General features: G+C 56.6%; 3 protein-coding genes across 3 annotated transcripts; 2 read left to right on the plus strand and 1 right to left on the minus strand.

The window, feature by feature from the left end:
* The first annotated feature begins 2,098 nt into the window (after positions 1 to 2,098).
* On the plus strand, positions 2,099 to 2,815 carry LOC142009055 (vacuolar protein sorting-associated protein 28 homolog). Its single transcript, XM_074986499.1, has 2 exons — positions 2,099 to 2,292; positions 2,698 to 2,815. The coding sequence occupies exons 1-2, from the start codon at positions 2,099 to 2,101 to the stop codon at positions 2,813 to 2,815; spliced, it is 312 nt and encodes a 103-aa protein (XP_074842600.1).
* Positions 2,816 to 4,303: 1,488 nt separating this feature from the next.
* Positions 4,304 to 19,288, minus strand: LOC142009032 (tonsoku-like protein). Its single transcript, XM_074986474.1, has 26 exons — positions 19,258 to 19,288; positions 18,397 to 18,492; positions 15,715 to 15,857; positions 15,248 to 15,431; positions 14,542 to 14,671; positions 14,134 to 14,305; positions 13,846 to 13,960; positions 13,131 to 13,276; positions 12,729 to 12,881; positions 12,321 to 12,446; positions 11,372 to 11,573; positions 11,151 to 11,215; positions 10,887 to 10,976; positions 10,482 to 10,554; positions 10,184 to 10,347; positions 9,951 to 10,074; positions 9,124 to 9,866; positions 8,949 to 9,043; positions 8,518 to 8,674; positions 8,185 to 8,263; positions 7,189 to 7,490; positions 6,566 to 6,737; positions 5,880 to 6,052; positions 5,624 to 5,697; positions 4,873 to 5,006; positions 4,304 to 4,497 (listed from the first exon to the last, which is right to left on the minus strand). The coding sequence occupies exons 1-26, from the start codon at positions 19,286 to 19,288 to the stop codon at positions 4,304 to 4,306; spliced, it is 4,137 nt and encodes a 1,378-aa protein (XP_074842575.1).
* A 363-nt stretch (positions 19,289 to 19,651) lies between these two features.
* LOC142009044 (uncharacterized) lies at positions 19,652 to 25,848 on the plus strand. Its single transcript, XM_074986483.1, has 2 exons — positions 19,652 to 19,742; positions 21,308 to 25,848. The coding sequence occupies exon 2, from the start codon at positions 21,817 to 21,819 to the stop codon at positions 23,329 to 23,331; it is 1,515 nt and encodes a 504-aa protein (XP_074842584.1). The 5' UTR covers positions 19,652 to 19,742; positions 21,308 to 21,816; the 3' UTR covers positions 23,332 to 25,848.
* The last annotated feature ends 43,306 nt before the right edge of the window (positions 25,849 to 69,154 follow it).

The following is a 69,154-nucleotide window of genomic DNA, read 5'->3' on the forward strand; positions in this document are numbered from 1 at the left end:
CCCGCCTAGATTTAAAAACTGTCGGTGCTGGAGAACCCACCAAAGGTGAATTACACTCTCGCGGTCACCTGGCTTAGAGAGGGGGCCCCTGGGCTTTGGGGGGTGAGTGTGCACGCACGCACGCACACACACACACTCTCTCTCTCTCCCTCCCTCCCCTGGACCAAAGGCACTTCCACCTTGTTGTAATCATATTACCTTCGTATAAATCCCGTGTACTTCCACGTCACACCTGCAGCAGTATTCAAGGTCACCACATCTCTAAAAAGATGTATTGGAATTGGGAAAGGTACAGAAAAGGGCAGAAAACCGATTAGGGGTATGGAATGGCTGGGGTATGGTGTGGGGAGAGTAGTAAGAGTGGGATTTCTCAGCTTGGAAAAGAGGCGGCTAATGTCCAGAACATCCCAACTGGTTGGACAAAGTCGATAAGGAAGTGGTGTTCTGTCTTCCTTCTCCTAATGCAAGAACTAGGGGTCACCCCATGAAACAAACAGGTAGTGGGGTTAAAACAGACAGAAGGATGGATTTCTTCACACAACGCAGGGCCAGCTGTGGGACTCCCTGCCACAGGGCAATGTGAAGGCTGAGACTATAACAAGGCTCAAAAACCTACTGGATACGTTCATGGAGAACAGGGCCACAAATGGCTGTTCAGCAAGGTGGACAGGGTGGTGCCTCTAGCCCCGTTTGTCAGAAGCTGGGACTGGGTGACAGGAGAAGGATCACCTTTTGGTGACGTGTTCTGGTCATGCCCTCTGGGGCAACCAGCACTGGTCACTATCTGCGACCAGGCTGGGTGGCCCTATGTTCAGACCGTCTGGCCACGTTCTGTACTGTGCTCCCTTCCCCCAGCTTAGCACATGGAGCGGAACCCGGCTTTCCCTGGGAAATGCTCTTTGTTGGGGGTTATATGGTGCTTGTTACCCTGCCCTGAGCTTGCCCAGCCTCATTGTAACCCTCCTGCTGCTGCAGCTCGACTGCCCGCTGGCCATGGAGAGGATCAAGGAGGATCGGCCAATCACCATCAAGGACGACAAGGGCAACCTGAACCGCTGCATTGCTGACATCGTCTCTGTACGTTCCCGGGGCAAGGGGCTGTGCGCACTGTAATCCCGGCATCCTGTGCTTCTGGGACTTTGGCAGCTGGCCTGGCCTGTGCAGCTGCATGGCTCGTCCCCAGGGGGCTGTCAAGGGCCCGCTGTCCTGGCTTGCCCCCACCCTCCCAAGAGGGCTGGAGTGAGGTGCCCTGCTGCTAGCTTCCAGGCCATTGCTGAGGCACCTCTTTTCTCTTCCAGCTTTTCATCACAGTGATGGACAAGCTGCGCCTGGAGATCCGAGCCATGGATGAGGTGAGAATCATTTACAGAGGGACAGAGGATAAGACAGGGAGTATCTTACAGCCTTGGTATAAATCCAGGGTACACCCCCAGCTTGAATACTGCGTGCAGATGTGGTCGCCTCATCTCAAAAAAACAAAAAAAAAACACCCTTGGCTGTGGAAAAGTTTCAGAAAAGGGTAACAAAAACAATGGATTTGGACCGGGTCCATCTGAAGAGAGATTAAAAAGTCTGTGACTTTTCAGTTTAGAAAACAATAGATGAAGGGTGCGGGGACGACTAAGAGGTCGACAAAATCATGACTGGTGTGGAGGAAAAATAAGGAAAAGGTATTTACTTGTTCCCACCACACGAGATCTAGGGGTTACCCAGTGAAATTAGCAACAGGGTTAAGAACAAACAGGATGTATTTCTCATGCAGTGCACAGTTCACTTCTGGAGCTCCTGGCCAGAGGATGGCGTGAAGACCAGGACTTTATCAATAGAGTTCCAAAAAGAGCTAGATCCATTCAGGGAGGTGAGGTCCATCGGTGGCTGTTAGCCAGGATGGGCAGGAATGATGGCGCTAGCCTCCGTTTGTCAGAAGTTGGAACTAGATGACAGGAGATGGACCACTCAATGCTCAGCTGTTCTGTTCGCTTCCCTTGGGGCACGTGGCATTGGCCACTGGCCGAAGACAGGGCACTGGGCAAGATGGATTTTGGTCTGACCCGGTGTGGCTGGTCTTCGGAGAGAGAGGGGGACAAGCTAGGGGTGCATGGAGGCTTCACTGCTGGCAGCAGCGCCTGAAGGGGGGTGGGGCTTTCCCAGCCGGGCCCCAGGCAGGAAAAGCAGAAGCTCCATGCTTTTGTGCATCCAGATCCAGCGAGACCTGCGGGAGCTGATGGAGACGATGAACCGCATGAGCCACCTACCTCCTGACTTCGAGGGGAGACAGAAAGTGAACCAGTGGTGAGTAGGGTGCTCTGAGGCCCCTGCCCTCTGCAGGAGCAAGCCCGGGTCCTGACCCAGCTCTCCAGGACAGGGCCTGGACCTGCCTTGCCCCATGGCGCTCCTGCCAGTCTGAGGGCATGGGGGAGCGCAGAGTGCCTTCGGGCCCAGCTCCATCAGTCTGCTCCCTCTGCAGTGGGAGGTGCTTGTCCCCAGCCCTGCTCGCCATGTCTGATCAGGGGCCTGGTTGCGGGGTGGGACCGTGGCCAGAGGAGCTACCAGCTTCCTCCTAGGCCAGCACTCAGGGCGACAAGTCATGGCTCCTGCCAGGTCCCTCCAGTACTAGTGCAGGCGCAAAGTGCAGCCCAGCAAAGGGCCTTCTTCCTGCTCTGGGGGCCAGGCCTGTGCCTTGACTCTCCCCGGCAGGCTGCAGACGCTGAGCGGTATGTCTGCCTCTGACGAGCTGGACGATTCCCACGTGCGCCAGATGCTGTTTGATTTGGAATCCGCCTACAATGCCTTCAACCGGTTCCTGCACTCCTGAGGCTGGGCCCTGCGCCCTGCCTGGTCCTGAGGAGCGCCCTCCCACTGTAGCAGTCCAGCAGGCTCCAGGCCCTTTCCCCTAGGCTGCTGTTGGGGGCAGGAGGCTGGGAGTGGTGCACTGCAGCCATTCCCGCAGCAGGGTTAGGGCTGAGTCAAGGTGAACTGTGCTGCTGCAGGGCACATTCACACTGGGCCAGCTCCAGCCAGCCTGTCTCCTTTCCTCCCTCCCCGTGAGTCCTGCAAGCAGGGCGGGAGACTTGTACACCTGCGGTAATAAACCCCCATGCTGGCTATGCTGCGGTGCTGTGGCTCTTGCTGGGTGGGAGAAGCAGGCACAGCCACTGCCCCTGTACTCAGGGCCTGGACCAGCCCAGCAGCTCAGATTTTCTGGGTGCCACAGCAGCTGGCTAAGGCAGGGTGCTCCACCCTTGCTGACAACAGGTCATGCCCCAGGCTGCAGCGGAGCCTGGGAAATGAGGGTGGGGGGTGTCAAACAGCTGTCCAGAGGGGGAGAAGGCTGGCAGGGTACAGAGCTCTGGCCCAAGCAGCAGAGGGCCAGGTCTCTGCGTCACTGCCTGCAGGGTGGCACAACGCAGGCCTGGAGCAGAGGAGACATACAGCACTTTATTGATTGGTTTCCCAGGCCCCTGCACCAGGCAGAAGCCCACCCTGTGCAGCCAAGAAAACACCAGCCAGCTAGTAAGTCTGTCTGAACTAGTCCAGTGGCCACTGGCAGGGCAGAGCTAGAACCTGTACAGCTCGGGAATGGGGGACAAATAAAATATCACCCTCCACCTGTGTGGGGAGACGTGCAGTAGGGAAGGGCTCTTCTGCAGGTGGCCGCCTTCAGTCTCTGGCAGCTTATTTCCCCACGCTGGCTTCAGAGCCTGCTCCAAGGCCAGTGCTGCCCCAGGAGCCAACCCCCCAGCCCTGCCAGCAGCCCCAGGGTTCTGCTGCGCAGGTGTGACTGCAGCTGGTGAGACACCACAGGCTGGAAGCCAGCTCTCCGGGGACACTCTGGGACTTGCCACCCCTCTCTGTTAGCAGCACAGGCCCGGTAGCTCACTGCCTCCTGGGGACACAGCCGAGGCCTTGGTTCCAAAGCCCAGGGACCCCCATGGGGCAGAGTCCTGCAGCGTTCTGGTGCTCGGAGCCCGAGGCAGACAGGCCCAGTTCCACAACAGCAGCCGGGGCCCTGCCTCCTTTGGTTACGACGGGACCAGCAGCTCCCTTCTCAGCTTGCACTGGTGCCAGGTGGGGGGAAGCTGCAGGGCTCTGGGCCCCCAGAAAGAACAGGTTGTGCAGCAGCAGCAGCCAGGTCCTGCCCCTCCCCATGGGCCAGGCCTGAGTTCTGAGTGCAGAAAAGTCGCTGGCACAGGCCAGGCACCGTGCCTGGTTCCTCACGTCTGCCCAAGTTCCCTCTGCGAGCAGCCACAGCCCCAAGCAGGATGGGCCTCTTGTGTGCTCCAGCTGCGAGCGGTCGGGCACTTCAGATGCTCTTACAGAAGAGCTTGTGGTGCTGCGTGACTGCGCTCAGAGAGGTGCCCGGGGGGCCAAGCCAGGACTCACCCACGCCCCGCTGGTTGCTGCCGCTCAGCTGCCGGCTGCAGAGCCGCAGCTCACGCACGTTGGCAGAGACCCGGGCCCACGTGGTGCTGTCCAATGGGCCTCGCACCCTGCAGCCTGCGGGAAGGAAACAGGCCGTTGTAGCCACTGTGGCGCACTGAGAATCCTGGACCCGGCCCAAGAGGGGACAGGCTGGGTGACCCCCCTTGTGCCCTTTCTATCAGCTGCAGCCCCTCGCTACTCCAGTCCTGCCTCCTCTGCTCTGCTCTGCACACCACTACGGAGAGAGAAGCAACTCGGCAGCGCCAGCCAGGCCGGGGGCTCTGCTGGATCAGGAGCAAAACTCCAGGGCTCACAGCCTGCCCCTGCCCCCTCAGGATCACCTCTCAGTCCCTCCAGCGAGGGCAGGGTGATGCTCCCCCGGCCCTGCCAGGTGCAGGGAAGCAGGACCCCTCCGCAACCCAGGGATCTTGGAGCCCTTCACCCCCTCACCTGCCAGGCTGAGGTATTGCAGCCCCTGGCGCCTCTCCCCCAGCGCTGACAGCAGCATCTGCAAGCCCCCGCTGGTAACCTCTGGGTTCGCAGACAAATCCAGGGAGATGAAAGTGGGACAAACCAGGAGGCACCTGGGACCAAGAGAGTCAAACAGCCCCATGCCTCTCGGCTCACCCACAATGCACTGCTGCCCCATGGCCCACCCACTCCCTGTGGGCTAGGTGTTAGATGTGCGGTGTGCTGGCACTGCAGCCTTGGAGCGAGACCCCCAGGGAGCACAAGGTGCGACGGGGAAGGGAGGCAGCTGGACAGGTGTACTGCCTGTGAAGTGCAGTAGTAGAACCAGCAGCTCCACCCGACCACCAATCCACGTACGCCCGGTTCTGGAGGCAGGTCCTGCCGCTCACCAGGCCTCCCACCCAAGGGCTTGTGGCTCAGACTCCCTTCCCGCTCCGCCTCTTTTTACGGGAGGGGGTTCACCTGGTGGCCCAGAAAAGCACAATGCAGGGACAGAAGGTGGCCAGTGGGCTAAAGGCGAACATGGCCACCTGACGTCTCACTCAGGCTCTCTTCCTACTATGTCCCCATGGGCTGGCTGCTGGGCCCAGCCACCCCACGGCTCCTACCCAGCAGGAGATCACTCCGCATAGGACCCAGCTGGGTGAAGGTTGGTGTCACACACCCACCCCATTACCTTCTGCCCCACAGCAAAGCCCCTGGCCCCGGGACCCCAGCGCTGCCCCTTTACCTGGCCAGCTCTGCGACAGCCTCATCATTCAGGTGGTTCCCAGAGAGAGCCAGGTGGGTGAGCGCACATCCCTGCTGGAATGGAACGGGGGGGGCTGAGCCCAAAGCCACACACCACAGCTGAGCCAGTCAGGGCCAAGCCAGCTGCGTGAGAGGCCCACAGCCCCAGGACAAAAGGGGCTCCCCTGCCACATGCAGAGCTCCTGCAACTCCTGGAGCCAGAGAAGGGTTACTGCAGGACCCCCTTGCACCCGTACCTGTGTCAGGCACCTGACCACCGGATCCACGAGAGGCTCGCCTAGGCGGGCCGCCACCGAGCCAATCTCCAGCTGGCTGAGGGTGGCGTAGGGCAGACTCCTGAGCAGCAGCTGCAGGCCGCTGGAGCCCAGGGCATTGTGGGACAAAGCGAGGGTCTTCAGGTGCACAGCTCCTGGGCCGGGGCATGAGGGAGAGACAGCGTGTTAAGAGTGAGCCAGCTGCCGTCTGGCCCGGGCAGATAAAGGAGGCTGGGAGCTTGGTGGAGGGCCTGTCCATAGCTGCCTAACTGGAAACTCAGGCACCCAACAGGCCTGCACTGGGAAAGAACGGCAGAGCAGGCTGCTGTGGGGCAGACCTGGCAGGGAACCCAGGGCGTGGTGGCTGTGGGGCAAGACTGAGGCAAGCCCAGGCCTGGGTAGCTGCGAGCTGTGGGGCAGAAGCTGGCAGAGACCAGACAGGACAGCGGTCCGCATTCTTTCCATGAGTGGAACCATCCTCACCCCCAAGCTGTAGGCCCCGTCCCAGTGAATGGGGCCCTCCTGGCAGTGCCTCTGTGTCACAGGGGGGCCTAGCCTGTAGACCGTGGCGCTGGGGGAGGGGAGCCACAAGGGAGGGCACCACCTGTACCATGAGGCCACGCCTGCTGTGCCCCCACTCGGGGCTGGGGGAGTGCAGGGGCACTTACCTTTCAGGCTGTTGGCCAGCAGGAGGCGCTGGTGCTGCCCAAAAGCCTCAGAGAAGCCACAGGCCTGCAGCCGGAGCGTGGTCAGGACCGGGCAGGCTCGAACCAGGCAGGCCAGGGCCTCGCAGCTCTTGTCCCCTAGGGGGTTCAGGCTGAGGTCCAGCTCTTCCAGGCTCTGGAACAACAGGGGCGGAGGAGTCACCCCAACCTGCTGGGCTCTGCCCTGTGCCAGCAGACAGCCGGGGCTGCACCCCCGCTGGGAGGACCACAGCGGCAGCCTCAGCCCCAGAGAAGGGACGGAGCAGCAGAGCCCCCCCCATGCTACAGGGACCCTCACAACCAGCCCCTCCCCAGAAGGACCTAGGAGCAGGCACCTTGGCACCAGCACGGCCACAGCTTACTCCTCCCTGATCCGGGGAGCCCCTGGTGTCCATCAGGGCAGCCCTGGCAGGAGCTCATCAGGGCCCTTTACACCAGCAGTGCCAGAGCCGTAGCCCAGAGCGCCAGGATGGGCAGTTTGGGGGTCCCCGAACCTGCTTGTGTCTCCGGGGTTCAGGCGGGAGGCCGGGGCCCCTCCCACCTGCCGTTGAGGGGAAGGGATGTGCTGGACACACCCACAAGCCAACCTGGAAGACCGCTTGGGAGGGCAGCCCTGCTGCCAGCGCGCGGAGCCCCTCAGCACCGAGCTGGTTGGCCGACAGGTCGAGGAGGGCCAGGCTGGGCATGGTGCCCAGCGTAGCCAGCAGCTCGGCAGCCAGGCCATCGTCCAGCCCCGTCCCAGCCAGCCGCAGCTGGCGGATGGAGCTGTGCAGCTTGAGGGCACGCAGGAGTGGGGTGAGGTGGGGTTGGTGCAAGGAGAGGCCACAGGTGCTGAACGAGGGGCCCGACTCCTGCAGCTCCATCATCTTCAGCAGAAGCCGGTGCTCGCCTGCAACAGGAGTCCATGAGGGAAGACCAGTCGCTGTGGGGCACCCAGACTGACGAGCTCCCAGCCAGCTGCTGCCTGGCCGGGGCTAGAGCCAAGCAGCCAGGGAGAGGGTGGGGGGCAGCCGCGACCGAGGACACCCTCCCCCTGCCCAGCACCACGTGGGGGGCAGCCGCGACCGGGGTCACCCTCCCCCCGCCCAGCACCACGTGGGGGGCAGCCGCGACCAGGGGCACCCTCCCCCCGCCCAGCACTACGTGGGGGGCAGCTGCAATCGAGGACACCCTCCCGCTACCCAGCACCACGTGGGGGGCAGCTGCGACCGAGGGCTCCTGACATTGCGCACCGTTCAGCGGATGCTGGACAGGTCTTCCCCTGGCATGTAGCACGGCCCTGGGGGTGCCAATCTGTCCACCCGAAGCCACATTCCACCTCTGTCCCCTTCCGTAGCTGGGCCAGTGACCCGGAGACTGAGGGACTTGCCCGAGGTCACACACGCAGACGGTGGCACAGCTGTGCCCAAGCCCCCTGGACCAGCCTTCCCACTGGAGCCCCTCCTGCCTGTCCCCCCCACGGGCCGGGTGGCACTCTCCCCAGCCGGCTGACCGCCCTGAGGCGCTACAAAACCCAGCGAGACCCTGTACATCCAACGGTTCCCACACGCAGGCAGGCAGCAGGGTCCGTGGCATCCCCTTACCCACGGCCAGGCTGCAACAGGCCTTGCGATACCGGTCGGCGAGCGGGGGCAGGTCCCAGGACTGCACCTCTGCCAACACCTGCAAGGCAGACGAGAGCCCTATGGGTAGGAAGGAAGGCCGGCTGGCTGGGCAGCACTGGCAGGCTCAAACACAAGGGGAAGGGCATCGCCAGTGAGGGGTGAAGCCAGACCTCCGAGCTCCCAGTCATCTGGGCCCTGCCGGTTGGTGCAGAGTCCACAGTGATGGGCCCCACCACGACCCTTCAGCGGCCTACAGGGGGACCTGGTGGGCTCAGCCCTGGAAGCGCCAATCCTGGCTCGGGTGCCCCTCACCTCCTCGTTGCTTTGCAGGACGTCCACGATGAGATCCTGGGGAGCCAGCAGTGCCCCTTCCTTCTTGAGGGTGAGCTGGGGCAGCAGGCCACAGGCCTGGTAGTGGCGCTGGGCCGCCTGCTCTGCCAGCCACGCCACCGGGCATCTCTCGAGGCCACTGCAAGGGAAGGGAAGGGAAGGGAAGGGCTGAGCCAGAGCGCCCCACCAGAACCAGGCCCCCAGCCCGCCCTCCCAGGGTGGGGCAGGAACAGGGCAGCCCCCCCAGTGGCAGAGGGGAATGGCCCTGTTACCCCAAGTCCCTGACCCCCTGGCGCTGCCTGGGAGCTGGACCCCTCCGAGGGTGCTGCTAATGTTGCCCCAGACCCGGCTGGGGGGGCAGGACTCCCGGGCTCTGGGCCACGCTGGGAGGAAGGATGCGAGGCGGCTCTCACCTGTGGGGCACGGGGATGAGGAAGACGTTGTCTTGGACCCGGACCCGCACTCGGATGGGGGGTGGCCGAGTCGGGGCTGCAGCCAGCAGTGGGGCCTGGGAACAGGAGAGGGGAGTCAAGACCCAAGGGACAGCCCAGGGGACTCCCTTGCTGTTGTGCACCCCCAGCACCTCACCTGTGGGGCCTCTCCACTGCCGTCTACGGGCCTCAGACCAGCGGCTGGCTCCGGAGCCACCAGGGCCTGGCCCCCGCGGGACCGACCCAGCGACGTCCTGTCCACTATCTGGGTGAGGCGGCTTTGCCGGGCCCTCCTCTTCTGGGGCAGAGCAGCTGGGAAGGGGGCTGCGCCGTCGCTCTCAGACCCACTGGTGCCCCCTGAGTCCGAGCCCGACTCCCCCGGGCGCCGGTGGCTCCTCTTGTGGGGCTCCCGGCTCGCCCCCAGGTCGTCCTCCAGCCAGTCATCCCCCACGTACTCCTCGGCTGGGATCAGGGCCGGCCTGGCAGAGGCCTCGGCCGGCACCGGCTCAGGGACCTGGCAGGACTGGGCACTGCCCACGCCATGGATGGCTGCTTCGTACTTGGCCTGCCCGGTGCCAGCGGGGGGCAGCCCAGGCTCTGCCCGCCCGAGGAACCCCGGCACCCGGCTCTCCTCCCCCGGCGCCCTCAGGCTCAGGAGCCGCTGCCTCTTCTTGACGGGCCGGAGCGGGGTCATGCACTCGTCCAGCTTGGCCCAGCACTCTGGCCCCTGCCCGCCACGCTGGGTCAGGATCCTGCAGGGCGCAGTCGCCTTCGTGGAGGGGCCCACACTCTGGGGCTGGGGGGCCACAGCTGAGTGGGGGGGTGTCAGCGGCTCAGAGAGCTCCGCATCAAACAGCTGGCTCTGCGGCACATCCTGTGGGGGCTGAGCCACCTCTGCTGCTGGGCGGGAGACAGGGAACCCCGTGAGTTGGGCCCAGCCCCCAAGAGATGCCCCCCCACAGCACCACTCCCACCCGGGCTCACCTCGCCCCACCACCGCCTCCTTGAGCAGCTGCTCCATGGCTCGGCAGCGCTGGCGCGTCTCCTGGTCCAGGTCCCGGCCGTACATCCTCACCCACTCCCGGAGGGTGCCCAGAGGGCTCAGGCCCTGCGGCGGATAAAATGGAGGGGCTGAGCCTCAGGGCCGCCCCCAGAAACCCCACAGCTGTGCAGGGGTGCCGAGCCCAGCGCCCGCCCACAGGCCGCTGCTCCCCCACCTTGGCGTTCCTCAGCACCGCCGACGCGCCCCTCTGGAGCAGCAGCTCGGCCACGTCGAAGTGGCCGCAGTTGAGAGCGTCGTGCAGGGGGGTGATCCCCTCGCAGCCTGGGCCCCCGGGGTCATCGATGGAGGCACCACGCTCCAGCAGCAGCCGCACGATCTCTGGGCACAGGAGCCAGCAGTTACTGCTGGGTGGCAGCACCAGGGCCCCCTCCAGCCAGCCCCCATCACCCGTTCCAGCCCCTGCCGTCATCCGCCCCCCACACCGACACCCTCCCACCCTCCTCACCACTCACCCAGGTGCCCGTGGTTACAGGCCTCGTGCAGCGGGGTCCAGCCGCAGTAATCCCGCGGGTTCAGGGGGTGGCCCTGCCCCCAGGAGGAAAGAGACATGAACAGGCATGAGGGTTACGTGGGGGCCAGGTGCCCTGCTGGGCTTCATGCCAACTCCCGCAGGATCTCCCCCTCCAGCTGCCCTCCCTGCGGGCCAGGCCGGGAAGCTGCCCCAGTGCCCAGTGCCTACCTGGCTCACTCCCACGCGCCCTGCAGGCAGGACACACTTACTGAACGCGTCCCCTGCTGGGGGCTGTGAGGGCCAGAGCAGAGGGACGCCGCGACCCCAGCCAGCCGCCCAGCTGCCCCCACGGGCCGACGGAAGGTACCCCAGGGCGCCCTGCCCGGGAACGAGGAGCGGCTCCCACCTGCTCCAGGAAGAAATGGACCCGGCGCAGGTTCCCGTCGATGCAGGCGCGGTGCAGTGGGGTCTCACCCCGGTCGTTGCGCCGGTTCCACTGCAGGGCACAGGGAGGGCGGAGGCGGGGTCAGCACTGCCCAGGGGCCCCAGATCAGAGCCAGCCCCCTCGGCCCCCCGCCCCGCGCAGCGCCCCGGGATCCGGCCTCGCCGGCGCAGGAGCTGGAGCGACGGCCCCACAGGGCGAGGACGCTGCGCCCAGGCCCAGCCTCACCTTGGCGATCCTGCGGCGGCCAGGCACGCTCTTGCTGTAGCCGTCCAGGTCATCTTCCTCCCCGTCTGGAACGCACAGGCCTGAGTGAGGCACCCGGCTCCAATACAGCCCCCACCCTGCCAAAGGGGGGCCCGCGCCAGGCAGACGCGCAGGGCTACAGCCTCACCCGGACGGGACTCGGCTCGAGCTCCCTCCCCATCCCCCCCAGCAGGCCCACTCACCGCTCTCAGACAGCTCCAGCTCGCTCTCCTCCAGGGGCTCGCTGCTGTCCTCCTCCTCCTCCTCCTCCTCCTCCCCCCGGCTGTCCCCGGTGCTGCTCCAGCCCTGCGAGCGGCACAGGCCCTGAAGCCTGGCCAGCGTGTTGGGGGCCTCAGGGCGCCCCCACTTCTGCTGCAGGGGGTGAAGGTGCTGTAGGATTTGCCGCTGAGGGGGTGAAAGGATGGGCTGATCACCCTGCCCAGCCGCAGATGGGGTTGGGCGCTCCCAGGGCTGCTAGCCCAGGCCTTGTCAGCTGGGGGCGCTGGCCTTTAAGGCAGTCCCCAGGCCCCGCCCCAGGCCTGAAGGGGCCCTGCAGGGAGCAAGGCCAGGGCACTGACCATTGGAGCAGCTCCCAGGTCCCCCAGCCCCTGCCTAGCCCAGAAGGAGCAGCTCCCAGCACTGACCACTGGAGCAGCTGCCAGGCCCCCCAGCCTGGCCCAGCAGACAGGCTACGAGTGAGGGGAGGACGCTGGCTAGGCACTCTCGAGTCCAGCCCCAGCACCGCAGCTGCCCTGGGCGCCTTTCAGCTCTGAGCCCCGGCACCCCACGCCCTTCCCCTGCCTTTCTGCTGTGCTGGCGCAGGAGGAGCCGGGTGCAGCCTGGAATCCTGGGCGGAGTGAGGAGCTGGGCTTCCCGGCAGGTGAGCAGCACGGTCCCTCCCGGGCATGTGCCAACAAGGAGCAGAGCCTGGAAGCGGGAGGGGGCCAGAAACCAGCACTTTCGGCCACAGGCCCTAGCAGGGAGGTGTTGTGCGTAGGGCGGGGGGCTGGGAGGACTCCTGGGTGCCAGTCTCAGTTATCGCAGGCTCGGGGGACCCCGGGAGGGGCACTGCCAGCTGCCCAGCCTGAAGGGGGTGCTGCAGGCGAGCACTGGCATCCCCATTGGGCAGCAGCTTTGGGCCCGTCCCCTCACCTGCAGCCTGGGCTCCCCAGCCTGCTCCGCGCACCGGAGCGCGCTCTGAAAGCTGGGCTCCAGGGCCTCGTAGCCTTCGCCAGCCTCCTCCCTGGCCAGGGCGATGTTCAGCCAGGTCTTCCCCTCCTGGGGCACACAGACAATGGGATTAGCTTCCCCCCACCAGTCCAGCTCCACTGGCAGGGAGCCCACCCAGGGGCACGGGGTAAGTGACAAACAGCAAGTCCTTTGCCATCCTGACTCTTACGCCTGCCCCACCCTCCTTCCCTGCTCCCGAGCTGTGGGGCCCAGCCAGGCCCTGCTTGCTAGCTGAGCTCCCCTCCCGCACGGCCAAGCCCAGCACGGGGTCCCCAGGCCCTGCAGGGTGAGACCGGCGGGCAGAAGGCAGAGCCCAGGCCGCCCCCTCACCTCCAGTGGGTTTCCTCGCCGCAGCGCCAGCTCCGTCTGGTAGTGCTGGACCGCCCGGCCGGGCTCCCTCAGGTCCGCAAAGGTGGTAGCCAGAGAGACGTGGATCACAGCCAGCTCCTGTTCAGGCTTCTGCAGGGACTCGGCGTAGCGCAGCTGCCAGAGACACCGTCCACAACATGCTGTGCCCGGGGTGGCCGCCCGCCCCCGCAGGGCTCGCCCAGCCCCATCCCTGCTGCCTGCAGGAATCTGAGCGGGTGCCCCTGCCCTCGGGCCAGAGCTTGGCAGCACTTCGGCGGCTAGGAGGAAGCGGAACCAGCCCCTTACCATGCACGGAGCCCAGCCTCCAGGCAGCCTGGTCCTCCCCCAGCCCACAGGCCGAGAGCAGGGGCAGCCCTCACCCACCTGCCTCTGGTAGAACTCCACCGCCCGGCGATAGTCCCCATGCTTGGAGAACAGGTCCCCCAGCTGCTCACACAGGCCCAGGGCTGTCTGCAAGTCGCCGGGCACTGCCTCCTCCAGAGCCTCCTGCAGATGGCTGACCTTCATGGCTGGGGGAGAGGCCAGCAGTGTGAGTGGCACGCACCGGGGGTGGGCTGGGTTCTTCCCCCTAGAGGCTCAGGGCAGGTAGGGGAGCCACAGGTGAAGGGGTATGTGGGGACCAAGGTCCCCCTCACCCAACCCAGCCTGCAGGCCTCTGGGACAGTGAGCACCTGCCGAGCCCCCTTCGCTGTCCCCCTGGGCTGGTGCGGGGTCAGTGTCAAAGCACCGCCCTGTGGTGCCACTGGGGCTACGTCGGGGACGTGCCAGAAGCCCTGTCAGGAGTGGCCTGTGCAAGCGCGGCCCTGCACCCGAGAAGCCGCGGCACCTTTCCCTGGGCGTGCCTGTGACACGGGGGTGGGGGGGCGGGCACCGCCCCAGGAGCCACAAGCCACACAGGGCTGTGAAGGGGAGGGGCTGCACTGAGAGCCAGAGGTGGAGAGCTCCCAGCCCCAGTCAGCCTGGGCTGAGCCCTGGGGAGTGACACCCAACCTCCTCCCGGCCAGCTGCACAGGCCACTGGGTCCCCTCAGCCCCCCCCCGCGCCGTGTCGCAGGGAGCCCCAACCCGAGCCCCCTCACCGTAACGCAGGTTCCTGCGGATGCTCTCGCGCTGCTGGGGCTGCTGGGAGCCCAGCACGTAGGCCTTCTTCAGCGAGCGCCTGGCGGCCACAAAGTCCCCCAGGCTGAGGAGCACCTGCAAGGCCCCAGGGCAGCAGGGTCAGCAAGGGGAGGGGCAGAGAGGTCCAACTACCAAAGGGTGCTGGCCTGGCGGGGGGGAGGGGGCTGTCCCCTTGCTGGCCATGCTGGGTGGTCAGGCCCCAGGGGGAAGAGCTTGGGGGCCAAGTACGGGCTCCCCGCTGCCCTCACCTGGGCGATGCCGGCACAGCACTCACTCTCCATGCACTTCTCCTTCATGGTGTGGGCGCAGTCGCGTGCCCGCTCCAGGCAGCGCATGGCCTTGGAGTGCTGCCCCTCCCGCAGGTGGATGTGGCCCAGATTGAAGTAGGCCCGGTACAGGTCTTCGTAGAGGTGAGTCTGCCTAGAGGGAGACGGGTCACCCCCAGGGTCGCCCGCCCATTCACGTCCTCAGGAAACCCCTGGGCCCTGTTCCCCCACCTGACACCCCCCAGCCACAGCACCAGCCGGTTTCCTGAGCCAAACGGCTGCAGCCACCAGCAGAGGGTGAACCCCAGGGAAACACAGGAGCTCTTCAGAGGGGCCTTCGGCCTATCAGCACCACCACCCGCCCCCCCCAGGAAGGGGCCAGGGCCTTACTCGGAGATGAAGATGCTCTTCTTGATGTACTGGCTGCACCTGGCCTGGTCCTTCATGCTGTCGTACACCAAGCCCAGGTTGAGGTAAAGCCGGGCCCTCATCTCACTCAGCTCCCGCTGCGGCACCTTCCCTGGGACAGCCAGAGCCAGCCCGTCACCCAGCCGGCTCCACAAGGCAGGAGCTCCAGGGCCAGAGAGGGGCTGGACAGGTGCTGGACCCCTCACCCTCCAGCTGGCCGAATGAGCTGAGCAAATTGTCTCCCAAGGGATGGGGTGGGAGTGCTGGGAGGTCCCTACGGAACAGTCTCGGGCACGGTCCTGGCTGCCCTGGTGTGGAACCGACAGGTCAGATAAGGCTGGAGGTCCCTGAGTGCCCCTGCATATCCCACAATCCCGGCGGCGAGCCTAACTGGGCCTTACAAGCCAGCACGAGTAGATGGGAAGCCCGGATGAAAGCCTGAGGGCCTGCCCCTTCCTGGCCAGGCCAGGGAGTTCCGGCTCGGGGAGGGGATGGAGCTCAGGGACCAGGGACATCCCAGATGCAGGCTCTGGGGCAAGGACAAGGGGTAAAAGGTGGGGACTTAGACCGTCTGGTCAGACAGCCAAGGCAGAGGCCGACTGGTGACCCTCCCCAGGGCGCACCACATCCCAAGCTGATGGCTCCCCTCCCTAGCTCCGTGTCCCACAGCTTCCAGCCCGGCTCTCACCTTCCAGCTGCTCCTCCAAGATGGCCAGGCTCTTCATGAAGGCCTGCTCCGCCTCCCAGAGCGCCTCCCCGGCCTGGCCGCTCTCCGCCACGAACATGTAGGTGCGGCCAATGGTGGCCCAAGCCCTCTGCTGCTCAGTGTGGTCGGACACAGCGCAGGCCAGCTCCAGATGCTGGCGCTGGTGCTGATGGACCAGGAGAACAAGAGGGCGCATGAGACCCCCCAAGCCCCATGGATCTGGGCTGGCTTTGAATTGGGCCCTGCAAGGCTGACAGCTCAGGGGTTACCACTATGTGCCCTAGTGTTCCCTTTTAAACCCCTCCAGCCATTCTGTCGCCCCTCCTCTGGCTTGCTGCCCCTCTCACCCTGTGGCCTTTGGCGGGGCTGAATACTGGGAAAGTAGCTCTCAGCCCAGCTCCTGGGGAGCCCCAATCCCTGGAGCTGATTATCCCCCTCTCCCCCATTACCTTCAAAGCAGCTTCATAGTTCTCCAGCTCAGCCAGGCGCTCCCCAATCTTCCGGTGGGCCACGGCACAGCCGATAACATCCTCCACGCTCTCCAGGAGGCGCAGCTCCTCCTGGTGCTCCACCAGCGCCTCTCGGTACCGCCCTGCCGGGAGCAGAGAGACACTGGGGTGACGAGCGAGCCAGCTGGCTTCCCAAGGCACAGCAGGGGCCCCTGGGATGAGGCGCACCCACTCCATCAGCTACAAGAGCAGCCAGAGTAACAAGCCCGGGCCGTAACCCCTCTTGGGGCTCAGAGCTGACATGCACCGGGGACTCAAGAGCACATCTCCTATGTTAACAACAACAAGTCCCGTGGCACCTTATAGACTAACGTATTTTGCAGCAAAGGCTTTCGTGGGCAAAGACCTGCTGCATCACATAGAATCAGAGAACACTAGGACTGGAAGGGACCTTGAGAGGCCATCGAGTCCAGCCCCCTGCCCCAATGGCAGGACCAAGTACTGTCTAAACCATCCCTGATAGACATCTATCTAACCTGTTCTTAAATATCTCCAGCGACAGAGATTCCACAACCTCCCTTGGCAATTTATTCCAGCGTTTGACCACCCTCACAGTGAGGAACTTCTTCCTAATGTCCAACCTAAACCTCCCTTGCTGCAGTTTAAGTCCATTGCCTCTTGTTCTATCCTCAGAGGCCAAGAAGAACAAGTTTTCTCCTTCCTCCTTATGACACCCTTTTAGATACCTGAAAACCGCTATCATGTCCCCCCTCAGTCTTCTATTTTCCAAACTCAACAAGCCCAATTCTTTCAGCCTTTCTTCATAGGTCACATTCTCTAGACCTTTAATCATTCTTGTCGCTCTTTTCTGGACCCTCTCTAGTTTCTCCACATCCTTCCTGAACTTCTGCGGTACCCAGAACTGGACACAATACTCCAGCTGAGGCCTAACCAGCGCAGAGTAGAGCGGGAGAATTACTTCTCGTGTCTTGTTCACAACACACCTGTTAATGCATCCTAGAATCATGTTTGCTTTTTTTGCAACAGCATCACACTGTTGACTCATATTTAGCTTGTGGTCCACTGTAACCCCTAGATCCCTTTCTGCTGTACTCATTCCTAGACATGCTCTGACAAAGCGGTTCATTGCCTCCAAAAGCTCATGCTCCAAAATCTCTGTTAATCTATACGGTGCCTCAGGACTGCTTGCTGTTCTCGAAGTTACAGACTAACATGGCTCCCTCTGTGATATTCATCTCCCATGTTGTAGCTGACGGCCTCTGATTTTCTAGCTACAGGAAATACAGTGGCTCTAGCACACTTGGATGGCAGCAGAGCATCAGACAAAATTAGCTACATGCAACGTTAGCCAAACTGGAGCACTCTGGGATCAGCCCAGGAGCGTACAGGGGGAGAGAACAGGCTTCAGGGGGTGAAGGCAACAGGCTGTGCCGAAAGGTAAACTGGCAGAGGGCAGGGATGCTCCTGGCACAGCTCCTCAGAGATCCGACACGAGCCCAGTTGTACGATATCTATTAATGCCCAAGGCAGGAACAGCAGGAGTGCACTGATGGGCTTTGCTGCAGACACAAGTCAGGAAGGGCGCTCGCTCCGGAGGAGGATCGGCATGGTAGGCAGGACGATCGGGGGGATCTCAAAGCCTGCAGCAGAAACGAGGCGCTGCTCAGTACGACAAAGGACAAGGTGCTTAGAGTGAAGGGCTACCGATAGCCGGAGGCTCATCAGCTGAAGTGAAGGAAGGTGAGAGAAACCTGGATGCTTTGGCTGGTTATAGGGTGACTAAAGCCACCTATGCAATCCAGCCACACAGCAGGCAAAGGCACAGTCTCTCCAGCAGAGAGAGGACCACGTCCATGACTGGTGACAGCTGGTCTGGAACACGAAGTACCATTTCCTGAGCACAAAGGGGGACTTCACCCCAGAGAAAGGCAGAGAAGAGCCACTCAGGTTGTTGAGGAAGGCAGAGGTGACTGGAAGAACTTGGCTGGCCTAGCTCGCAAAGATAAGGCTGTGAGGGTGTCCCCCGAGTCTCCGGTGATACACCAAGGAGGTCAGGCCCAGGCTGGGGCCAAAGCAGGGAATGCAAGGGACAATGCTGGCCTGAGAACAGAGAGTCTTGAGTAAAGTTGGCTGGCACAAAGGAGAAGGTTTCTAACCATTGCAGGGAGCTGTGGGGACGGAGGCCAAACAAGATTCAGGTTAAAGAGAGAGCTAGATGTCACAATGGCAGGGAGTTTCAGGCATGGGGCGTTCTTCTTCAAGAGCAGGGCTCAGGTCACAGGCCAGGATCATCGCACTGAATCGGCTCCCTGCTGGGGGAAGGTCAGCTGTGTGGCAGACACAATCTCCTGGGGGCTGGTCCCAGCCCATGGATGTACCATCCCTGCAAAGAAGAGCCATTCCAGGCCTGCTCCCACGGCCAGGAGCCCTCCCCAGCCCAGCCGTCACAAACACAGCCAGACCAGCACCGACAAAGACAGCCGAGAGCATTGCCCAGTGACCAACTTTCCAACGGTGGCCCCAAAAGCAGGGCCTCCAAACCTTCCTCAGAACGGCTCTCCCGGACCCATCTCTCCCAGCATCAGCCCTGGCCACGAGAGCCAGACAGCAGTCAGCTAGCCACCCTTTGCCATTGAGAGCCAGGCCCTGGGACCCACTCACCATGTCTGGCCAAGATCTCCCCAAGCTGGTTGCAAATGGCAGCTTCCTCCTTCAGGCTGCCACTCCTCCGGGCCTTGTCCTTTGCTTTCTGGAGCACTGGGGGGCCAGGGGGGGGGGTGGGGGGGGGGGGGAAGAGAAGAACATCAGAACCCGGTCAAGCTCCCACAGCCTGTCAGCATCAAACCCCTCTGGCGCAGAGTCATCGGCCCTCTAACTACGTGCCCAGCTCAGGGCAACAAATCACAACACGCAGGATTTCCAATTACCTCCACCACCATGGAATCTGACCCCCAGCCTGGCTGCATGCTCCCTGGGGGAGACAGGAGCTGAGTCCCAGACAGATGGACAGGACTGTCGCAGGGTAGTCCAAACCCCCTCACCCCACACTGCCCAGACCCGTCTGGGAGCCCAGCTCAACGATCCCACCTATAAATGACCCTCTCTCTGGCCCCACATGTTGACCCACACACCCTCAGCCCCACCCACCTCCACCCTCTCTGACACCCTCCTGCCTCCCTGCCACACACAACTGCAATATCGCCTTCAAATCCCGCACCCCCTCTGCCCTTGCCAACCTATCACCCACCTGCCTCTGACTCCCCCCATCACCCGGCCCCCTCTGCTCCCCCATCACGCCCCAGATGGTGCACCCCCTTCGATCCCCCCATCACCCCACACCCCACTGCTCTGCCCCGCCCCCATCACCCCACGCCACACCCCATCACTGCCCCACCCCCTCTCACCTCCCATCACCCCACGCCCCGCCCCGCCCCCTCTAACCCCCCATCACCCCACACCCCACCTCTCCGATCCGCCTGCCCCAAGCTCCCTGCCCCGCGGCCCCCCGCGCCCGGCCCTCACGGCGGATCTCCCGGCTCCGCTCCGCGCTCATTCCGCCGAAAGCTCCCGTCCCGCCGCGCCGGTTCGAACCGAGCCCGCCCACGCGCGGATCCCATTAGACGCCAATCCCACTTCTGTACTCCCATTGGCTACCTTTCACACATATCACAAACAACAGAGCCAATCACAAATGGAGTCCCGTAACTCCCGCCCCAGATCTGGGTAAATCCCCTATTCTGATAGGCTGCGAAGGAATTCCATCGAAGAGGCGTGTCTCCCAGCATGCAATGCGGCCAGCAACTACAGTTCCCAGCATGCCGCGCAAAGATTCCCGGCTCGGGCCTTTCGCTCAACCTAGGGCCTGGGCTGCGTTGCATTCTGGGACTAGTAGTCCTGCGAGCGGCAGGGCTGGGCCAACGCGAGCTGGGTCGGTCCGGTCCGGTCCGGTCCGGTCCGGTCGTCTCGGCTGACTGGACATCGCAGTCCGGTCCGGTTCCCGCAGCCAGGTCGGTGCGGCGCTAACCTCGGCAGGTAGCTGAGGCGGGGATCTGGGCCCGAGGGAGGGGCTGAGAACCGCCGCCTTGACCAGGGAGCGCCGGTGACATTGGCAAAACGGCCGTCTCCCGGGAGACCGTCTTGGTTACCAGAGGGGCGCTGAGGTGCGGTTAAGGCCACGCCCCCAGCCCGGGCGCGAGGCGCTGAGGTGCGGTTAAGGCCACGCCCCCAGGCCTTGCGGGAGCCGCTGAGGTGCCCTTAAGGCCACGCCCCCAGCCCGGGCGCGAGCCGCTGAGGTGCCCTTAAGGCCACGCCCCCAGGCCGGGCGGGAGCCGCTGAGGTGCGTTTAAGGCCACGCCCCCAGACCGGGCGGGAGCCGCTGAGGTGCGGGAGCGCCAAGCCCCCAGCCCCGGTTTTAGCTGTGGGGCCCCTTTCTGACCCTAAACCTGATGGTGGGGTCCAGCCTCCCTGGTGCGGCACCCTCAGGCCCCCACCGGTGCGGCAGGAGAGAACTTGCGGGACCACAGGAGGGGATTATTGTCTCGCATGTCACCAACGCTGCTGCTGCTGCTGCTGCTGCTGACCGGGCATCACCAGGCTACCCCTGCTGAGTGGACAGCACTGGGGGCTGTCGACAAACTTCATGGGACCCCGGGAAACTTGGCCACGCCCGTGATAAGTGGTTATCTGGGTAACTCAAATGGTGCCGGATTACAGATGTTGCTGGAGGAGAGATTCTGGCTTAGAGAGGAACAACCTGTACTGCAATGGTGCCAGTGATAATGGCCCCTCACACCCCAAGTCAGAAGGTTGTTTCATGATACCCCACAATTAAAGCACTTCATAGAGCCATAGATCTTGTAATCTCACTTTGTCAATGCACAGATGACTGAAATTCTAAATTTCAGTAGCTTTTCAATGAACCTTAGATTTATACTTCTGCTGTTGAGCAATTAAATTCATGTCATTATTTTAAAAAATAATCACCATTAATCACACAATTAACAAGTTGTTGCCTGTCTGCTGGAATGTATGCTCACAGTCAAGTTCCTCAGAGGTGGATTGATTGCCATTAAGTGGCTAAGCACTGCTATCCTCTCTGAGGCCATACTCTCACATTAGGGCTGCTGCACCTCCTATTGCAATCTTAATGGAGATGAATATTTGTTATACAAATATGTACATACACCCCCTAGAGCTGGAAGGGACCTCTGGAGGTCATCTCATCCAGTCCCCTGCCCTGGCATCAATTTGCCCCAATCCCTCAATGGCCTCCTCAAGGCTTGAGCTCACACTCCTGGGTTTAACAGGCTAATGCTCAAACCCCTGAGCTATCTCCCCACCCTAATTAATGGATGTTACTCATAACTTTAACTATAAAAATTATACATGTACATAAATAGATTTTACAGGTCCAGGGGGTTATAACATTAAAAATGATAGGTCACAAGTCATTTTTTGTTCAAAACATTTCTGAGTTATTCATAGGTGTGTTCATAACCCTTTTTCCGTAAAGCGTGGGGGGATGGTCCATCACAACAATATGTTTAATCTACTCTCTGGGTAACTTTTTTAGTGCGTCAACAAAAGCAGAGAGAAGCAACTGATGTCCACAGTCAACAATCTTATCTGGTGGCTAAACTGTGCTGCAGTCAGACAAATGCAAGGGCGAAATGACAGAACCCGGAAAAAAAAAGAATTCGAAGGCTGTGCACTTTTAAAAATGAGTGGCTGCAACTCCCAGAGTATCAGAATTGGCTTATAAAGGCAAGTGAAGACTCAGGATATTGTTCTATTTGTGATGTTCAATTCACAGTTAAGTTTGATTCTGTAAAAGCCGTCAAGCATCATGCAGAAACAAAGGGTCACAAAATCAAAGTACAAGGACAGGTGTGGTGTAATGCTAGCAATAAAGTCTCCGTAAAGAGTAACAATGCTGAAGAACAACGCATATGCGCAGCTGAATTGCTTTTAACATATCATGGAGTTAAACACTACCACAGCTACCGTTCTCAAGATTGTGGAAATAAACTGTACCCCTCCGTTTTCCCTGATTCCAAAATAGCTTCCAAAATTCACTGTGGAATGACAAAAGTAGAAGCTTTGATCGAGGCTGTATTAGCACCACATTCTTTAAAACTGGCTGTGCGAGACATTGGATCAGCACCTTTCTCAATCTCAGTGGATGCTTTTAATATAGGGAGCATGAAACTATTCCCAGTTGTCATCCAGTACTTCAATAAAGATAAGGGAATCTGCACATCACTCCTAGACTTTCTTGAAGATGCAGATGAAACATCAGAGGTGATTGTAAAGAACTTACGGAGTTGTCTTCAAAATGCCAGTCTGGTACAGAATAAAATTGTGGCATATGGAGAGAGAGATTTTGAAGAAAATGAGTCTGGTTTTGTGCACCTAAAACAAATGCTGGATTTACCAAACCTTGTACCAACACATTGCAGCACTCAGATAGTACACAATACAGCAAAGCATGGCTTGAGAATGCTCTCTTACCATGTAGAGTGTTTGGTCCTCAAGGTCTTCAGTGAAGTCTTTGCACTAGACGAGAATAACGGTGAACTTAAAGAGTTCTTTGATTTCATGAAGACAGACTATACAGAAATCTTACGCCAAGTACCTAAAAGTTTTCTGGCCCTTTTCACTGCCATTGAAAAGTTACTGAAGAATTGGCCGGCCCTCAAATCTTACTTTGTGAGTAAAGGGGAGGAGGATGTGAACTGCACAGTCTGGGCCTTTCTTTCTGAGCATAAGGACATAGCTTCCAATGATGAAACTATTACACTTCCTGAACTGTACATCTACTTTGTGCATAACCTTATGAGCCAATTTACCAGCACCATAAAGGTTCTTGAGAGTAATTACCTTCAGGTAACTGAACTGTATGCTACATTCAACAAGCTGAGAAGAGAGATTCAGAATCGACAAGAGAAAGGTTTCTATGGGTACAAGGTGATGCAACTCTTGAAAAAGCTACACCCTAACGAGCAGAACACCTTGATTGGAGACGCCCAGCAGACTTACATGCACATGCTCCGGTATCTAGAAAAGAGGTTTGATTTCAGTGAAAATTCTTTCTATAAGTTGTGTGCACCGCTCAGTCTGGACAGGCCTCTGGAGCTAGACAAACGGTGCACTTTGATGACAAACTTGGACATTCAAGTGGATGTAGATGAACTTTTCACAGAAGTGTCTGTATTGAATGATGCACTACCAATCCTAAAGGGTTCAATAATTAATGCTGAATCAGAACAGGAACAGCAGCAACATGAACGCCACCGTCAGACCGGCAGCTCTGAAGTCTGGGTAGAATTCTTTAAGTGCTGCGAGGCCCCGAACTTGCTTAGAATTGTGCAGCATGTGTTTGCTGTTCCAGCCAGCAACACCTTTGTGGAACGCATTGTTAGCGTAATGAAGAATTTGTGGGCCGATGAAAGGAACAGGCTCCAAACAGACCTAGTGAAAGCTGAACTGTTTGTGCACTTCAACTATAAAATGACATGTGATGAGTTTGCTGGATTTCTGCAGACAGGGGCAGCTAAGGAGCTCATGGCGGCAGCAGCCAATTGTGAGATGTTTTAATTGACATTTCCCACACCGCTGTTTGGTCTAGACTAATGCTCCCTCTCATTTTTCCCATCTGTGTGCAGAATAAATTTTGTTACGTGCACTGATGTATGTGCAAGGATGTGCACCACCAGTTAAAAACGTGCTGCCAGCTGTGAGCACTGTGCTGATCACCTGGGCGGCATATGAAGCTCTCCTGGGCAGCTGCCCAAGAGCTCAATATACCAGGAACCCTGATCTAGCGCAGGGTTTCTTAAACTATGTTCTGCAGAATACTGGTGTTCCCAGAACAACTCGCAGGTGTGCTGTGAGCATCTGACACTTTTTTGGTGTCATGATATGGTATTGGTATGTATGTTCTGTCTTTACAATCAGATACAATGTTACTATTTAATTTAATCAGGTACCACAGCAATGACTTCAGTTTGGTTTCGCTATATATGTTGCTAGTTGAGGGGAGCAGTTCTGTTTTTGGAAGAAAATTTTTGTAGCTGTTCCTCATAGATATAGTTTTGTTTGGTGTTCTGTGGTCTTAAGAATTTTAAGAAACACTGGTGTAGACTACCTGCTGTTATAATACAATATGGTAATATTTTAACGATCCTAAAATATTAAACATTAACCACTCTGGAGGCAGAAGGTGATTTAGTGGACCATACTTGAAGTTGCTCTACTTCATTACTTGTGAGCCAGGCAGACACTGAGCTGGCCCACAGCAAAGGTGAGTTTAAGCCCTGTCGCTGTCCTGCTTGTACCTCAAGTTGAGGAATAAATGCACAGAGAATTGGGTCCTCTGGTGGGGCATTGTTCTACACGCTCATCACTGTTGGGACAGTGAAAGTTCTTTATGGCTGTTTTATGGAGTTTCTTGTCCTGTTCTTGTATTTTTGTTTTTAAACTTCTGCAAAATACAAGGGATACAACGTTTGCATCGAATCAGTATGTGACATCGAGTGACATGTCCAGGCATTTTAAACTTTGCACCTAGCTGCGTACTAAACCACACACAAATAAGCCACTTGCTTTCCCGAAGTTTTGTGGGTGCTTGGCCCCACTGAATATCTACTTAGCTTTATGAGGAAGTCAATTGAGATGCCTAATTTTAGGCAGTGAGGTTTTAAAGATTTTCTGTAGGTCCTTTAACTTGATAAAGGTATCCTGGAACCTAATCATTTGTCAGTTCTGTTCCAATGGTTTTTGTTACACCTGGAAACACTGTAGTTAAACATCGACCTTGGGTTTAATATCGCACAGATCCAGTCAGATCAAACCGTAACACCTCACCATCATTTTGTACTTTCCTACCTATCAGGTGGGAGGGAGTTGGCAGCTTGGATCCCGTCCTGCCAGCTGTTATCAACCATAACCATCAGCGTGACTGAGGGATTCCCAACACTTTGCAGTTCCAGTTCTTGTGGTCGCAATTTCGGCACTTCTGGGTTTAGCACCTCACTGCCCTCCAAGAGGGCTGGTCTCCAGATAGCTTAGCTCTTTCTGGAGGGAACCCCGCTCCATGTGTCATGGACACAACAGCAGATGGAGATACCACAGCTCGGAATATGGCACATCAATCTGCGTGAAGGTGTTAGTCTTGAGAAGATTGGTTGATTGATGAAACAATTTTCTTGGGCATTGGTGGTGTCCCCTTATCATACCCAAACCCTTTGTTAATGAGAATGAGAGCATCTTCATGGATCTCCTGTGACATAGGGAAGTACCAGTGATTGCACTAACTGATACGTTGTTTGCCTTTGATCACACAGGAATAAAGTGGTAGACTTGTGAATTTAGCCAGGTAATCCTTACCTCCAGTCCAGTGCTCTAACCACAAGAGCAGCTGTGTTCCTGTTAGATGATGTTGACTGTACTAGCACTTAACAGGTGGGGTAACTCCCCCACTGAAGAAACTTATTAACTTTACTATACACATGTAATGGGCAATTTCACTTTAATTAGTATTGGGAGGCACGTTTTTACCTTCTGTGAACAAAAGGTCTCATCACTTTTACTTACTGATCCACTGTTGCTTTGAAGAATTTATCAAATCATCATCCTGGCTGTTCACTGCAATATCATACTCCAGAAATGATCAAAACAAAAAAAGCAATAAACTCAATATTTAAGGCACAGAGAACCAAAAATAGTAATCAGGGTTCTGTTAATGACTTAAAAGTCTGCATCTTACTCAACAGGAATTTTCACAACAGTCTTGGAAGAGAGGCTGCTGAACTCTCTTTTATATTGAAATTCGACACATTAACACGTGGTTTGAACCGGGATGCAAATTTTCTGGGTTATTATGGGGGCTCTTTTGCATACTTGGCTTAATCTAATTCTTGACTCCCACCTCCCCCTCCACCCCTCTACTCTCTGATTTGCTCACCTTGATAATTTTTTTCTGATTTGTCAACCTTGATTACTATTTTTGGTTCTCTGTGCCTTAAATATTGAGTCTGTTCTGGTCTGGCTATGATCTGAAGAAGTGGGTCTGTCCCACGAAAGCTCACCTAATAAATTATTTTGTTAGTCTTTAAAGTGCTACTTGACTGCTTTTTTGTTTTGATAGTATATAGACTAGCACGGCTTCCTCTCTGTTACTTTCCAGAAATGATCAGTGTATCTTGTATAATGATTGTGAAGAACCTGCATTTTGGTGTCAGATGCTACCAGCGTGGTGCTCTGCTCTCTCCAATGCTGGTATCACTCGGCTGCGTGCGTGCGTTCCCTCTGTGTGCTGCCCCAGCTCTGCAGACAGCCGACACAGCAGACCCGAAGAGAACCCCCAATGACCGCAGAGTCTAGTAAGGTGCAAAGGCACGTCGGCCAGGTTTATTGCCGTATTGGACACAATAATAGTTCCCTGTAGACTTCTCAGTCTAAGTCAGGGCATACTACAAATATGCACCCACGGTCAATGGACTCGGCTCAGTCAGTGGCAGGGCTTTCCACTGCCCCCTCGGCTGGACCCACACCACATCCCAGAAGTACATTCTTATACACAGGTACAAACAATTTACACATCACTCCTGACGTACTGAGGTAGACCCCTTCTACGTAGTCAGGTTCCTCCTCTCACTTTGTATATGTTGGTTCCAACAAAACAACTCTATCCATCATATTACACTTTTGCCCCTGTCATTGGGATGGGTCGGCCTGTTCTTTCTTATCTGTGGAATGTTCCAGGGTAGGGTGTTCTGGTACCATGTACCTACTTCAATATGCTCGGTAGCTATGTTTATGCACTGTCACCCCTCTTCTTGCCAGCTTCTGTGAGCAATGCATTCCTTCAGCTCACAGCTGCACTTTGCTTTCTGTTAGCAAAGTCTTGACCATTACTTTGGTTCAGGCCTAAGGCCTCATACTGGGCCTGTGCTTACTACGCCCTGCCTGGAAAGCTCACAGGCCAGTCTCCCTCACCCCTCCGATCAGTCAGCGACCCCAGCAGAGTGAATTCATCTCTCCAAGCATTGGAGGCAGTTCAGCCCATCCACACATGGAAACGCTCAGTCTCTTCTGCCCAGCCCTGGCAGAGATGCAGCTCTGTGGGGGGGGCGGGGAACGTAGCTACTCAGACACAAGAGTGGGCAGTGTCCTTCTCAATCACTGGCCCAGGGCCAACCCTTAGCCCAAGGGCCTCAGGGCATTCAGACTGGTCCCTCTAGCAAGTTTCTCTGCTGGGCAAACCCGCAGCTTTGGCCTTCCCAGCCTGCCTGTCCCCTCAGCGACTCGGTGGGTGTTAATCACGTGAAATGATCTAAGGCCTCCCGGCTCAGCAATTCTCTCCTGTCCTTGGTCCTTCCCACCTGCTCAAACCCGCCTCCCCAAACACTGCCTCAGCCATGGGAGAGCGACCATCCACAAGGAAGAGAACTACTGTTGGGTGTGCGTGCGACTGCCTCACAGCCAGTGTCGGCAGCAGAGTGCCTGTTGCTGCCCAGGACTAAGAGCTCAGGAAGTTTCTGGGCCTCAAACAGGCGTAGTTTCAGATCTTCCCCGATGGGGCTGCAGGTAGGTGGGTGGGAGAATAGCATAAGTAAGGCCATGACTGTTTCAGGGAACCAGGACAGCTGCAACCTACACCTACCCCTGTAACTTCAGACCATTGCTCCTTGTTCTGCCATCTGACACCACTGAGAACAGTTTCTCACCCTCCCCTTTAGAGCTCCCCTTCAGGAAGTTGAGGGCTGCTATTAAATCACCCCATCAGCCTTCTCTTCTGTAAACTAAACAAGCCCAAATCCCTCAGCCTCTCCTCACAGGTCTTGTGCTCCAGACCCTTAATCATTTTTGTTGCCCTTCACTGAACCTGCTCCAGCAAATCCACATCCTTTTTATACTGGGGGGTGGGCGGGGGGCAAACTGGACACAATATTCCAGATGGGGCCTCACCAGTGCCGAACAGAGGGTTGGCATGGGCGGGCAGGGAATTATCCAGGAAGTGGACTACACTCCAGGCTTCCTCCTTTGAGCCTGAACACCTGCGCCCTCAGCTGCGTGGGGCCTTAGTGCTGCTGTAAACGCCTGTCAGCACGTAAACGGCGACATACCCTGCTCTGCAATGGCTGCTTTTATACACCTGCCCCTTCCCACTCGCTTCCAGAGCGCAGCCCCTCGCAGGACAGCTGGCTGGCAGAGCCTGCCTGGCTGGAGAAGCCGGGAGGGAGGGTGTCGCTGCTGTAGGTTCGGGTCAGTCTGGGTGTCATATGTGGCTGGAGTTTATGCTGGTTCTGGAAGCCATTTGAATGCCCAGGATGGCTATTGGCCCCAAATGTTGCTGGGGGTGGGGGTATGTGAGGTGTCGAATGAAAGCTACTGATGCCCTGAAGCTATGTGTGCTATTTGTGTGTCTGTAGCATGGACGTAGGCAGAGTTATAGACGTTTAGCTCTGCAGCTGTGTGAGAAATGCTTCAGTGCTGAGCTTCACAGAGGGAGGTGGGGCTCCACCCCAGCCAGGACAATAGACTGAGCAGAGGCCCAGATGGCCAACACTCACTTTGTGATGGTGGGTTTCCTGCTGGGCCTGCAACAAATGGGAACTCGGCACAGTGACCCACCGGCTCAGGTGGTGGGCCAAGGCCCATGGAGCAAAATGGAATTGTCCCTCATAAGAGCATAAGAATGGCCATACTGGGTCAGACCAAAGGTCCATCCAGCCCAGTATCCCGTCTGCCGAGAGTGGCCAATGCCAGGTGCCCCAGAGAAGGAGAACAGAAGACAATGATCAAGTGATTTATCTCCTGCCATCCATCTCCTGCCCCTGTATTGAAGGCTAGGGCACCATACTTTACCCCTGGCTAATAGCCATTTATGGACCTAACCTGCAAAAATTTATCAAGCTCTTTTTTAAACCCTAATAGAGTCCTGGCCTTCACAGCCTCCTCGGGCAAGGAGTTCCACAGGTTGACTGTGCGCTGTGTGAAGAAAAATTTCCTTTTATTGGTTTTGAACCTACTTCCCATCAATTTCATTTGGTGTCCCCTAGTTCTTGTATTATGGGAAAAGATAAATAATTTTTCTATATTCACTTTCTCCACACCATTCATGATTTTATATACCTCTATCATATCGCCCCTCACTTGCCTCTTTTCCAGACTGAAAAGTCCCAGTCTCTCTAGCCTCTCCCCATATGGGACCCGTTCCAAACCCCTAATCATCTTAGTCGCCCTTTTCTGAAACTTTTCTAATGCCATTATATCTTTTTTGAGGTGAGGAGACCACATCTGCACGCAGTACTCAAGATGTGGATGTACCATAGTTTTATATAGGGGAAGTATGATATCTTTTGTCTTATTATCTATCCCTTTTTTCATAATTCCTAACATCCTATTTACTTTACTAACTGCCACTGCACACTGCGTGGATGTCTTCAGAGAACTATCCACTATAACTCCAAGATCCCTTTCCTGATCTGTCGTAGCTAGATTTGACCCCATCACGTTGTATGTGTAATTTGGGTTATTTTTTCCAATGTGCATTACCTTACACTTCCCCACATTAAATTTCATTTGCCATTTTGCTGCCCAATCACTCAGTTTGCTGAGATCTTTTTGTAGTTCTTCACAATCCCTTTTGGTTTTGACTGCCCTGAACAACTTGGTGTCATCTGCAAACTTTGCCACCTCACTGCTTACCTCATTTTCTCGATCATTGATGAACAAGTTGAACAGGATCGGTCCCAGGACTGACCCCTGGGGAACACCACTAGTTACCCCCCTCCATTGTGAAAATTTACCATTTATTCCCATTTACCATTTATTCCCTCTGCATATGAAAAGCTGTAAGATGGGCCCTGGCAGGGACTTTCTTGGGTCTTCAGTCCTCATGAACTGAGCCTGTCCAGACTGGGGGGGGCCGTGCGCAATCCCTCAGTGGGATGATGTGGCCTTAGTAGTTTCCAGCTCGGCTCCTTTTTCTTTGGGTCTCCAAGGGGCCATGTCCCAGCATGTGGGCCCCAGCAGGCCGGACCTACAATGTTTTGATAACGGAATCTATGTAACCTGAAATGAGCTTTCAGGTCCCTCCAAGAGTCAGCAAATAACTCCACAGGCGGTGTCAGAAGTTATAACTGATGCATGTAAAGTTTTGCTTTAACAGTTCTTCTCTCTAACCCCTGTTCTTTCTTCTTTATTAGTAAACCTTTAGATATTAGCGCTAAAGCATCAGTAAGCTTGTTGTATGGGTAAGATCCAAGTGTATATTGACCAGGGGCAGGGGCAGGGGCTGGGCCCTTTGGGAACTGGAACCATCCGTGTGGAGTTTGGTGAAATAGGCTTAAGAGCCTCTCACCTGAATTTGGGGGTTGTTGGGCTGGGCTGCTAGAGCAGCTGGGAAGTCTGGGGGTTTGCTTGTGTGGTGTCTGGCTGGCCGGTGAGGCTGGTTGGCTTTGCCTTGGTAAGAAGGAAATCCCAGCCTGGGGCGGTAAGTGGCCTGGACTGCAAGCAAAGATCCCCTGGATTGATTCCGCCAGCTATGCCCGGAAACCCCGTCCTGTCCCCCGGGGAGAACTGGGGCGCTGGGGGTGGCATTGTTGTGTGTCAGGCTTTTGCCAGAGGCCCCTTGTGGCAGAGAGGCGTTTGCCAGGGCTTCCCGCTGGCTCAACCCCGCGGTGGGACCTGCCAGTCCCTGGGCGCTGGCTCTGGCGCTGACCCTCCGGGACAGGGGCCACACTGTGTCCGATGCTGCTCTCAGTGACCACACGGACCAGCGTCCAGTCTGGCGGCACCGGGCTCCTGCTGCTCTCGTCAGAGGCCGAGGGAGGGAGAAAAACCTTCCAGCTGCACCGCTGCTGCTCCCAGCCCCCCAAAATCCCCCTCTCCCTGCCCCTACCCCCACCCCCACCTCCAGCCCCCAAAATACTCCCTTCCAGCCCCCCATCCCTCTCTCCCTGCCCCTACCCCCACCCCCACCCCAGCCCCCCAAAATACTCCCTTCCAGCCCCCCATCCCTCTCTCCCTGCCCCTACCCCCACCCCCACCCCAGCCCCCCACAATACCCCCTTCCAGCCCCCCAATCCCTCTCTCCCTGCCCCTACCCCTAGAACCCCAAAATACCCCCCCTTCAGCCCCCCCAAAATACCCCGCTACCTGCCCCTACCCCCAGACCCCCCCAATACCCCTCTTCCAGCCCCTCTGAAATCCCCCTCTTCCAGCCACCCCAAAATTCCCTTCTTGCAGCCTCCAGAATCCACCTTTCAGCCCCCGCATCCCACCTCTCCCTGCTCCCAGCCCCACCACACTCCCCACACGGGCCCTGTGCTGAAGGGCCAGGAGAGGACCAATACGGGGATGTGTGTGTGTGTGAGACACCCCAATGACCCCCCAGCTGTTGCTGTGAGGTGGTCACCGGGGAGCCGTGCCCCAGGATGCTGCCGGTGGCCCCGAGTGGTGCCGGGGCGGGTGGGGTAGTGCCCTGAGCCAGGAAATTACCCTCACCCCACGCCCTGCCCCAGAGCTGTTCTCATTGCCCCCCCCCCGCCCCCAGCCTGCAGTGCCTGCCAAGGTCATGGGCCTGCAGAGTTGATCCTGCCCCAGGCCCAGCCCTGTACCTTCCTGCCCCCCGCCCCCCCCCACAGCCCAATGGCCTCAGGCCGGCTCCACCGCTCCCCTGTACCCCCCCAGGCCGCTCTCAGCTGGGCCCTGCAGCCCTCCTGGCGCTCCCCAGCTGGAGGAGAGAGCTGCTGGCTGCCTGGGGCGCCAGGCCAGAGGATATGACTGCCCTCGGGGAGGGGAAAGGCGCCGACAGGGACGTGGCCATGTCAGTGGTGGGCAGTGAGGCCCTCAAAGGAAGGTGGGATCACCGGGGGGGGGAGGGGGGCAGGAAAGGGGCAGTGAACCAGGCAGGGGCTGAGACCCCGGGGGCTGCGCCAGCCGGAAGAGGGCCTGTACCGAGGCAGAGACGGTGCACACAGGCTCGAGTGCCCCGGCTGTGGGGGGCCGAGCTCTGCCCCGGAATGCCGGGTCCCCCCTCCCGAGCTTCTCGCCCTGGGGTGCCCGGCCAGAGGAGCTGAGCGCCAGGGCCAGGTGTGGGGCAAGCACCAAGCTGCACAGCCCAAAGCAGAGCCTCGCCCTCAGCTCGCCGCCGTGGGGCCCTGCAGCTCTCCTCCGGCTGCACCCGCCCGCAGCAAGGCGAGCCTCCCCTGGCTGCAGAGAGCCCCCTGGGGCCGGGCTAGGCCTGCCAGCTGGGCTGGGCACCCCGGGAGCAGCTCAGTCCTGGCCTGAGCACACCCCCAGCACCTCTGCCCTAGTCCTGCAGAGGCTTCATCCCTCTGCTTGGGCCAGGAGCAGCAGGCACGGGGGCTCCCTGCAAGCCGGTGAGGAGGGACCCGGGCGCAGGTCAGGGCGAGGCCCAGGGCCCGGCTGCATTACTCCTGGAGAGAAATTAAGGCAGATGAGCGCTGCCTCTTGCAGCCCCAGCTCTGGCCCACACAGGCCCTTTGCAACACAGCCCGTCAGCCCTATTGCCAGACCCTCGCCCGTCCCCTCTGCCAGCTCCCCCCACCAGCCACCCCTGCTGTCCTGCCCGGAACCTGATTCTGCCCCCCCAAGGCAGGCCTTGGCACGGCTGGGCAGCCTGAGGCTGGCACTGGGCTGCCGGTATCTCCCAGCCGAGCCCACGGGAGGAAGCTGTCGATAGTGGGGGTCAGGGGACAGCTGCTGGGTGTTAAGGAGTTGTGGGCCCTGCTACTTAGAGAGATGCACAACAGCCAGAGATGCAGCCGGAGCCTGCAGCCCCGGCCAGCTCGTGCAGAAGTACCGGGCAGCTGGAGCGCAATGGGGAAGGGGGGAGGCAGCGCTTTGCTCTGAGTCACAGTGGAAGGAAACCTCCACCTTGGCCCTGGGGGGGACCCCGATTCTGGAGCTGCAGCCCCAGTTGGGAGACGAGCTCCTTCCTGGCTGCCGGGAGGGACGTACCGGCTGGCCGGGCAGCACAGTCAGAGCAGTGGAGTTAAACGATACCTGCCCGACTCCCACCCTGTGGCACGGATCCGCCCGGGGCAGCAATGCAGAGCCGGGCTGTCTGAGGCTCCCAGGTCTGCAGGTCCAGCCAGCTCGGCCCCGCTGGGGCAATGCTGGGGCTCAGCGCCACGGGGGATGGTCCCTGGAGCAAGGGGCTCGTCCGGGGGAGGGTAAGAATTCTCTCAGCATTTCTGCCCACCAGCGCAGCAGCTAGTGCAGCTCCATATTACCAGCCCCCAGCCCAGGGACAGCCCTAGGGATGTGAGGGGGTCCCCAAGCTCTGCCCCCGGCCGCAGGCAGGAGTGTGATGGGGTTCAGGGTCCCCAAGCGCTGACCCCCAGCTGCAGGCAGGAGTGTGATGGGTTCAGGGGTCCCCAAGCGCTGCCCCCCAGCCGCAGGCAGGAGGGTGAGGGGTTCAGGGGTCCCCAAGCTCTGCACCCCAGCCACAGGCAGGAGTGTGATGGGCTTCAGGGGTCCCCAAGCTCTGCCCCCCCCCGCTGCAGGCAGGAGTGTGATGGGTTCAGGGGTCCCCAAGCTCTGCCCCCCAGCCGCAGGCAGGAGGGTGAGGGGTTCAGGGGTCCCCAAGCTCTGCCCCCCCAGCCACAAGCAGGAGGGTGATGGGTTCAGGGGTCCCCAAGCTCTGCCCCCCGCCCCGCTGCAGGCAGGAGTGTGATGGGTTCAGGGGTCCCCAAGCTCTGCCCCCCGGCCGCAGGCAGGAGTGACTCAGCAGGTGGAATGGGCATTTTGTGTCGCCAGAGGCCCAGCTCAGCACAGCGGGGTCCATGCAGCCGGCAGAGACAGTCATTCCAGCCGATCCTGGGGAGAGGAGCCCTCCACACCAGGGCCTCAGTTCCCCCTTTGTTCCTCTCCTCCAGTCCAGGCTAACTGCCCCCCACTAACTGCCGTGTCTAATTCACACCCAGCCAGGCTCCTCCCTGGCTGTGGTCGGCCCAGGGTGTTACCTGGCAGCTTAGGCTACAGCCGCAGGGGTCATCCCCGGCCCGTGGGAGCTGCTGGGCCTGTCACTCACACATCCACCCCCCCACAGCACATCGCCCCCCCCTTCCAGACCAAGCTGAGCAGGGTCACTCAGCCAGGGAGCTGGGGAAGTTTGGGCCCTGCGCCCTGGGGTTAAACATCAATTGAGCCAGCGGCGCTCCCCTTCGCTGGGGCCTGCCTCCCTGACGTCCTGCAGGAGCTGATCCACCTTGTCTGGTGGCTGGACGACATTGGGGGCCAGGCCAGCCCAGCTCCCCCCGCGGTCACACCAGCCCCTCCTCTTCCCTTGGGCTCTGCCCAGGGGCTCCCTAGGCAGGCCCATGAGCTCTGCAAGCCGTTCCCGGAAAGCCAGGATGTCCTCCACCCCCCACTGTCCACCCAGGGGAGCCCCCCCAACTCTCTCAGCAAGCCCAGGGGTTCCCTCCCCCTTCTGCACCACAGCTTAGGTGGGGGGGAAGCTGGTGGGCCCTTGGGGTCCCTGGGTGCAAACAGCAGGTGGGACAAGTGCTCCTCACAGTCCTGAGATGCCGGAGGCCTTTATGCAGCGGCACCCCTTCTCCATATCCCAAGGAACCTTCCCAGCAGCCCGTGGGGCCGGGACTAATGCCCCAAGGCCCAGGCAAGCCAGATCCCTGGTTTCCCCCACCTGCACCGGAGCAGGGTGGACATGAAGTCAGCCCCTTGGTTGCTGAGGACCTCCTGGGGGGACCCAACCCTGCTGGAAATGGCCAGCAGAAAGTCTGCTGCCGTGTCCACCTTGGGAGGGCAGAGTCAGGCCCCACCTGGGTGTATTTCTTCCCCAGCTGGGTTGTCTTGCCAGTGGGCCCCACTGTATCTATCGCTACCTTCTGGGAGGGCTCCTCGGGTGGGCAGATGCCTCAGGGCAGCTTTCCCCAGCCCCTGGCAGGAGCTGCAGGTCTGGCAGTCCCACTGCACGCCCGCAAATGTCCCTGGCCAATGAAAGGTCTGAAGCAGCCTCAACAGGGGGTGCCTCGGGCGATACCTTTGGGGAACCAGCAGCAGCTGCTGCTGGACACCCCGCCCCCCACGATTCTCCTTTCTCCAGGACTCTCCTTCATGCTCAGCCCAGCTGTCCGTGAAGTCATCTGCCAGCTCCTCCGCGCTGAGAGAGTCCTCTGGCTGAGACACACTCCATGGAACCGTTCCAGGACACATGGACCATCAGCTTAACCAGGTCCTCTACAGTCTGGGCTCCCATCCCACACACCCCCTTGCCGTAGTTCTGTGGCAGACGGGAGGCCAGGTCTGCACAGGTCTCCTCCGGCCCCTTCTGTGCCTCCTGGAACAACTTCTTGTACATCTCGGGGCTCAGCGTGAATTTATGCAGCAGGGCCTGTTTGTAGTGCTCAGGCTGCAGCCCCTCCAGCACCTCTGAGCCAGCCGGGGGGGTGAGCTTCTGGAGCCATTCCACTGAGGGTACCTGGTTCAACTTGCACGTTCACTCAAAGGAGGTAAGAAACCCACCCAGGTCCCCCCCCATCCTTATGCTGGGCCAGCACGTGCATCTCTAAGTGACCCCCAGTCCCAGGCCTCCTGGCCCTCTCGCTGCTCACTGCCTCTGGGCTTCTCAGCTCCCCCAAGGCCCGCTCATGCTGCCGCTCTCTCATCATAGAGCTCAACCCAAAGATTCTCAACTGGCTTTTATCCCTCCATATACTGGAGCTCTGAGCCATCATGCTGCTCCCACACATGGAGCTCAACGCCTCCTCCTTTTCCCCCCAGCCTGTCCTTCCTGAGCAGTTTATACCTTTCCATGACCGTGCTCCAGCTATGTGAGTCATCCCACCACGTCTCCGTTCTTCCAGTCACCTCATACTCCTTTGACTCTGCCAGGGCCTCTAATTTCTCCTGTTTGTTTCCCAGGCTTCTCGCATTCCTGTACAAACACCTGAGACAATTTGCTGATTGGCCGACTTTCTCCTTTCGAACGAGTGGTCGTCCTTTGTTATTCCTCCTTCCTTCCCCACTTACCTCAGGGCTTGTGTCACCGTCCCCGAACAAAGCTGTTGGCTGTAAGGGGGAAGGCGTGGGCCCCAGGGGGCTCTGTGGGGGGCTGTGTACCTCAAGGGGCTCTGCTGGGTGTCCTGGCAGGGAGGGACGCATCTGTCCTGCGTAGCTCTCTCTGCACCAGGCCAACCAGCAGGGCCAGTCTGTTCTCTAGAGCACAAAGGGCCGCTGGATTTTCACAACTGTTTTCAAAGCAGCCAGCCAGCTTGGCCTTGAGAAGGCTGCGTATCAGAGAAAGCAGGTCCCACCTCTCCAACACCCTGGCACCCATGCCAGGAAACACAGAGAGTGGCCACAAGACGCAGAACAACATTTATGGGACCTTGTCCCCCCCAAGAGAGCACCATGAGCCAGCTCCAATACTTTACAGAAAAGGCAAAACTCACATGTACAAATCCCCCAGCCCTCCTCTTGAGCCATTTCAAACCACAGAAAACAGCAATACCTGTAAAATGCTCAGTGGAGTCTGATACTCACAGAGCTTAGAGCTAATAAACAAACCTCCATTGCAACTGCTTCTGAAAAGTAAAACAGGTTCTCGTACAGAACCAGACTCACCCACACTTCGGCCGTGTCTACACGTGCCCCAAACTTCGAAATGGCCACGCAAATGGCCATTTTGAAGTTTACTAACGAAGCGCTGAAATGCAAACGCAGCGCTTCGTTAGCGTGCGGGCGGCAGCGGCGCCTCCAAATTAACGTGCCTTGCAGCCCGCGGCGCGTCCCGACAGGGCTCCTGTCCGCAAGAACCCCGCCTGCTTCAAAGTCCCATTATTCGCATCAAGTTTGGAAAAGGAGCCCCAAGCCCCGCCTGGCCGCGCCGCGCGGCAGTAAGGCACGTTAATTTCCAAGCACTGCTGAACCCCACACGCTAACGAGACACTGAACAGCCATTTCAGCGTTCAACTAATAAACCTCGAAATGACCATTTGCAGGCTCATTTTGCAGGTTGGGACACGTGCAGACGTAGCCTTTTTTTTAATTATTGAAGTCTGGACACCAGTGATGCTTCTATTGCATTCATCGGTATCCAGACTTGTTTAGCTGTTCGGCAGCCTGGAGACAGGGCTCAATTCCTCAACACTCCAGCTCATGGCAACCAAAGATTCACTCAACTTGAGGCTGCGTGAATCAGGAATCGACCGTACATGGCTTGGCCAACAGACGTTTTAGCATATAGGCGTCTTCCTCAGCCTGGGACAGAGTTTGAGGGTTGACTTGTTGATATGTGTGTGTAAGGAATGTGCCAGCAGGAGCTCAGGACTGGGAAAGGCTTTAGGGCCTGTGTGCTTCAGAGCTTATTTGCATGAAAATCTAAATAGATGCATATGTAATACCCTCTCAACAAAGTCTGATGGGAGCAGGTGAAGCTGTGAGGTTTCATCTCTTGTCATGAGCATGTTCTTGTAAAGTCACAATTTATGCTATGATGCATGTAAGAAATGTGGGTTCTCACCCATGCTTGAAGTTGTTGTGGACTCTAGGGTAGTCACCGTTACTGGTAAAGATATGGGTTGCACAGGGATCCCTGGGGGGTGTCCATCCTGCAAGCTTACTGATATACAGTAAGCTTTGTTAGTTTTTATTTTAGCAAAATAAAAACCACTCAGGGGGTGGTTGTTTGAGTTTTAATCATGTAGTTTCTTAGATGTTAGTCTCTTAGGCACAGCTTTTTTGAGGAAAAAAAACCTGTGTAGTTTTAACTCACTTTAAGCTGCGTCTACACGTGCACGCTACTTCGAAGTAGCGGCAGTAACTTCGAAATAGCGCCCGTCACGTCTACACGTGTTGGGCGCTATTTCGAAGTTGAAATCGACGTTAGGCGGCGAGACGTCGAAGTCGCTAACCCCATGAGGGGATGGGAATAGCGCCCTACTTCGACGTTCAACGTCGAAGTAGGGACAGTGTAGACGATCCGCGTCCCGCAACGTCGAAATTGACGGGTCCTCCATGGCGCCCATCAGCTGGGGGGTTGAGAGACGCTCTCTCCAGCCCCGCAGCTCACTGGTGGCCGCTTGGAGCGGCCCCTTAAAGGGCCCCTCCCCCGCCCTGACTGCAGGAGGCTGAGGCAACGTGCGGGCTCCTGCCTGCACACGCGGTGGAGAGCCTGCCCAGCCCTCAGCCCCTTCTGCAGCCATGGCTGCCCAGCAGCCCCCCCAGCGCCCCCAGGGGACCCCCCCCAAGGGCAGCCAGGGCAGCCAGCCCAGCCAGAGGGCCACGCAGTCTGGGAAGCGGCAGCGGGGCCCCTCTTGGACGGAGGCCGAGATGCGGGACCTGCTGGGACTCTGGAGCGAGGAGGAGGTGCTCCAGGTAGTGGGGAGCAAGAGGCGGAACGTGGATGCGTTCGCTCGGCTGGCCGACGGCCTGGCTGCCCGGGGTCACCCTGCCCGCACTCCTGACCATGTGCGCAGCAAGGTGAAGGAGCTGCGGCAGGGTTACTCCCGGGCCCGGGATGCGGCCAGCCGATCTGGGGCCGCCCCAGTCACTTGCCCCTTTTACAGGGAGCTCAGGGACATCCTGGGCTCCCGGCACACCTCCCCCCCTCTGGCCACCCTTGACACTTCGGCTGACGAGCCCCAGCAGGCCCTGCAGCCGGGCTCCGCCCCGGAGGTAAGCCCCGCACCCCGGGGTTCCCCCCCGGAGGCCATCCCCGGGACATCACGGCAGGGGGAGGAGGAGGAGGAGGAGGAGGGGGGCTCCTCCTCCACCAATTCCAGCCTGCAGATCCTCCTCCTGCCATCCCAGAGCAGCAGCAGGGCCTCCGACCCCCGGGGATCTCCGGACCGTGGGAGCGGACCCACAGGTAGGTACCCCTCTCTGGTGGATACCCCGGGGCTGGAGGGGCGGGGGGAACAGAGATGTGTCCAGGGCCCCCCACACGCTCACATGGCCATGGCCCCAAGGACACCAGGGACAGGGCCCTCACAGCACTGCAGCCAGCAGCCCCTGCCCCCCGCCACCCTGCATGACAGTGCCATGCCCCATCCCCAGGCCAGGGGGGAGCGGAACCTCGAGGGGCCCCCGGGCGGAGGGGGTGGGACACCCCGCAGCACCAGCAGGCGATGGAGTGGGGGGAGTGCAAAAGGGAGACCCAGGCTACAGATGAGCCACCCGAGCCGAGGAGCTCCCAGGGCCAAAGGAGGAGCCTGGCGCTACAGCTGGCAGGTGACACCTCTGCCCTGAACAAACAGGAGGGAGGAGCCGAGCTGGCTTGGAATTGGGGGGCGAGAGCGGGGGCCACAGGTAGAGGCTAGGGGAAGGGAGAGCTGATAGGCAGCCAGCCAGAGGAGAGGGAAAGCTGCATCGCAGAGGGGCCCCCCCTTGGGGTCTTCTCCCCACGACGAGTTGGAAGGACTGTCTCTTCCGACAGCTGGTGCTGTCACTCCTGCCAGAAACTGGCCAGCTGTGGCCTAAGAAACCTCTCCTGCTCTCAGACCCTGCGGGCTGAAGTGAGAGTCGCTCCCACCAGGGGACGGGCTGCAGGGCAGGGGGACCCCTGAACCCCATCCATCACAGCAGCATCTCCCGGGGACGGGGATGGGGAACCTGCAGCACAGGGCGGGGGGGACAAAGGCCACGGCTTGGGGACCACACTAATGCCTGTCTCCATTCTTCTTTCCCCCCTCCTCTCCTGTGTCCTGCACCTGCACCGGCACCATCCGAAGGACCGGAAGAGAGCGCCGGCGAGGCGTCGGTCGTCCCGGAGAGTCCTCCGGGACCCTCGCTTCAGGGAAGCCCCTCGGCCGAGGAACCACCGGCCCCGCGGAGGGCAAGACGGCGGACCCCGTGCCTACTGCCGGCGGTGGCCACAGACCCCCAGCTGCTGACCATCCATCGCCGGCAGCTGGAGGTGTCGGAGCAGCAGCTGGAGGTTTCCCGGCAGTACATCCGGCTGCAGGAGCAGGCGCTGGCCTGGCGCCGCGAGTCATGGGGGGCCCTGGTGGACACTGTCAACCGTCTGGTTGATTTCCTGGCCCCCCATGCCGCGCCGGCCGCGCCACCGCCCGCCATGGCCGCTCCTGCAGCCCCACCACCAGCTGCTGCAGCCGCCGCCGCCCCGTCCGCCGTCGCCCCACCACCTCCCCGCGAGGGCCACCGCGCCGAGGGACCCCTGGAGCCACCCGAGACTCGCCGGCGCTGATACCTTCCGGTGGAGCCCACTCCCACCCAGCCGCGCACCAGACTGCAGGCCCGCCGCAGCTCCCGGCCGGGCACGCCCACCGCTGGGCTCTAGGGGCGAGGGGCCCGGGACGTGGCCCCCCCCTTCTTGGACTGACTTTGGGGACTGGGTGGGGGGTGTGGGTGTTTCCCCTGTTTGCCCCGTCCCCCCTGTACATAGTTCTCCCCGTTCTCCTCCCTGCTTTTTGTTTTTCTTTGGATGGCGCACAGAGCTTTCATTTTTTGATTGTTGTATATAGTTTTATTTCTGCCCATCTTGGTTTTGTTGGATGTTTGTTCCTCCTTTTGGGTTTCTGTTTCACATACATATATTTTTTTATTTAAAAAAAAAAAAATTCGTGAAGACAACAAAAAAAACATTAACGTTCACCCACAAGTTCGTGCTGTCATTTCTCCTGGACAAGGGGGGGGGGCGGTGGGGTGCTCCATGGTGGTGTGGGTGTTGAGGCAGGAGTGTGGGGGAGGAAGGGGCAGGCAGTCGGGGGCCTGGCCAGAGTTCACCCCGCGGCCTGGTTGTCGAAGTGGGCCCGCAGGGCCTCCCGGACCCGGGTCCCCTCTGGGTCCACCTGCCGACTGGGGGCAGCAGGTGGCTGGACGTGGGCCCTGCTGGCTTCGGCGGCCCAGCCCTGAAGGAAGGTCTCCCCCTTGCTCTCAACAAGGTTGTGCAGGGCGCAGCAGGCACCCACAATCTGGGGGATGTTGTTGGGGCTGGCATCCAGGCGGGTGAGGAGACATCTCCATCGTCCCTTGAGGCGGCCGAAGGAGCGCTCCACCACCTGGCGCGCACGGTTCAGGCGCTCATTGAAGCGCTCCTGGCTGGCGGAGAGGTGGCCCGTGTAGGGGCGCATAAGCCACGGCCGGAGGGGGTAGGCCGCATCCGCAATCATGCAGAAGGGCATGGTGGTGTCCCCCAGAGGGATCTCCCGCTGGGGGATGTAGGTCCCCGCCTCCAGCTGGCGGCACAGACCCGAGTTGCGGAAAACCCGGGCGTCGTGGGTGCTGCCAGGCCACCCCACGTAAATGTCCTGGAACCGTCCCCGGCTGTCCACCAAGGCCTGCAGGACGACTGAATGGTAGCCCTTGCGGTTCACGTATCGGCCTCCGCTGTGGTCCGGGGCGCGGATGGGGATGTGGGTCCCATCCAGAGCCCCGAAGCAGTTGGGGAAGCCCAGGGTGGCAAAGGCGGCAATGGTGGCATGTGGGTCCCCCAGCCTCACGAGCCTGTGCAGGAGCATGGAGTTGATGGCACGCACAACCTGCAGAGAAAGCACATGGGACAGCCCCAATGAGGGGTGAGCAGGGTGTGCATGGCCCTGCCCTGGCCTGCCCTGGCCCCCCTGCTGTGCCCTGGCCCCCCTGGCCTGCCCTGGCCCCCCTGGCCTGCCCTGCTCTGCCCTGGCCCCCCCGGCCCCCCTGGCCTGCCCTGCTCTGCCCTGGCCCCCCTGGCCTGGCCTCCCCCTGTGGGTTCTCTTACCTCCATGAACACAGCCCCGACGGTGGCCTTTCCGACGCCAAACTGCTGCCCCACGGATCGGTAGCTGTCCGGAGTGGCCAGCTTCCAGACAGCGATGCCGACCCGTTTCTCCAAGCTGAGGGCACGCCGCATGGCAGTGTCCCGGTGCCGGAGTGCGGGGCTGAGCCACTGGCACAGCTCCAGGAATGTCTGTCGGCTCATCCTGAAGTTGCGGACCCAGTGCTCGTCGTCCCACTCCCCAAGCACCAGGCGCTCCCACCAGTCGGTGCTGGTGGGGGGGCTCCACAGCCGCCGGCGTGTGAGGCGGGGGGTGGAGCGGGGTGCTGCAGGGGGAGGGGCTGAGCCCTGCTGCCCCGGGGGCATCTCCTCCCCTGGGGCAGGAAGGTGCTCAGCTGCCCCCAACATGGCAAGAGCCAGGGCAAGCCCTGCTCCTGCCAGGAGGGCTGGCTGGACCTCAAGCTGCTGCTGCTGCGGCTGCTGCTGCGGCTGCTGCTGCTGGGGGTCCATAACTGCGGCGCTCGGGGTGTGTGTGCCTATCTGGCTCGTCAGACCGCGTGCTGTGCAGGCTGAGTGTATGTGGGAGGGGCCCTTTAAGGGAGCGGCTAGCTGTTGCCCCGGAAGCGCTAGTCCGCCCTGTGACCCTGTGTGCAGCTGTGCCTGGCATCCCTATTTCGATGTTTGGTACTTTGGCGTGTAGACGTTCCCTCGCTGCGCCTATTTCGATGTTGGGCTGCGCAACGTCGAAGTTGAACATCGACGTTGCCAGCCCTGGAGGACGTGTAGACGTTATTCGTCGAAATGGCCTATTTCGATGTTGCTACATCGAAATAAGCTATTTCGATGAATAACGTCTACGGCTACGTCTACACGTGCACCCAACTTCAAAATAGCTGATTTCGATGTTGCGACATCGAAATAGGCTATTTCGATGAATAACGTCTACACGTCCTCCAGGGCTGGCAACGTCGATGTTCAACTTCGACGTTGCTCAGCCCAACATCGAAATAGGCACAGCGAGGGAACGTCTACACGCCAAAGTAGCACACATCGAAATAAGGGAGCCAGGCACAGCTGCAGACAGGGTCACGGGGCGGACTCAACAGCAAGTCGCTCCCTTAAAGGGCCCCTCCCAGACACACTTTCATTAAACAGTGCAAGATACACAGAGCCAACAACTAGTTGCAGACCCTGTATATGCAGCACGGACCCCCAGCTGCAGCAGCAGCAGCCAGAAGCCCTGGGCTAAGGGCTGCTGCCCACGGTGACCACAGAGCCCCGCAAGGGCTGGAGAGAGAGTATCTCTCAACCCCCCAGCTGATGGCCGCCATGGAGGACCCAGCAATTTCGACGTTGCGGGACGCGGATCGTCTACACGGTCCCTACTTCGACGTTGAACGTCGAAGTAGGGCGCTATTCCTATCTCCTCATGAGGTTAGCGTCTTCGATGTCTCGCCGCCTAACGTCGAAGTTAACTTCGAAATAGCGCCCGACGCGTGTAGACGCGATGGGCGCTATTTCGAAGTTGGTGCCGCTACTTCGAAGTAGCGTGCACATGTAGACGCAGCTCCTAAGTGCAGTACTTTGCATTCGTCCTCGTGGAATTTCATCCTATTTATCTCAGGTGCCTTTTTCCAGTTTGTCTAGCTACTGCTTTCCCCTTATCCACAAGGCGTGTGAGTCTAATCGAAGAAAGCTATCAGGTTGGTTTGACAGTATTTGTTCCTGGCAAATCCATGCTGACTGTTACTGATCAACTTATTATCTTCCAGATGTTTGTAAATGGATTTCTTAATTACTTGCTCCATTATCTTCCCTGGCACAGCAGTTAAGCTGGCTGGTCTGTGAGTTCCTGGACAGTCCTTATTTCCCTGTTTATACTTGGGTGCTGTATTTGCCTTTTGCCTTCCTCTGGAATCTCTCCTGTCTTGCAGGACTTTTCAAAGGTGATGGCTAAAGGCTCAGATACCTCCTTGGGCAGCTCCTGGAGTACTCCAGAGTCCATTGCTTCAGCCCCTGGTGCCTTGAAGACAACTAAGTTATCCTAACTCAGTTTTTTCCATTAGGACTTCTGGACCGACCTCCTTCTCGCTGGCACTACAGAATCCCAGAATCCCAGAATCCAAGGGCTGGAAGGGACCTCAGGAGGTCATCTAGTCCAGCCCCCTGCTTCAAGCAGGATCAACCCCCACTAAGTCATCCCAGCCATGACCTTGTCCAGTTGGGACATAAAAACCTCAAGGGATGGAGAATCCACCACCTCTCTAGGCAACGCATTCCAGTGCTTCACCACCCTCCTGGGGAAGTAGTTTTTCCTAATATCCAACCTACACCTCCCCCTCTTGAACTTCAGACCGTTGCTCCTTGTTCTGCCATCTGACACCACAGAGAACAGTTTCTCACCCTCCTCTTTAGAGCTCCTGTGATGGGGTTCAGGGTCCCCCAAGCTCTGCATCCCGTCCGCAGGCAGGAGTGACTCTCACTCAGCAGGAGAACAGCGGGTTTATTAGCCGACAGGACACAGCGTCGTACAGAGGAGTCAGTACAGCCGGCAGAGACAGCCAGTCCGATCCATGTTGGGGAGAGGAGGCCCCGAGGGGCCCTCAGAGCTGGGGCCTTGCCCCCTCCTTGGTCTTGCTCCCTCCCAGCCCCGACTCACTGCTTCCAACTCCCAGTTCGAATTCAAACCCCTCAGGCTCCATCTCCTCCTTTGTCTCCAGTACAAGGGTGTTACCTGGTCATCAAGGTTACCCTCAGCGGGAGGCCCACATGCTCTGTGAGCCACTGACATACACACAGCTATCCCCCACTCCATCACATCTCTGCCCCCTTCCAGACAGAACTGAGCGGGGTCACTCAGCCGGTGAGCTGGGGAAGTTCGGGGTCTTCCCCATGGCATAGGTCATCAGCTGTACCCTCGGTGCTCCCCTTGATGTTACCACCTCCATGTCATAATCCTGCTGGGGGAGGCTGCAAGTCAGGAGCTTGGTCTTGGCCCTTTTCATGTGATGCAGCCAGGCAAGTCCCTTTAGTCCCCTCGGGTTGGTTGGCCTCCCTGCTTCGGTCTCCGGTCCATCAGCCACGTTCTCAAGTCGGGCAGGCAGAGCACATACAGCTGCTGCAGCACCAGCAGATCAAACAGTTCTTCTCTGGTCTGGGCCCTGCCCCATATGCCCACCAGTCCATACAGCTGCTCCAGAAAATGTTTGGAATTCAGTTACAGTCCACTAAAGGAAGGTACAAATGCTTCCACCCTTGGCATTTAGCCAGACCACCAAAATGGTTGTGTGCCTCAGTTTCCCCTTCCATGCCACACAATAGGCTTGGAATGTTCCTCCTCATGTGAGAGGTTGCAAGACTAGTTACAGGGAACAACAGTGACATTTCAGAGTTACATACTCCTTCAACATACAACTCATGCTTCTACATCAATGTCCTCATGTTACTTGGCTCTTTCCAAACATTCCTTACATGGTACAATTCTACAGCTTTGGGTAGCAGCACCCACTGGTTACAGCAGTCAGCGTGAGTAACAAGAACAAACCCATTACAACTGTACATTTACATTGCTCTTTGGTAGACCACAACGTTTGTGTAACCTCCTTGAGAATCTGGTATTTTGCTGCTAAATGGCCGAGGCCTTTCTTTCCCCCATCAAGTTCTAATCTTCTCTCTTGCCCCCTGGGGTGGAAATCTGATCTCTCTGGGTGGGCCCTCCCTTCTAACAAGAGCTGGGCCATTGATGATCTCAGGGAGACGGCCCCCTCCCAGCCAGTCTGGAAATTTGCAAACCAAACTGGTTTCTAAAAGTTCTTTTGTGAGTCCCAGATGCAGAATGCACATGAAGGAATCCCTGTTTATCCCTCACTGGCCCACCAGGCCCACAGCTCCTTTGTCCTTCCACCTCCAACTTCTGGCTCCCTCATGGAATCAGAAGTGGAGTCCAGTATGAGAATATAAGTGTTTCCACCACCTGAAGATGGGAAATTGCTGGCCCTCTCCTGCATCCTACAGAGATTGATTGTGCACCCAAAACAAAAAGCAGCCAAGTAGCACTTTAAAGACTAGCAAAATAGTTTACTAGGTGAGCTTTCGTGGGACAGACCCACTTCTGCAGACCATAGCCAGACTGGAACAGACTGTGCAGCCGTTTTACTTGGTTATCACAGGGCTGCTCACATTCCCTAATAGTTTTCACTTTACTTGGACCAACTTCCAATTCCTCAGAAAGATTTACACTGCCTGCTTTGGACCCTTGCGGAGCACAGCCCGTGGTTTCACACTCAGCCAGGTCCTGGCCATGAGGAGCTGAAACAAACTTCTCCCCAGGCAAAGGGCTGCTCTGGCTCTTACAGACAAGCGCCTTTCCTGTTCACTCTCCTTCACCTCACTCCCATTTTCTCCAGTCCCCACAGACGGGTCGCAACTGTTTTCCAAGCAGCTAGCTGGCTTGGCCTTGGGAAAGCTGTGTATGAGAGACAGCAGGTCCCACCCCCGGCAACCATACGCTGAAATACAAGGGGTGACCACAGGACCTAGGACAAGATTTGCAGGACATTGTCCCCAGCCTGCAGAGCAGCATGGGCCAGCTCCACCACTTAATTAAAAGTGCACACCTCAAAACAGGAACTCTATTTTTCCAGTAACAGAGAGGAAGCCGGGCTAGTCTATACGCTATCAAAACAAACAGCAGTCAAGTTGCACTTTACAGACTGGCAAAAGAGTTCATTAGGTGAGCTTTCGTGGGACAGACCCACTTCTTCAGACCAGAGCCAGGCCAGAACAAACTCAATATTTAAGACACAGAAAACCAAAAACAGTAAGCAAGGAGCACAAAACCAGAAAAAGAGAATCAAGGTGAAGAAATCAGAGACTGGAAGCCACTCTCTGATTTACTTACGTTGCTTTTCTTCTTCTGATTTTTTCTCTTTAACTTCTGTTTTTGGTTCTCAGTGTTTGAAATAGTGAATCCCTCTTAAGCTGGCTAAGGTCTGAAAAAACAGGTCTGCCCTATAAAAACTCACCTAATAAACTATTTAAACAGTCTTTAAAGTTTTACTTGACTACTTTTTGACCTATTTTTCTGTAACTCAGAAGAGCAAGAACAAGGACCATTAATTTTAACTACAAAACTCCACGACCATGCTCATTTTGTGGTGAGGCAACCTGGAGGCAGCACTCAATTCCTCAACACTCCAGGTCATGGCAACCAAAGATTCACTCAAATTGAGGGTGTGTATCTCGGGGGTCTACCATATGTGGCTTGGCAACAGACATTTTAGCATATAGGCATCTTCCTCAGCCTGGGACAGAGTTTGGGGCTTGACTTGTTGATATGTGTGTGTAAGGAATGTGCCAGCAGGAGCTCAGGACTGGGAAAGGCTTTAGGCCCTGTGTGTTTCAGATCTCATTTACATGAAAATCTAAATAGATGCATATGTAATACCCTCTCAACAGAGTCTGATGGGAGCAGGTGAAACTGTGAGGTTTCATCTCTTGTCATGAGCATGTTCTTGTAAAGTCACAAATTATGCTATCATTCAGTGTAAGAAATGTGGGTTCTCATCCATGCTTGAAGTTTTTGTGCAATCCAGGGTAGTCACCGTTACTTGGGAAGCTATGGGTTGCACAGGGCTCCTTTCCTCAGAGATGTTTATTTCTGAATCAAAGTGTTTGACTGTATTGGATAGTTATATTTTTTGGCAGAATTGGTTGTGTTTTTGAGTTGTCTTTTAAAAAAAATGTGGTGTTTACACAATAAATGTTTTAGTACTTTGTTTATAGCAAAGTGGATAAAAATAGAAAAAGCTTTTGTACTTATGTTGTTCAAGCAATAGTTGTTCTACTCTGGGTTAATAACAGCAGGAAAGGATCTTGCAGCGCTTCATAGACTAACATTAAAAATCTGAGCATCAGCTTTCTGTGTTTGTAAAAACTCATGCTCAAAACTTTTCTGTTAATTTATAGCAACTCTCCTTGCTGGATTTTTTTTGTAAGCATGCAGTGGATTAGTGCCCTTGGGGTAATATTGGCTGTATCTACAAGTGCCCCAAACTTCGAAATGGCCATGCAAATGGCCATTTCGAAGTTTACTAATGAAGCGCTGAAATGCATATTCAGCACTTCATTAGCATGCGGGCGGCAGCTGCGCTTCGAAATTGACGCGCCTTGCCGACGCGCGGCGTGTCCAGACCGGGCTCCTTTTCGAAAGGACGCTGCCTACTTCGAAGTCCCCTTATTCCAATGAGCTCATGGGAATAAGGGGACTTCGAAGTAGGCGGCATCCTTTCGAAAAGGAGCCCTGTCTGGACGCGCCGCACGGCGGCAAGGAGCGTCAATTTCGAAGCGCGGCTGCCGCCCGCATGCTAATGAAGTGCTGAATATGCATTTCAGCGCTTCATTAGTAAACTTCGAAGTGGCCATTTGCATGGCCATTTCGAAGTTTGGGGCATGTGTAGACATAGCCATTAGCAATTTAAAAGGGGTGCTGTGAAAGGCATGGAATTTGTAGACAAGATTTTCAACCTGTGGAGTGCAGCTGTACTTTGGAATGGCTATGCTAATAACTGACTGAAAGAATACTAATGAGGCGCTGAAATGAATATTCAGTGCCTCATTAGCATGCTGCTAGACAGGGCACTTTGTGGCTTGGTTCCATGGGGATCCTTTTTGAAAGGCCCTTGCAGACTTGGAAATCTCCTTACGAGTGGATACGAACAAGGGAATTTTGAAGTCTGCAGGGTTCCTTGGGAAAGGACCCCCACGTAGCCAACCCACACGCAAGCAAAATGGGGCACTTTTGAAGTGCCGCGGGAGGCGGTATGCTAATGAGGTGGTGAATATTCGTTTCAGCACCTCATTAGTATTCTTCCATTTGGCCATTAGCACGGCCATTTCGAAATTCTGGCCAAGTGCGGCCACAGCCCCCTAGTCTTCGAAAGCCCCCAAAACCAAATAGGAATAAGGGGCTTTGCAAAGGCCCCCATCTGCACTGCATAGGGGGCCTGCTGTGGCTGCTGTTATGCTAATTAGGTGCCTCATATTCATGGTAGTGCCTCATGAGCATGTTCTGACCTTGCTTATTACCATACCCCTTTTGGAAAGAAGGGGCTAGCGTAGACGTAGCCTTTGTGAGACTCCTTCTTGGTAGGTGCTGTAGTTAGGCCCAAAGCTGAAACTGCTACGAGCTGAGCAGAAGAACTGGTGGCTCAAGCCATGGAGAGCTGGTTTTGCCTCCAGCCACAATACAGGGGACAAACGGCCAGTGGGGGGGCAAGCAGGACACTGGACCAATGAGAGGATGCGTGGCATTCCCTCAGACTCCATGAGGGGTGTATCAGGGTGATGTGTCAGGGCCTGCACGGACTGGACAGAGCTTACGTGAGGCATTTGAGATGGGGTGCAGAGAAAGTTTGGGTGTGTGGATTGGATCCTTACAGTACTGGACTGGTGAGCCTGAGAGGCAAAGGACACTGCTCAATCCATCTGAGCTGGGACAGTTACTTGAGGGTTGGTTATAAACTCTGGGTGTGGGATTTTCCCAAGCTATTGCCATGTGATTTCTCTGCCTCTTTCATTAAAAGTTTCTTTTCTACACTCAGACTCTGTGTGTGTGAGTGGGGAAGCATCGCCCCTCCGAGGCGCCCGGGTCTGTACATTTCCCAGACTACTGGGTGTGGGCTGGAGCCAGTTCTGTGTGAGATGGGTGAAAAGGAGCCCCAAGATGTTGAACCCGGCCCTGCGTGCTGCCGACTCCTTCTGGCAGAAGACTTACATGTGAACAAAGGACAGGAACGCTGCCTGTTGTGTCTGGCTGGCTGGCTGGGTTTCCTGGGCAAATGGGAACAGATAAGAGCAGTTACAGGGTTACGGGCCATGGTACGGGCCATGGCGGGAATGTAATACATGAGTATACACTGTAAGGCTGCCTGGCTCCCTCTCTCAAACTGAAGTCAATTTACGCCCATTTAGAACTGGCAAGAGGGCTGGGAGGGGCGGGGGCAGCAAAAGCAACAGTAAAAGCTAAAGAAAATCCTGGCCGTGGCCGGAACGCACCCTCTCCCATGACCCCTCCCCCGTGGGATACAAAGGAGGTGGGATGAAGCCTCCTGTCTCAGGACTTGCCCAAGTATAGAGTAGGCATCCTTCAGTCTGCATAGACTATGGATCGCGCCCTTTATAGTTTCAATTGAGGACTTCATTTACAGCGTCTACTATGACTATGAGGACCCACATGAGAGTGACAGTCCTTGCTGCATCTCTTGCAGATGTGGTGGGTGTCTGGCAAGTCCTTAGTGTGCTTTCTGTGCGCTCGCTTCTCCTCTGCTAGCTGTCTGATCTTCATCTCGCCCTTCTGAAGGCCCTTGTGTAACCCCTGCCTCCATCTGCTGCGGTCGTCTGCTAGTTCTTCCCCGTTGTCCAGCTCGATGTCTACCTCTCTGAGGTCTCTCTTGCAGACGTCTTTGTGGCGCAACTGGGGGCGTCTGGGAGGTCTTTTGCCAGAGGCTAGCTCACCATACAGGATGTCTTTTGGAATCCTTCCATCATTCATCCTGTGGACGTGGCCAAGCCAGCGGAGCCGACGCTGCCTGAGGAGGGTGTGCATGGTTGTGATTCCAGCTTGCTTAAGGACGGCGGTGTTGGTCACTTTGTCCTTCCATGATATTCCAAGGATGCGCCTGAGGCAGCACACGTGGAAGACGTTCAGCCTCTTTTCCTGGCAGGCATACAGGGTCCAAGTCTCGCTGCCATAAAAGAGGGTGCTGAGGATGCAGGCTCTGTAGACTTGCATTTTGGTGTGAGTGTTCAGCTTGTTGTTATTCCACACTCTCTTGCTGAGTCTGGACAGAGTTGTGGCCGCTTTTCAGATCCTCCTATTTAGCTCAGTGTCCAATGACAGGGTGTCAGTGATGGTGGACCCGAGGTAAACGAACTCGTGGACGACCTCTAACGTATAGTTGTCAATGCTGATAGATGGGGATTCAGCAACATCCCGACCGAGTACGTTTGTCTTCTTTAGGCTGATGGTAAGCCCAAAGTCCTTCCACGCTTTGGTGAACTGATCCAGCATTTTTGAAGCTGGTCTTCTGTGTGAGACACTACAGCAGCATCGTCTGCGAACAGCATGTCTCTGATGAGGACTTCTCGCACGTTAGACTTAGGTTTCAGCCTTGCAAGGTTAAACAGTTTCCCATCAGATCTTGTGTGCAGCAAGATGCCCTCTGTTGAAGATCCAAAGGCATGCTTCAGGAGGATTGCGAAGAAGATCCCGAACAAGGTCGGAGCAAGCACGCATCCTTGTTTGACGCCGCTCCTGATTCTGAAAGCATCCGATAATGAGCCATCATATTGGATGGTTCCTCTCATGTCTTCGTGGAAGGACTGGATCATCTTGAGTAACCGTGGAGGACAGCCTATCTTGTGGAGCAGTTTGAACAGACCATCCCTGCTGACCAAGTCAAAGGCCTTGCTCAGGTCGATGAAGGCTATGTAGAGTGGCTTCCTCTTGTCAGGGATTTTTATCCCTTTGGGCATTATCGTCCCCATGGGCCAGGGGAAACAAGCCTTTGGCCTATTTAATATCATTGCAAGGGCAGGTAGACTCTAAAGATACATAGACTGCCATTTAGCAGCCCCCTGTAACCGTCACTCTGTGTCAATTGGTTTCCCCGGTAGCCTGAACTCACAAACACCTCAGAATCATGGATTTGAAATTCAGGCTCCTCATTGGGCGCAGGTGAGCAGCTTCTAGAAGCTTCCCTGGCTCGGAGGACCTGTTTGAAAACATGTGCCTAGAACCTTCGTATGGAAATTAGCTTATGAATCATGTATGAACTCTACCTATATAAGCCGTTCCTGGCATTCGGGGCCCTTGGGTACTGCAGACAAGGATCCTGCTGACCCGACACGAAACAGCGAGGCCACGAGGCGACCGCTGAGAGTTCCGAGGCCGGCCAGGCTTAAGAGCCGAAGAGAGCTGAATCACAGCCGCGCTTGCGGCTTAGAGCTGAAATCACCTCAGCACTCGCCTTTGAGCGGTGCTGAACAGAGCTAAATCTCTGCTTGGCTAGTTACACCTAGCCACCTCAGCCATTGCTGACAGGACCCTGAGCCGCCTTGCGGCCTGAAGCGGCGTCTTCGCACCATCGCGCCTCACCGCTCTCTAGCATCGAGGAGCAACAAGCAGCCCTGAGGTAGATCAGGTGGGCGGCGACCTGGCCTCACCACTAGGGTGAGGTACTGCGTGCTCGCCTGCTGAAACCCAGGGCCTGCCATCACAGCGGCACCTTTGCTCCTGCCGCCAGCCATCTTGCGGCATCGACGCTTCACCGCCACTGGACTGGACTCTTACTAGACTAGACCTTACCTAACCGGACTGGACACGTAAAATTGCCTTAACATACCTATATACATATACTATGTTCACTCCCACCTGGGAAATCGGGACCCTCTGCGAGGGAACGGGGGGTTGCTCCTCCGTTGTTCCTTCCTCTGACGAGGGGAGGGAAGCGCCCGGGGGCCCGACCCCCTGAGGCCGGGCCTGGACACCCCAGGCAGGGTTCATTATATTAACCAGACCTCAGCACATTTAATTAAGAATTAATGTTTAAGTTTAAGTTGTTATAGTTTGTCCAGCTCTTCACGGTTTAACAATAAGGCAAAAGTTCTAACTTCCCTTTTCCCTTCTATCCTTTTCCCCCCATCCTTACTCACCTCCTCTAAATAGATTGCAGGAAAAGGCATTGCCTCCCTGCCCCCCTCAGTTGTCAAATCCTACCATAGTGACCTGAGGAAGAGCATAAGCCTCTCAGGTACACTTAGTTGGACCCACTAAGGGAGTACCGTGAGCCCCCCAAAAGAGGGACAGTCCAGACTGGCTCTCGGGTACCAACCCCTTGGGTCAGGCTAGCAACCTGACCCTGCACAGAGGTGGGGCTTAGCACCCCCACCCCGGCTTTGGAAGGAGACAGAGGGGATTTTTCAAACTCCCAATACCCCTCACTCCTAAACTCCTCTATCCTTTTACCTTTGCTCCTACAACCAAATCCTTTGCCTTGTGGTACAATAAAACCAACTCAAGGGCCAAAAGAAAGCCAACAAATGGACACAGTTTCAAACATAAGTGTACCTATCGTTAGAGCGTAAATAAGTTTATCTCTTAGAACTGCTACTTGTTATAGTTCTAACCTCGTTGTGTCCTTTAATAAAATCCTAGTTACTTTGTTGTTTTTTAACCTTATAACCCTTGTCCTTGTCTCATTGTTCCTGCCAGCCTCTCCTTTCCAGAAGGCTCTAATGCAGACCCAAAAGATTCACCTAGGTGGTGACAACCAGTCTGTGGTTTGTAGCAGGGATTTGATCTGGGTCCCGGCATAGAAGAAACAGGGGGTTCACGTACTCCCTTATTCAGGGACTCATTTAAATATTTTAATTACCTGTCCATCCGGAGAGTCCCATCACCTCTGCTCCCTGCACTTCTCCTGTAGCTGGCTTAGCGAGAAGACCATGTCAACAGTAGACCTCTGTGCGCGGAATCCGCACTGCGATTTGGGGTACACCCTCTCAGCAGTCTTCTGGAGTCTGCCAAGGATGACGCGAGCGAATAGTTTACCAGTGACGCTTAGGAGGGAGATTCCACGGTAGTTGTTGCAGTCGCTTCTGTCTCCTTTGTTCTTTACAACGTTACAATGTTAGCGACGCGCATATCCTGTGGAACCTCACCCTCTTTCCAGCACAGGCACAGTAGCTCATGTGGACGCCCAAGTGGTTGGTGACTATAAGGGATGTGGCTAAGGGCACACGCTGCAGGTATACTGAGGCCTAATCAGAGGGGGTGTCAGGGCATGGGGCCAGCGCGGTGTTCTGCAGTGTCTGAGCTGGGAAGCGAGACAGCATGAAAGCTCTGGGGTGTCAGGCTGGCAGAGGAACCCTGGGGAGCAGATTTGGCCAGGTTGCAGAGCTAGGGGTGCACTCACTTGGAACTAACTTGCCTCGGGCTTCCGATCTCCTGATTTCCGCTTGTGTGACGAGAGGTGGGGGTGGGGTGAAGGGAAAGCCTTCTAACACTGCCTCCCTGGGAACCAGAGCCACCCCCCCTCTTCCACCCCTACCCACCCCCCTCTACAGCCACTGGGCTCACACACCTCTAGCCTGGAGGCAGAGCTGGGCCCTGCCTGTTCACATTGTCCAAATGCCCACCAGCTAAACGGGGAGCCCAGGGGGTTTGCCCTTTGGATGAAGAATGCTTGAGAACAGGGGCAGCAGCTCGGGTTTGTTCAGCTTTTGCAAAGATCACCAGACCAGAACAGACACAATATATAAAGCACAGAGGTCCAAAAATCGTCATCAAGGTTGGCAAATCAGAAGAGCAGAGGGGTGGCGGGGCGGGGGGGGGGAGTTAAGAGTTAGATAAAATAAGCAAGCACTTAAAAGGTAAAAGAGTCCTTATAATGGGACAGGTAGTTGCTGTCCCTCTTGAAACCACGTGTCAATGTGTCGAATTTGAATACGAATGTTAGTTCTGAGCAGTCCCTCTGTAGACGGTCGTTAAAGTCCCTTTTCAGTAGCACACAAGCTCTCAGGTCTTTAACAGAATGGCCCGCTCCAGTAAAGTGCGGGCTGACAGGTTGGTGTATTTGGAGTTTTTTAATGTCTGCTCTATGTCCGTTCATTCTTTGTCGAAGAGCGTTTGCGGTCTGTCCTATATACGTGGTGTGTGGGCATTGTTGGGGGGCTCAGAGGCTCAACACATTCCACATGCGCTGCCTTAGGCGCATACTTGGTACCTCATGGCAGGACAAGGTCCCCGATAGCGCAGAGCTTGAGAGAGCAGGCACCGCCTCCATGGTCCCCCTTCTCAACCACAGGCATATGCGCTGGCTGGGGCATGTCTCACGCATGACGGATGGCCGAATACCGAAGGACCTCCTCTTCGGCGAACTGGCGTCTGGAAAGAGGCCGAAAGGGCGATCTAAATTGCTCTACAAGGACACGTGCAAGCGTGACCTCAGCGCTCTCTCTATCAGCGTGAACACCTGGCATTCGCTCGCCTCAGACAGGAACGCCTGGGAACAGGGAGTGAAGGAAGCTCTTGCGATGTATGAAACTACCTTGGTGAAGGAAGCGGAAGACAGGAGAGCCCTCAGGAAGATCCCTGCCCGTGATACCAGAGCGACATCTGCCTACTGCTGCTCACAGTGCGGAAAGGACTGCCACTCCCGCATTGGATTGCACAGCCACAGAAGACGCTGCTCGAATCAGCCCAACTGGGGCGCAAACCCATGATGCCTTGGGATCGAAGGATGCCTACTGAGCATTGTTGGCACATGATGGCATATATGATTTTAGCTGAGGAACAGGAGAATGTGCCCATGATTCTGTACTTAATGTGGTTAGGTCCAGGGATGAAATCGCCAGCATAGATATGTGGGCAAAGCTGGCAACAGGGCTTGTTACAAGGAAAAGTTCCAGGATTAGTATTTTGGTGGTATAGCCTGTGGTTGCTAGTGAGAATCCTCATACGGTTGGGAGGTTGTCTGTAAGAGAGAACAGGCCTGTCACCTAGGTCCTTCTGGAGTGTGGCATCATGATGAAGGATAGGTTGTAGGTCTTTAATAATTCGTTGCAGTGGTTTGAGTTGGGGGCTGTAGGTGATGACCAGTGGTGTTCTGTTCTTGGCTTTTTTGGACCTATCTTGGGGTAGTTGGTTTCTGGATATTCATCTAGCCCTCCTGATTTGTTTTTTTTTTGTTTTTGTTTTTTGTTTTTAACGTCACCTGGTGGGTAATTCAGGCTTATGAATGTTTGGTAGAGATCTTACAAAACAAAGCAGCCAAAATGCAGCACTTTAAAGACTACCAAAATGATTTATTCGGTGATGAGCTTTCGTGGGACAGAGCCACTTCTTCGGATCAGTGGTAGAGATCTTGTAGTTTTCGGTCTCTGTCACTAGGATCAGAGCAGATGCGATAGTATCTCAGGGCTTGACCATAAATGATGGATTGTGTTGTGTGTGCAGGATGGAAGCTGGAAGCATATAGGTAAGTCTAGCGATCAGTTGGTTTCCGGTAGAGTGTGGTACCGATCAGGCCATCCTTGATTTGTACTGTAGTGTCCAGGAAATGGATCTCTTGTGTGGAGTGGTCAAGGCATAAGTTGATGGTGGGGTGCAGATTGTTAGAGTCTCTGTGGAATTCTCCTAGAGTCTCTACACCAGGGGTCCAAATCATAAAGACGTCATCCATGTTTCGTAAGTGCAGGAGGAGTCAAAGGGGACGAGAGCATCTTTGGGAGAGGCAGTGACACTGCTGTGGTCCCAGGAGTGGCTCCCTTTCCCAGCAGAAAATGAAACACAATCAACACAGGTAGGACTTCAATCTACAATCCTCCATTAGGCTACTGGGTCTGGCTGTAGATTACAGGCTTTTTGCTTCTCAGCGTGATGAACGCGACTGAGCTGCCGCCCCTCAATGTTCTGCCAGTGCGGGGGTCAGGAGGGAATTTCTGACTTCCAGACTTTGGCAGCCAAGTGCCTGATTAGGATCAAGTGGGACCTTTCTTAGAAACAGCTGGTGTTTTCCACTGGCCCAGAAAGGCTCCCACCAACCATCCCATGCTTGGAAAGCAAATTCCTGCAAGGGAAAGGACCAGAGTGTGTTGGCAGGTATAATACGACAGGGTTTCTCGGCACAGCTAGAGAACTCAATCCAGGGAAACTTTGCTTAAAATCCAGGCTACTTACAGCCTCAGGCTGGGATTTCCTTCTCACTAAGGCAAATCCAACCAGCCACCACAGCACCTCTGCCAGCTCCACTGGCCAGCCAGAGCCACACCAGCAAACCCCCAGACTTCCCAGCTGCTCTACCAGCCCCGACCAACAACCCTCAAATTCAGGTGAGAGGCTCTTAAGCCTATTTCACGAAACTCCACACAGATTGTTTCAGTTCCCAAAGGGCCAAGCCCCAGCCCCAGCCCCTAGTCAATATATACTTGGATCTTACCCAAAACAACACGCTCAGCAATTCTTAGATCTCATATCTAAAGATTTATTTACAAAAAAGAAAGAACAGGGTTAGAGAGAAGAATTGTTAAAGCAAAACTTTACATGTCAGTCATAACTTCTGACGCAGCCAGCGATGTTATTTGCAGATTCTTGAAAGTCTCTGAAAGTTCATTGCATGTTACATAGATGCAGTCATTGGAGCACCGTAGGTCCGGCGTGCTGGAGTCCACATGCTGGACCATGGCCCCTTGGAGACCACAAGACAAAAGATCCAATATGGACACTGCTAAATCCACCTCATCCTGCTGAGGGATGGGCCCCCAGTCGAGACAGGCTTAACTCCTGAAGACTGAAGAACCAAGAAAGTCCCTGCCAGGGCCCATCTTACAGCTTTTCATATGCAGATGGACGATTCCATTCTGCTCCATGGGCCTTGGCCCACCACCTGAGCCGGTGGGTCACTGTGCCGAGTTCCCATTCGTTGCAGGCCCAGCAGGAAACCCACCGTCACAAAGTGAGCGTTGGCCGTCTGGGCCTCTGCTCAGCCAATTGTCCTGGCTGGGGTCGAGCCCCACCTCCCTCTGTGAACCTCAGCATTGAAGCATTTCTCAAACAGCTGCAGAGCTAAACGTCTATAACTCTGCGTACGTCCATGCTACAGACACACAAGTAGCACATATAGCTTCAGGGCGTCAGCAGCTTTCATTCGACACCTCACATACCGCCCCCGCCGCCCCAGGAACAACATTTGGGGCCAATAGCCACCCTGTGCATTCAAATGGCTTCCAAACCCCATCCAAAAGTTCAGTCACATGACAGCATGGCCTATCTCTAACCCTCTGGCTCTCCGTCTCGCGCCGTGGGGCGACCATCCACGTCACTGCAGCATGCAGGGCAGCAAATAGGATCAGGGCACCAGGGCTGTACGGTAGCCAACTAACAGTACTGCAGCTGGCCCAGACAGAGACACACGCCTCATGGAGCGCGCTGGGGAGTGGGGCAAACTGGCGAGAAGGAGATCCCGGCCTGGGGCTGTGAGGGGCCTGCACTTTAAGCAAAGGTGCCCTGGAGTGATTTCTCCAGCCGTGCCCAGAACCTCCCGGCCGTTATGCCGCTAGTGGTGGCTCTGGGTCACTCCTGCAGGGGCTCGGTGCGCTGTCGGGCTAGGACGGTTCGGGCTTGGTGGCCGAGCTGGAGTTCAGGAGTGATGCAATGGGCCCTTGGGGTGAAAAGTCCTGTAGTACCTATAGTGCCCTGTAGTACCTATCCAGGGAGCCCAGGGCTCCCACAGGCTGTCTTGCTGCTTGGGGCCGCCTTGCAGAGCAGGAGGAAGGATCTCATTTCCCGGGGAGGCAGTGCCAGGGTAGAGCATGCCCAGGACTCCCTTGGGGGATGTACATCTCCCGCCCCGGAGACGCACACGGGCCAATCTGTGGTGAGCTGTCAGCCAGCCCAGCCAGGCAGGCACCTCGTGCCGCTGCAGGTGACGGGCCCATCTCCTGTGCACAGGTGTGGAACGAGGAGGGGCAGTATTACCAGCGCTGCCTCTGGCAGCCCAGATGCCAGGGTGATGGGCCCCTCCCAGCATGGCTGGCCCTGTCAGGCAGTATGGCGCTTAGCCCCACGCCCCTGACACAGTCCTTTCGCCCCCCCACCCCCCCCAGGTGAAGAGAGGAAGGTTGCGTGGCCAGGTCAGGCATCTCTGGGTGGACGAGGGAGAGCGGCTGGGCTGAGCTGGAGCTGGGATGCAGGACGTGTCCTGAAGGTGCGCTGGTGTGGCCTGGTGTCCCGTCCCAGCCCCAGCCCCAGCCCCAGGGGAGGAGGATGCACTGCAGAGCATCCTGGGAACATGAGCTGCTGTGTGATGGGGTTCGGGGTCCCCCAAGCTCTGCACCCTGTCCGCAGGCAGGAGTGACTCTCACTCAGCAGGAGAACAGCGGGTTTATTAGCCGACAGGACACAGTGTCGTACAGAGGAGTCAGCACAGCCGGCAGAGACAGCCAGTCCTATCCATGCTGGGGAGAGGAGGCCCTGAAGGGCCCCCAGATCCGGGGGCTTGCCCCCTCCTTCATCTCTCTCTCTGTCAGCCCAGACTAACTGCTTCCCACTCCCAGTACCAATTTAAACACTTCAGGGTCCACCTCCTGCTTTGTCTCCAGTACAAAGGTGTTACCTGGTCATCAAGCAGGTGACCCACACGCTCTGTGGGCCCCTCACGCACACACAGCTATCCCCCACTCCTTGACATCTCTGCCCCCTTCCAGACCAAACTGAGCGGGGTCACTTAGCCAGTGAGCTGGGGAAGTTCGGGGTCTTCCCCATGGGATAGGGCATCAGCTGTACCCTCGGTGCTCCCCTTGATGTGCACCACCTCCATGTCATGAAGCTGTTGGGGGAGGCTTCACCTTAGGAGCTTGGTCTTGGCCCTTCTCATGTGATGCAGCCAGGCAAGTTCCTTTAGTCCGCTCGGGTTGGTTGGTCTCCCTGCTTCGGTCTCTGGTCCCTCAGCCACGTTCTCAAGTCGGGCAGACAGAGCCCGTACAGCTGCTGCAGCACCAGCAGATTAAACAGTTCTTCTGTGGTCTGAGCCCTGCCCTGTCTGCCCACCAGTCCATGCAGCTGCTTCAGCAAATGTTTGGAATTTAGTTACAGTCCAGGAAAGGAAGGTACAAATGGTTTCCACCCTGGGCATTTCGCCAGACCACCCAAATGGTTGTGTGCCTCAGTTTCCCCTTCCGTGCCACACAATAGGTTTGGAATGTTTCTTCTCATGTGAGAGGTTGCAAGACTAGTTACTGGGCACAACGGTGACATTGCAGAGTTACAAACTCCTTCAACACACAATTTATGCTTTTACATCCATGTCATCATGTCGCACGGCTTTTTTTAAACATTTACTACACGGGCTACTCTGCCTGTGCTGGAAAGTGGGTGAGGTTCCACAGGATATGCGACGCTAACATTGTAACCTTGTATAAGAACAAAGGAGACAGAAGCGACTGCAACAACTACTGTGGAATCTCCTTCGTAAGCGTCACTGGTAAACTGTTCGCTTGCGTCATCCTTGGCAGACTCCAGAAGATTGCTGAGAGGGTGTACCCTGAATCGCAGTGTGTATTCCGTGCAGAGAGGTCTACCGTTGACACGGTCTTCTCTCTAAGGCCGTGTCTACACATGCCCCAAAGTTCGAAATGGCCATGCAAATGGCCATTTCGAAGTTTACTAATGAAGCGCTGAAATGCATATTCAGTGGTTCATTAACATGCGGGCGGCAGCCGCGCTTCGAAATTGACGCTCCTTGCCGCCATGCGGCGCGTCCAGACAGGGCTCCTTTTCGAAAGGGCTCATGGGAATAAGGGGACTTCGAAGTAGGCGGCGTCCTTTCGAAAAGGAGCCCCGTCTGGACGCGCCGCGCAGCAGCAAGGAGCGTCAATTTTGAAGCGCGGCTGCCGCCCGCATGCTAATGAAGCGCTGAATATGCATTTCAGCGCTTCATTAGTAAACTTCGAAATGGCCATTTGTATGGCCATTCCGAAGTTTGGGGCACGTGTAGACACAGCCAATGTTACCCCCAGGGCACTAATCCACTGCATGCTTACAAAAAAAATTCAGCAAGGATAGTTGCTATAAATTAACAGAAAAGTTTTGAGCATGAGCTTTTACAAACACAGAAAGCTGATGCTCAGATTTTTAATGTTAGTCTATGAAGTACTGTAGGACTCTTTCCTGCTGTTATTAACTCAGAGTAGAACAGCTATTGCTTGAACAACATAAGGGCTACGTCTACACGTGCACCCAACCTCGAAATAGCTTATTTCGATATTGCGACGTCGAAATAGACTATTTCGATGAATAACGTCTACACGTCCTCCAGGGCTGGCAACGTCGATGTTCAACTTCGACGTTGCTCAGCCCAACATCGAAATAGGCACAGCGAGGGAACGTCTACACGCCAAAGTAGCACACATCGAAATAAGGGAGCCAGGCACAGCTGCAGACAGGGTCACGGGGCGGACTCAACAGCAAGTCGCTCCCTTAAAGGGCCCCTCCCAGACACACTTTCATTAAACAGTGCAAGATACACAGAGCCAACAACTAGTTGCAGACCCTGTATATGCAGCACGGACCCCCAGCTGCAGCAGCAGCAGCCAGAAGCCCTGGGCTAAGGGCTGCTCCCCACGGTGACCACAGAGCCCCGCAAGGGCTGGAGAGAGAGTATCTCTCAACCCCCCAGCTGATGGCCACCATGGAGGACCCCGCTGTTTCGATGTTGCGGGACGCGGATCGTCTACACGTCCCTACTTCGATGTTGAACGTCGAAGTAGGGCGCTATTCCCATCCCCTCATGGGGTTAGCGACTTCGACGTCTCGCCGCCTAACGTCGAAGTTAACTTCGAAATAGCGCCCGACTCGTGTAGACGCGACGGGCACTATTTCGAAGTTGGTGCCGCTACTTCGAAGTAGCATGCACGTGTAGACGCAGCTAACGGCTACGTCTACACGCGCACCCAACTTCGACATAGCTTATTTCGATGTTGCGACATCGAAATAGGCTATTTCGATGAATAACGTCTACACGTCCTCCAGGGCTGGCAACGTCGATGTTCAACTTCGACGTTGCTCAGCCCAATATCGAAATAGGCACAGCGAGGGAACGTCTACACGCCAAAGTAGCACACATCGAAATAAGGGAGCCAGGCACAGCTGCAGACAGGGTCACGGGGCGGACTCAACAGCAAGTCGCTCCCTTAAAGGGCCCCTCCCAGACACACTTTCATTAAACAGTGCAAGATACACAGAGCCAACAACTAGTTGCAGACCCTGTATATGCAGCACGGACCCCCAGCTGCAGCAGCAGCAGCCAGAAGCCCTGGGCTAAGGGCTGCTGCCCACGGTGACCACAGAGCCCCGCAAGGGCTGGAGAGAGAGTATCTCTCAACCCCCCAGCTGATGGCCGCCATGGAGGACCCCGCTATTTCGATGTTGCGGGACGCGGAGCGTCTACACGTCCCTACTTCGATGTTGAACGTCAAAGTAGGGCGCTATTCCCATCCCCTCATGGGGTTAGCGACTTCGACGTCTCTCCGCCTAACGTCGATTTCAACTTCGAAATAGCCCCCAACACGTGTAGACGTGACGGGCGCTATTTCGAAGTTACTGCCGCTACTTCGAAGTAGCATGCACGTGTAGACGCAGCCAACAAGTGTAGACGTGACGGGTGCTACTTCGAAGTAGCGTGCACGTGTAGACGCAATCAAGTACAAAAACTTTTTCTATTTTTATCTACTTTGCTAAAAACAAAATATTAAAACATTTTTTTGGTAAACACCACACTTGTTTTGAAAAACAACTCAAAAACAGAACTAATTCTGCCAAAAAGCATAAATATCCATTTCAGTCAAACACTTTGACTCAGAAAGAAACATCTCTGAGGAAAGGAGCCCTGTGCAACCCATAGCTTCCCAAGTAAGGGTGACTACCCTGGATTGCACAAAAACTTCAAGCATGGATGAGAACCCACATTTCTTACACTGAATGATAGCATAATTTGTGACTTTACGGCTACGTCTACACGTGCACCCAACTTCGAAATAGCTTATTTCGATGTTGTGACATCGAAATAGGCTATTTCGATGAATAACGTCTACACGTCCTCCAGGGCTGGCAACGTCGATGTTCAACTTCGACGTTGCTCAGCCCAACATCGAAATAGGCACAACGAGGGAACGTCTACACGGCAAAGTAGCACACATCGAAATAAGGGAGCCAGGCACAGCTGCAGACAGGGTCACGGGGCGGACTCAACAGCAAGCCGCTCCCTTAAAGGGCCCCTCCCAGACACACTTTCATTAAAGAGTGCAAGATACACAGAGCCAACAACTAGTTGCAGACCCTGTATATGCAGCACGGACCCCCAGCTGCAGCAGCAGCAGCCAGAAGCCCTGGGCTAAGGGCTGCTGCCCACGGTGACCACAGAGCCCCGCAAGGGCTGGAGAGAGAGTATCTCGAAACCCCCCAGCTGATGGCCGCCATGGAGGACCCCGCTATTTCGATGTTGCGGGACGCGGATCGTCTACACGTCCCTACTTCGATGTTGAACGTCGAAGTAGGGCGCTATTCCCATCCGCTCATGGGGTTAGCGACTTCGACGTCTCGCCGCCTAACGTCGATTTCAACTTCGAAATAGCGCCCAACACGTGTAGACGTGACGGGCGCTATTTCGAAGTTACTGCCGCTACTTCGAAGTAGCGTGCACGTGTAGACGCAGCCTACAAGAACATGCTCATGACAAGAGATGAAACCTCACAGCTTCACCTGCTCCCATCAGACTCTGTTGAGAAGGTATTACATATGCATCTATTTAGATTTTCATGTAAATGAGATCTGAAACACACAGGGCCTAAAGCCTTTCCCAGTCCTGAGCTCCTGCTGGCACATTCCTTACACACACATATCAACAAGTCAAGCCCCAAACTCTGTCCCAGGCTGAGGAAGATGCCTATATGCTAAAACGTCTGTTGCCAAGCCACATATGGTAGACCCCCGAGATACACACCCTCAATTTGAGTGAATCTTTGGTTGCCATGACTTGAGTGTTAAGGAATTGAGAGCTGCCTCCAGGCTGCCTCACCACACAATGTGCAGGGTTTTGGAATATTGCAGTTAAAATAAATATTCTTTAGTCCTGCTCTTCTGAGTTGTAGAAAAATAGATTAAAAAGCAGTCAAGTAAAGCTTTAAAAACTGTTTAAATAGTTTGTTAGGTGAATTTTCATAAAACAGGTCTGTTTTTTCAGACCTTAGCCAGGTTAAAAGAGATTCACTGTTTCAAACACTAAGAACCAAAAACAGTGACCAAAGAGAAAAAATCAGAAAAAGAGAAGCAAGGTAAGCAAATCAGAGAGTGATTTCCAGTCTCTGATTTCTTCACCTTGATTCCCTTTTTCTGGTTTTGTGCTCTTTGCTTACTGTTTTTGGTTCTCTGTGTCTTAAATATTGAGTCTGTTCTGGCCTGGCTCTGGTCTGAAGAAGTGGGTCTGTCCCACGAAAGCTCACCTAATGAACTCTTTTGCCAGTCTGTAAAGTGCAACTTGACTGCTGTTTGTTTTGATAGCGTATAGACTAGCCCGGCTTCCTCTCTGTTACTGGAAAAATAGAGTTCCTGTTTTGAGGTGTGCACTTTTAATTAAGTGGTGGAGCTGGCCCATGCTGCTCTGCAGGCTGGGGACAATGTCCTGCAAATCTTGTCCTAGGTCCTGTGGTCACCCCTTGTATTTCAGCGTATGGTTGCCGGGGGTGGGACCTGCTGTCTCTCATACACAGCTTTCCCAAGGCCAAGCCAGCTAGCTGCTTGGAAAACAGTTGCGACCCATCTGTGGGGACTGGAGAAAATGGGAGTGAGGTGAAGGAGAGTGAACAGGAAAGGCGCTTGTCTGTAAGAGCCAGAGCAGCCCTTTGCCTGGGGAGAAGTTTGTTTCAGCTCCTCATGGCCAGGACCTGGCTGAGTGTGAAACCACGGGCTGTGCTCCGCAAGGGTCCAAAGCAGGCAGTGTAAATCTTTCTGAGGACTTGGAAGTTGGTCCAAGTAAAGTGAAAACTATTAGGGAATGTGAGCAGCCCTGTGATAACCAAGTAAAACGGCTGCACAGTCTGTTCCAGTCTGGCTATGGTCTGCAGAAGTGGGTCTGTCCCACGAAAGCTCACCTAGTAAACTATTTTGCTAGTCTTTAAAGTGCTACTTGGCTGCTTTTTGTTTTGGGTGCACAATCAATCTCTGTAGGATGCAGGAGAGGGCCAGCAATTTGCCATCTCCAGGTGGTGGAAACACTTATATTCTCATACTGGACTCCACTTCTGATTCCATGAGGGAGCCAGAAGTTGGAGGTGGAAGGACAAAGGAGCTGTGGGCCTGGTGGGCCAGTGAGGGATAAACAGGGATTCCTTCATGTGCATTCTGCATCTGGGACTCACAAAAGAACTTTTAGAAACCAGTTTGGTTTGCAAATTTCCAGACTGGCTGGGAGGGGGCCGTCTCCCTGAGATCATCAATGGCCCAGCTCTTGTTAGAAGGGAGGGCCCACCCAGAGAGATCAGATTTCCACCCCAGGGGGCAAGAGAGAAGATTAGAACTTGATGGGGGAAAGAAAGGCCTCGGCCATTTAGCAGCAAAATACCAGATTCTCAAGGAGGTTACACAAACGTTGTGGTCTAGCAAAGAGCAATGTAAATGTACAGTTGTAATGGGTTTGTTCTTGTTACTCATGCTGACTGCTGTAACCAGTGGGTGCTGCTACCCAAAGCTGTAGAATTGTACCATGTAAGGAATGTTTGGAAAGAGCCAAGTAACATGAGGACATTGATGTAGAAGCATGAGTTGTATGTTGAAGGAGTATGTAACTCTGAAATGTCACTGTTGTTCCCTGTAACTAGTCTTGCAACCTCTCACATGAGGAGGAACATTCCAAGCCTATTGTGTGGCATGGAAGGGGAAACTGAGGCACACAACCATTTTGGTGGTCTGGCTAAATGCCAAGGGTGGAAAGCATTTGTACCTTCCTTTAGTGGACTGTAACTGAATTCCAAACATTTTCTGGAGCAGCTGTATGGACTGGTGGGCATATGGGGCAGGGCCCAGACCAGAGAAGAACTGTTTGATCTGCTGGTGCTGCAGCAGCTGTATGGGCTCTGCCTGCCCGACTTGAGAACGTGGCTGATGGACCGGAGACCGAAGCAGGGAGGCCAACCAACCCGAGGGGACTAAAGGGACTTGCCTGGCTGCATCACATGAAAAGGGCCAAGACCAAGCTCCTGACTTGCAGCCTCCCCCAGCAGGATTATGACATGGAGGTGGTAACATCAAGGGGAGCACCGAGGGTACAGCTGATGACCTATGCCATGGGGAAGACCCCGAACTTCCCCAGCTCACCGGCTGAGTGACCCCGCTCAGTTCTGTCTGGAAGGGGGCTGTGATGGGGTTCAGGGGTCCCCCTGCACTGCACCCCGTCCGCTGGCAGGAGTGACTCTCACTCAGCAGGTACAACAGCAGGTTTATTAGGCAACAGATGTCCAGTTTCTCACAGAAGCAACAGCATAGCAGCCAGAGACAGTCCTTCCAACCTGTCCTGGGGGGAAGACCCCGAGGGGTGCCCCTCTGGGGTGTAGCTTTCCCCTCCTCAGGCTGGATGCCTTCCCTCTCTCCCTTCTCCTCGCCTCTAACTGCCGCCCCCGATTCAAAACCCAGCTCAGCTCCTCCCTGCTCTTTGTTCAGGCAGAGGTGTTATCTGCCAGTTGTAGCCCCAGGGTCATCCTTAGCCACTGGGAGCTGCTGCTTGCCTCGGACATCCAGCCTGACTCACACATGCACCCCCACCACTCCATCACATCTCTCCCCCCTTCCAGACCGCACTGAGCGGGGTCACTTAGCCAGTGACCTGGGGAAGTTCGGGGCCCTCCCTGCGTGACAGGGCATCGGCTATGGTGTTGTTGCTCCCCTTGACGTGGACCACCTCCATGTCGTAGTCCTGCAGGAGCAGACTCCACCGCAGGAGCTTGGCGTTGGCCCCTTTCATGTGATGCAGCCAGGTCAGGGGTGAGTGATCGGTGTACACGGTGAAACGCCGTCCAAACAGGTACGGCTGCAGCTTCCCCAGCGCCCACACCATGGCCAGACATTCCTTCTCTATGGCCGCGTAGCTCTGCTCCCGGGGCAGCAGCTTCTTACTCAGGTACACAATGGGGTGTTTCTCCCCTTTGTCAGTCACCTGCATTAGCACCGCCCCCAGCCCCACGTCCGAGGCATCGGTGAACACCAGGAAGGGCTTGTTGAAGTCTGGATTTGCCAGCACTGGGGCCCTGACCAGAGCCTCCTTCAGCGCGCAGAGGGCCTCTTGGCACTGCTTGGTCCAAACCACCTTGTCAGGCTTTCCCTTTTTACACAGCTCCGTGAGGGGGGCTGCGATGGAGCTAAAGTGGGGCACAAACCTCCGGTAGTACCCCGCCATCCCAATGAAGGCCTGGACCTGCTTCTTAGTCTGGGGTGTTGGCCAATCTCTGACAGCCTCCACTTTAGCTGGCTCTGGCTTTAAGCAGCCGCTGCCCACCTTGTGGCCCAGGTAGGTCACCTCAGCCATTCCCACCTTGCACTTCCCTGCCTTGATAGTCAGACCAGCCTTCTGGAGTCGGTCCAGCACCTGCTTGACCTGGGACACATGGTCCTCCCACGTCTGGCTGAAGATGCAGATGTCGTCCATGTAAGCCAGGGCAAAGCTCTCCATCCCCTTCAGTAGCTGGTCCACCAGACGCTGGAAGGTAGCGGGTGCCCCCTTGAGGCCGAAGGGCAGGACCAAGAACTCGTAGAGCCCCACAGGAGTGATGAAAGCCGACTTCAGCCGGGCATCTTGGTCTAATGGCACTTGCCAGTACCCCTTGGTGAGGTCTATGGTGGTGAGGTAACGGGCTCCCCACAGCTTGTCTAAAAGGTCATCAGGCCTGGGCATGGGGTAGGCGTCCGAGACAGTGATGGCGTTAAGCTTGCGATAGTCCACACAAAACCGAACAGACCCATCTTTTTTAGGGACTAACACCACGGGAGAGGCCCAGGGGCTGGACGAGGGTTGGATCACCCCCAGAGCCAGCATGTCTTCAACCTCCCGCTCTATGTCCTGAGCCGTCCTCCCTGTGGCTCTGAATGGCACACACTTGATAGGGGCGTGGGTGCCTGTCTCTATTCGGTGGACAGCCAGGTCAGTGCGTCCGGGTCTGTCCGAGAACAGCTGTTGATGCGAATGCAGCACCTCCTTGATCTCCGTCTGCTGGGCAGGGGTCAGCTGGTCTGAGAGGGGAATAGACTCCAGCAAGGAGCCGGCTCCAGTCCTTGTGAGTAAATCCACCAAGGGATCTTCCCCCTGCCCCTCCCAGTGTCTGCACACGGCCAGCACCAAGTTCTGCCTGTCCCAGTAAGGTTTCATCATGTTCACATGATAGACCCGGTGGCTGTGGGCCCGGTTCGACAGTTCCACCACATAATTCACGTCATTTAGCTGTTTGACGACCTTGAAGGGCCCATCCCAGGCCGCTTGCAGCTTGTTCCGCCGCACAGGTATAAGGACCATCACTTGATCCCCGGTGGCATAGGCTCGGGCCCTGGCGTTACGGTCATACCAGACCTTTTGCTTCCTTTGGGCCATGGAGAGGTTCTCCCTGGCCAGGCCCATGAGCTCGGTGAGTTTTTCCCGGAAGGTCAGTACATACTGTACCACTGACTCCCCTTCAGGGGAGGCCGTCCCCTCCCACTCTTCTCTGAGCAAGTCCAAGGGTCCCCGTACCCTCCTTCCATACAGCAGCTCAAACGGGGAGAACCCCGTGGATTCCTGGGGCACCTCCCTGTATGCAAACAGCAGGTGGGGTAAGTACTTGTCCCAGTCATGGGGGTATTGATTCATGAAGGTTCTCAGCATCTGCTTCAGAGTCCCATTGAACCTCTCCACCAGCCCATTGGTCTGCGGGTGGTAGGCTGTGGCCCAGGTGTGCCGGACCCCACACTTGTCCCACAAGCTTTGCAGTAGGGCCGACATGAAGTTGGACCCCTGATCTGTGAGGACCTCCTTGGGGAACCCCACTCTGCTGAAAATGGACAGCAGTGCATCTGCCACGGTGTCAGCGTCGATAGAGGTCAAGGCCACTGCTTCTGGGTATCGCGTGGCAAAATCTACCACTACCAAAATATATTTCTTCCCCGAACGCGTTGCCTTGCTGAAGGGGCCCACTATGTCTATAGCCACTTTCTGGAAAGGCTCCTCTATGATGGGCAGTGGCCTCAAGGCAGCTTTCCCCTTGTCCCGGCTCTTCCCCATCCTCTGGCAGGGATCGCAGGACAGGCAATACAGACGGACAGCTGCAAAGATCCCTGGCCAGAAAAAGTTCTGTAACAACCTTCTCCTGGTGCGGTGGATCCCCTGGTGTCCTGCGAGCGGGACATCATGAGCTAGGTACAGCAGCCTGCGCCGGTACTTTTGGGGAACCACCAGTTGCCTCTGGACCTTCCATGGCTCCGCTTTGCGTCTGGGAGCCCATTCCCGGTACAGGAATCCCTTTTCCCACAGGAATCTCTCCCTGCAGCCCTCCCCCAGCTGCGGAGCTGGGCTGAGACTGGCCAGTTCCCTCAGCTTCTGCAAGGAGGGGTCTCTCTGCTGCTCTGCCTGGAATTCTTCCGCTCGGGCAGGAGCGGAGGCTACTTCCCCATCCCTGCCTGGCTCCAGCATCCCTGGCCTGTGAGATCTGGTTTTTGGGGGCCCCCTTTCTCTCAGGGTTGGCCCCTGTGGCTTTGGCTGGGCCTGTACCCCTGAATCTGGGGAGCGCACCCCTCGTTTTCTTTGGCTACGGGTCAGGACCAGGGCACGAGGGCGTTCACCTTGCCAGTTCTCCAGGTCAGCCCCCATCAGTACATCTGCCGGCAAATGGCTGTGCACGCCCACTTCCTTGGGGCCTTCCTTCTTCCCCCATTTCAGGTGCACCCTCGCCATGGGCACCTTGAAAGGGGTCCCATCAATTCCTGTTATCGTCAGGTGGGAATCGGGTATCATGCAGCCCGGTGCCACCACCCCGGGTCGGGCCAGCGTCACGTCAGCGCCTGTGTCCCAGAACCCCGTGACCTTTTTCCCGTCTACCTCGAGGTGTTTGAGACACTTGCTCCACAGAGGTAGCGCT

Source organism: Carettochelys insculpta, chromosome 2 (genome assembly GCF_033958435.1).
Source record: "Carettochelys insculpta isolate YL-2023 chromosome 2, ASM3395843v1, whole genome shotgun sequence".
In the NCBI taxonomy this organism is placed as follows: Eukaryota; Metazoa; Chordata; order Testudines; family Carettochelyidae; genus Carettochelys; species Carettochelys insculpta.

Coding starts and splice junctions, on each gene's coding strand:
- LOC142009055 (XM_074986499.1), top strand. CDS start 2,099: ATGGAGGCTTCACTGCTGGCAGCAGCGCCTGAAGGGGGGTGGGGCTTT. Junction 2,293..2,697: donor AGACAGAAAGTGAACCAGTG/GTGAGTAGGGTG, acceptor TCTCCCCGGCAG/GCTGCAGACGCTGAGCGGTA.
- LOC142009032 (XM_074986474.1), bottom strand. CDS start 19,288: ATGAGCGCGGAGCGGAGCCGGGAGATCCGCC. Junction 14,672..15,247: donor CTTGGAGGAGCAGCTGGAAG/GTGAGAGCCGGG, acceptor TGGCTGTCCCAG/GGAAGGTGCCGCAGCGGGAG. Junction 10,348..10,481: donor CTGTAACCACGGGCACCTGG/GTGAGTGGTGAG, acceptor TCCTGTGCCCAG/AGATCGTGCGGCTGCTGCTG.
- LOC142009044 (XM_074986483.1), top strand. CDS start 21,817: ATGACAAAAGTAGAAGCTTTGATCGAGGCTGTATTAGCACCACATTCT.